We start from the raw sequence: 72,089 nt of genomic DNA, 5'->3' as shown, positions 1-72,089 counted from the left end.
GGATTACCAGGCCAGGACCCTTTTTTTGGGGGTGTGGCTTGGTTCGCTGGTTGGGAGCAAATCTAATCAAAGATTTTGTACTCTTTAATAAAGAAAAGGATGGAATCTGTTATGGACATGGGTGACTCAGTCTCAACAAAAACATGCGGTGGCCAGTGCATTTCTGCGTCCTTCCTAATTTAAACTGGAAAGCCAGGAGAGCGGTCCGGGGGAAGGGGTTGTCCTAAAACAAAAACCTAACCCTAATGTGGCAGAGAGACAGCCCTGGTAACTCACCGTCAGCGTCGACGCGCGCGTGCACACACACGCACACGCGCGTGCACACACACGCACACGCGCGCACGCGCACACACACACACACACACACACACACACACACACACACACACACACACACACACACACACACACACACACACACACACACACACACCACCCGCTCGCTGCCAGTGCAAGCACAAAAGTAGTCCCGGCCCGCGCGTGTAGCCTGTCAGATACACCGCAGCCAATCAAATTACGGCGTTTCTTGTACTGTCGTTGTTTTGGCCGTTGGAATCGATCCAAATAGCAGCGCAAAGATCCAAATAGCAGTTCAAAGGAGCTTGCTAAATATTGGTGGGGACAAATTTGTCATCTCAAAATGTTGATTGGGACTAGTACCTAGCGCCCCCCCCCCTAAACCTACGCCCATGGCTGTCAGAGACGTGGATCTCACACGCGCCTCACAAGCAGTGTTGGGAACGTTACTTTAAAAAAGTAATTAGTTATAGTTACTCACTACTTGTTCCAAAAAGTAACTGAGTTAGTAACTGAATTACTCTATAATAAAAGTAACTCGTTACCAGGGAAAGTAACTATTTGCGTTACTGTAAAAAAAAAAAAAAAAAGTTGCTATATGTCAAAGAATTTGGATTTTTTTGAGCAGTTTTTAAGTCAGTTGAAATGAGTAGAACAGACAGGTGTTTGTACATAACTTTCAATATTTATTGCACGTCGACAGACAGCAAGAGGTTTATCCTGCACTTCAAGCATTATCTTTGTAAGAAAAGTAAACAGTTACACCATATAAAGTGCATTTAACTCTGCAAATTAAATCAACCTCTCTCAACTTTTTATTAAAAGTTTTATTAATAAAGTAAAGGCATTGGACCAGTTTATTTGTAGTGCACTGACTGTGCACATTATATAAGATTAATATATTTGTTTTCCTTAAAATTTTAATTAGCAGTAACTTAAACACTTTTTGATGTTTGAACGCCTCACACACACACACAAATGTAAACACTTTGCGACTTTTCGATCGCGCCCGCGCCTCTCTCTCTCTCTCTCTCTCTCTCTCTCTCTCTCACACACACACAAATGTAAACACTTTGCAACTTTTCGATCGCGCCCGCGCCTCTCTCTCTCTCTCTCTCTCTCTCTCTCTCTCTCTCTCTCGGTTCAATACGAATACATGTACCGTTCCACCCCTAGTTCTTGCCTTTGACCTCAATTAATTTGAAGTAGTGCTTATATCTCCACCTTGAAAATGCCAACTTTTCATCGGATTGCTCCTGACTCGCCATCTCTGCTGCTTCATCGAATCTGTTTAGCTGGTGTGTGTGTGTGTGTGTGTGTGGCGCGTGTGCTGGCATGTGTGTAAAAACACTGGCTCTGATTGGCTACCATGAAACACATGACCCTGCCTTAGCCAATCATAATCGCTTACCTTGTTATTAACCCACTTCCTCAATCGCTGTGCGAGCCAGGGGTGGGTTCGGATTACACAGTTTATTCAATCAATGCATAGTAACGCACCGCATTTAACGTTCAGTAATGTTAACGGCGTTGTAACGACGGGAAAAGTAATTAGTTAGATTACCCCGTTACTGAAAAAATAACGTCGTTACCTAACGCCGTTCTTTTAAACGGCGTTATTCCAAACACTGCTCACAAGTCATCACAACTCTTCACGTTCATCATAAGACTACTCTTATGTTATTAAGATACTCGACAAAAAGACATTTTGGCACAATTTTGTGTGTTATTGTTCGTTCAAGCTCAAAAGAGAACTGTATTCTGGCATGCGGTTTTGTGCGCACGCACGATATTAGCGCGAGTCTTATTAGTGTGTGTCACAGTCAGACATTCACAGGCAGCGCGTTCATTTTGGCATACATGCGTGTTCGTTCTACCGCAAAAGAGAACTGGCGCGCGTCTATTTGTGGCTCGTGTGTGTGTGTGTGTGTGTGTGTGTGTCAGGAGGACATTGAGTTCTTTTTTGTCTTATCGCGCATGAATGGTTTAAAAGCATTTGCAAGAATAGCGGGATCATGTAACACTAGCCAAAGGATGCTGCGTTCCTGCAGGTTTCAGTTAGTCAAATTTAAGACATTTTTAAGACATTAAGACCATAAAGATTGAAATTTAAGACCTACACGACGCATTGCCAAAAAATATTCAAATCAAAGAATTCATTTTATTTCAATGAATTCAGTAATTGAAAAAGCATTAACTTAATTTACAGATAAAGCAATCACCTTCCAGGCCCAACAACGCGTGTCAGAGAAAATAACAGAATAAGATATAATTTTTTTATAGAAAATTGTACTTTTCATATTATAGGCCTACTGTAAAAAACACATAATTAGTTGATTTTAGTTGATCATAGTTGATGAAATGGCATGAACATTTCATTTAATTATTATAGTGCCAAAAATTATCACTGTTATCACAGAATCCTGTTCAAAAAGTACTAATACTACACAATGAAATCAATTCGCCAAGTTTTATGTCGAAAAACAGCAACAAATAAAATTAGCATCAATACGCACTAACATAAACATTAAAATAATACGATTAAAAATGATAGCCAGATTTTAAAAGTGTCTTGCAACGTTATATACTACATGTATATACTACATGTACAAGTTCAAATAAAGTTGACAAAAAAGGTTTTTATAAAAAGATAAACCTCACATATTTCAGACTTTTAGCCTACTCAGCCTATACTTTACTTTTTTTTTTTTTGACTAATTCTTTTTATATAAAATGATTTAGTGACATTTACAATACACTTTAGCTTATCTAGCTTAGCTTATCTTATTAATAGTAAAATTCGGTCCGATTTTCCCGTGGCGTCTGTCGTTGCTATGCAACTCCACAATGACAAAAAAGTTTTAGTGGCTAATGGATTTCCACCGCCGAAAAACGCTTGCTGTAGCTCTGTTACAAGATTTATTTACGGAGAAGAGAAAAACACCCGTAGTGTTTGGGTGCACCCGCATCCTTGTCTTTTTTTGCTGCGCCTGGAAAAAAACGAGCGCGTCGCTTCAATTATAAGCGCGCTTACCGCGAGCAGGCATTTGAATGAACTTGAGCGCGAAAAAGACGCGATATGTGAACTGCCTCTTGGCGAGCGACTTCGATACTTTTTTGCTACTTTGTAAATAACTTTATGCAGCCAGCATTTCTGGAAATGAAACGAAGGTAAAATCTTTTTTAAGACCTGACTAAATGAAATTTAAGACCGCGGATGAAAATCTGGCTGTTTTTAAGACGTTTTAAGGCCTTAAATAAGACTCCGCGAGAACCCTGGTTAATTGAGCTAATTTGTTTATTTAATATAAAATCGCAGCATTTTGCGTGATATAATCGCGTAGGTTTCAAATCGCGATTACAATACGATTAATCGTGCAGCAACTGATCTAAGGGTGTATTCACACCTGCCTCGTTTGGTTCGATTGAATCGAACTCTAGTTCGTTTCCCCCCTTGGTGTGGACCTTTTGGGCAGGTGTGAATACAACAATCGAACCGAGACCCAGCTAAAGACAGGGCCGCGGGAAGAGGTTTTAGGTTGGGGGTGCTGATTTTTTATTTTGTATTTTTTTTTTGAGGGGGGGGGGGGGGGGGGGGCGTCACCACTTTTGAATAAGAAACAATAGCCGCTTTCCGACCAAGTAGTTCTAGGAACTTAGTTCTAGGAACTGTCCACTTCTAAACAGTTCTAAGAACTACTTTCCCCCAAACTCGGTTTTGCTGTTTGCGTTCGCACTGGCCAAGTGGCCATTGGAACTGGTAGGAGGGGTAAGGGAGTGACGCAAGCACGCTGACTTTTATTTTGACGGCGCAACGGACCTTTATTTTGGCGGCGCTGAGAACGCCAGAGCAAACAATGCTCGCATTCTCTGTGTTTATTAGTTAGCGATCTGTCTAACAGTTCTGTTTAATATCATATTAGATAGAACTGTTATAGAAAGTAGACAATATATGAAAAAAGGTTATAGCCTATGCCGTGTGGTTGATGTCCAGTGTTGCTAGGTGAGCAGAAATACATAATCATGTTTGCCTTGGTCCCCTCAAAGTTGCGTTGGATTTTCTCTTCAGCATAAAGGTTTAGAGACCCATCCATCACTGTTTTCCATATTTGTAGTTAGTTTATGGAGTAAATATAGGCTATAATCTGTGTGTTTACATTCTAGCTGTTTTAAAAATGGCGGGTGCTGGTGTTCCGTGTGCGTTCGGTCAATCAGCGTACACTAACGTCACGGATAGTTCCTATAGTGCTGGTTTAGACCCTACTATGAAGTAGGACCTAAATTAGTTCCTCCAAATGGAGTTCCTAGAACTAAAATCGTTCCTAGTTCCTGCGGTGCGAACACGCCGACATCCGGGTACTTTAGCCAATAGTTCTAGGAACTGTGAAAAGGTTCCTCCGGTCGGAAAGCGGCTAATATCAAGACTATAAAACTCGTCCAAAAAAACGCACAAACACTCCAACCACCTGACTGCACATTACATTTTTTACTTCATTGATTCTGCTTTTATTTGTAATGCAATGGACCGGTCAATGGGACATAAATGAATCCTTAAAGGATGGCACTTTATGGGACATTTTCACAAAAAGAATAACTAACTTACCGTAGCCTATTTTATAAGTCGCTCCGGAGACGCATATCAGTCAAAAAATGCGCCACGAGGAAGAAAAAACATATATAGCCTAAGTCGCACTGGACTAAGTTGCATTTTTTTAGAAATGTATTTCACAAAAAAATAAAAAGTTACAGACAGTTCTCCGTTACGGACGTGAGCGCTCTAAAGCGGCACTAAAAGAATGTTTTAAAACTTTCACAGAGACCTCAAACTGAAAGAACAAAGTCTTTAAATTTAATTTCGTTTTGTATTAATTGTATCTTAATTTTAATCGATGTTTTATCAACAAATTGTCTTGATTTAATAAGAAGTAGGCTAAATATAGGCTATTAGAAAATAGATAATCAGGACACGGAGGCGCTGGCGAACCCGGAGCTCGTCTCATAAATGAACCGAAACTCAGCGTAGGCCTATAAGGGTTAGGGTCACAGACCTGAGACATATAGATAGCTTGAAATGTCTACTTTTAAGCAGAACAATTCAAAACGAAAGAAAGCAGACTGCGCAGCTTATGTAATTCGTATGAAATGTGCATTTCTCTCTGATGGCGCTGCGAAGATCGCATGTTTTCCTTGATTGGTTTTCCCTGAAGAGAATTACATTGTTGAAAACGAAAGTAGAGTGACGCACGTTCATTAGCGTGATGAGAGTTCTTTATTAAACTCCACACAAAATGATTTATCTGTCATCCACCCTCGATTAATTGGAATGGAATGTTTTTATTACTTGGCTGCTACAAGCTCTCCCAGTCTAGGGTTGGGATTATCCTAAATTAAGACTAAATTAAATCAAAACGTAAACATAAACGAAAACGTGGAGAGTTCCCTTCAGTCCTCTGCCCCAGAAATGTGAGCCAACACTTAAATGCAATAAATTAAATTAATTTATTTTGCTTAGACAAAGAAAAACGGAAGCATTCAATTTCAGGAGAAGGTTATACCAAAAAAAAAAAAAAACCTCTGGGAGTACAGAGAGATGCAGGGAGGTGTTGGAGTCAGTCACGGTGGGCTCTGAGGATAGAGTACTCTCAGGTGGAAAACGTCTTTCGTCAGCTGAATTCACGTAAGGCCACCGGCCCGGATAACATCAGTGCCTCTATCCTGAAAACTTACTGTAAGGAGCTAGCCCCAGTGTGGCAACACATCTTCCAACAGTACACATACTGTCCCCATGGCCTGGAAGACATCGCACATCATCCCTCTACCAAAGAAATCATGCCCCAAGGAGTGTAACGATTTCAGACCGGTAGCATTAACATCAGTATTAATGAAGTCATTGGAAAAAATCATATCCTCTGTACTCTCTCAGTCTGTACAGGACATACTGGATCCGTTCCAGTTTGCATATAGGCAACAGCGCAGCACGGAGGATGCTGTTGGCACGCTCATGCATTTGGTCTCAAAACACCTGGATGCTCCAAAAATAAAGCCATATGCCAGGGTGCTGTTCATCGACTTCTCCTCTGCATTTAATACAATAAAACCGGACATATTGTTATCTAAAATGGTTCAAATGGGTATAAAACCATATTTCGTTCACTGGTACTGTTCTTTCTTCACTAACAGGCAGCAGCTGGTCAGGGTCAATAACACCTATTCCCCCATGGTTACAACCAGCTGCGGTGCCCCACAAGGTTGTGTTAGCTCTCCTTTGCTCGTCACGCTTTATACCAACGATTGTGTTACCTCTGCATCTAACCATCATATCATCAAATTTTCCGATGATACTTGCACTTGTAGCTCTGATGAAGGAGGGAGAGGGGGCCGATCTCTATGTGGAAACGGTGAATAATTTGGTAAAGTGGTGTGATCTAAATGCCCTTAGGGTTAGGGTTAGGGTTACACTAACCCTAGTCCGAAAAACGGACGGGAAATTCTCTGCCAGATCCGACTTCTGTGTAGCACTAGGTTTATATGATACAACTGGTCTAGGAAAGACTGTGCCACCCGCAAGGTCATTTAACAGAATCAGATCAACGCCCTGTACAGGCAACTGTGGACGCACTGCTAACTTGACCACACCAGTCACAATATCAGATTCTAGATACGCAGTATGAAGTGGCACATTCACACAGTGCATTTCAATTCCACGAATCAGCACGTCATTACCCGTAAAAGAGTCATCAGAGAAAGGCAATATACTCCCAGATATAAAGGATTGTGCTGCACCCGTGTCACGTAAGATTGTTACAGTTTTAAAACCAGAATCAGGAGATAGGGAGACTGTGCCTTCAAATAAGAAAGGGTGATAACTCTCTCCACCAAGAGAGTTGCCATTACACACAGTGTGCTATGTTTTTGGGTTTGGAAACCGCGCTCTTCTGTTTCCAAGCCTTACAGTCCGCAATCAAATGGTTTGGATCAAGGCAGAAAAAACAAACTCGCCTATCACCATTGTTTGGAAGTTTACGTGCAAATTTAGATGCGGTTTCACTTTTAAATGAATGTACTGCACGTGGTGGCCCATCCGACCCGCGTATTATACACGCACTGTGCGCAGCACTATACGGTTTGAGAATGGACACAAGCGGTCCGAGTTTTGTCGAGAGCCGAAATTAGACGGAGGTGGCCGCCTCATAATTCTCTATGCAGGAAAAACCCGGCGTAATTAGAAAGATAAAAATCCTTAAATCGATTTTTGACGTTTGTGAATCGATTCAGAACTGTCCACGTCAGCATCGCAATACATCTAAGAATCGATTCCCCCCACCCCTAAATGCAGTAAAAACATATATTGCATATAGTTCATGAAAGCTAGCTAATTCATCCTTGTTAACAAACGGGACTTGCTAAAACTAACTTTAGCTGGGAAAAAACTTTATTAAAGAACCGCTATAAAGCCAAATCTCTTTGCCAAAACCCACATTGTTAAAAGTGCTATATAAATGAAGATGACTTGACTGACTTGCAAAGTGTTACCTATGAAATTTACATTTTTATAGCTAAAGAAACACACATTTGACCTGTAACATTTTAATGTTTAAATTGTTTTCTGTAGAATTTGTTCTGCAGAACTTAAATATCGGTTATCGGCATGTACGGTCAAACCTAAATATCGATATCGGTAAAATCCACTATCGATCGACCTCTAATAAAGACCATAACTGAATATTCAGCCAAATTATTAATCTGACTGCACTGACCCTATTGGATGAGAACTGGAGGATGACATCACTGTTCTCTGAAGAACTGCTTTATAGATGGACTTCACTAATTTAGTAATGGATGATGATTCCCAGCTCAAAGCCCCTGGCTGCTCAGTGTTTTACAAGGCTTTGTTTAGGCATGCGCCGATACCAATACCAGTACCGTTCACACATCGACTGACTCTCATCTCCACCTGAGCCCCTTTATCTCATTATGTTTCGTAACGATCACAGTTTGGAGATGAGAAGCACCACAGTCTCAGTTCTGTTTTCCAGCGATAGAAACCCGGTGCACAAAACTGGCTTTTCTGAAAGTCCCTCACACACACACACACACTGTCATTCCTTAACTTTGTGCTGCATATGAGGAAAACGCATCTAGAGCAACAACAGCGACTAAGTGAAGTTTTCATGGCTGAACTTACTCCACTGGTACTCCTGCAAACATCAGTATCCATTTACACTGATGATGTCCTTTTGATTTGGTCTGGTTCAGAGTCGGCATTGCACTATGGAAGGCATTTTCTGCCAAATTTAAATAAATAAATTAAATGATTAAAATGAAAATTAAAACCAGATTAACGATTTCATTACAGAAAACTGTACGCAAAATATGTGACAAAATTGAGAATGAAATTAAATGATTTCATTTTCACGGTGACAGTGCATCATCCCTGTCGAATTGAAAAATAAAATGCAATTGGTGATTTCACATTTCATTTTCACTGCAGTCTCGAGGCAAGACTGCCGATATTAAAATGAAAAGCAAAACGTGAAAAAGAAACTACAAATACAGTTTTTACAAAGCGCTTTATAGTGACACATTAAGCTCAACAGTGACACAATTCATATTCAAATGTAAATTTTAGTTTTCATTTTAATTCCTCTTTTATTTCACAGTTTTCATTTTCAAAGACAACCTGCATGCAAATTCTATGTTAATGAGTGGGTGTGGCTTATTCAAGTAACGGTGCTAGAGACACGCATTCTGTAAAGCGAAGTCATCGACGTCCCGTGTGCATGAGTTGAATGTGTCAGACGAAATTATTTAAATATGATTACATTGTAATCGAGACGACGAGATATGGCGAGATCTGTTGAGCTGTGAGCTTTTGCGGGAAGCTGCCGCAGCGTTAAGGTTAAGTCACGGCTGAAGGGCGTTGTTCCGACTCCGGCCGAGGAACGGCAGTGGGCCGAGGGTTTGACGCATGCTGGTCTGGCTGGTTGTTTCCACTAAAGGTGATGATACACAGGGCAACTTTTTGAGCAATGTTGCCGTCAACGGGCAACCAGATTAGACAAAGGGCCCACAACCGATCTAAATTATCCAGATAGAAATGTATTGCCCATTTTCAATGGAAAAGTGCCCAAGCAATAATCGCTCGGCAAGATTGCCCAGCAACATTGCTCAAAAAGTTGCCCTGTGTATCATCACCTTTAGTGGAAACAACCAGCCAGACCAGCATGCGTCAAACCCTCGGCCCACTGCCGTTCCTCGGCCGGAGTCGGAACAACGCCCTTCAGCCGTGACTTATTCAGAGACAGCACTAAAATAAAATAAAAGCAACCTCTGATTTCTATTGAATATGAAATAAACAATGGTGGACGGCAATTACTTTTGTCAGTTTCAACACAGTTAAAATACATGATATAGATAATCCTCTTATCTTAACATGTATTATAACTAACGCCAGCAGAGGGCGCCACTGGCCTGCTGATTATTACACTCTACAGCAGATCAAATCCTTAAAGGGTAACTAAACCCCTGGTCAGAGCCTGACTCCACCCACTGGCAATATTTGAAAAATGCTAGAAAAGTGGGCAGACCCCAGCGGAGATAGAGGGGAGGAACCGTGAGCGGAAGGGCGTGCACCTGAGAGTCCTGCTGTCAGACTGTCTAAAATGGAGAGTTTGCTCACAGGGTCGCAAGACGACGTAAATATGCATCTGATGAGTTTTACCGAGTTGATGTCAATAGCGCGCGCGCTCTATAGGCATATTCATATTTTGCCGCTATGTGAAAAAATCCAGCAAAATGCGCCGACGCGTTTGTCGACCCCAGAGGATTAACTTTAGCCTAACCATAAATTGTAATTAAAATATATCACTCACATCAAGACGCCGCTGCGGTGGTGGAGTCCATGCTGGAGGAGCAGCGTTTGGCACAGCGTCGCTTTTCAGCGCGAGCTGTGTGGAAAAGCCCATTTCCACCTCTCTTCCGCGTAAAATGCAGGTTTTACACTCACGGTCTTCCAGGCCAAGTGCATGCAAACACTGGCGCCTAATTTCCAAGTCTGCTGGAAAGCTATGCAGTCCAGCAGTGCTGTTGCATCCAGCAACACTACACCTACCACTGTACTAAATACAGATAAATCTACGCTAGATCATCCAAGGGCGTGGTGAGCTCGTACCAAGGGAGGGCGTGGTGAGCTGGAACCTGCTTACGTCACGCAGTACCGCAACATCCAATAGGAAAATTCAACTGCAGTAGCCACCGTTCAACCTGAAGAGGGCAGCACTCAGACGTTTTTACACCATATATTGTAGAATTAAAACACTTTATACCCAAATGTCAAAAAAGTTACTCGAATCAATGAACAGCACTAATAAAGCCCCATTCTTACAGATCATTAACTAAAAAAAGTTGGTTTAGGGTTTAGTTACCCTTTAAATACCGGACAAACATTTCATTTACACGTTCAGGTAATCTGTAATATTTGCCCACTTCTATACGATAGAAATGCTACAGGGACTGTAATTTCTTCAAGAACATGTGGACTTCAAAACATGCAAACTCAGAGCGAGGGTTTAAACTTTTATTCTGAAATCGCGAGGAACAGTTCGCATATATTTAGAACATATTGATGTATTCTCCGGTGTTGGCTTAGTTTTACTAATGATTTACCTTACACATCTGATGAAATGGCTCACATTCGTCTCTGAAAGACCACCATCTCTTTCATATTAAAACATTCATTATATTGAGCCAAGATTCAGATATGAGTTTCTCCTGACAGCAAATGTGAACTTCGCAGACGGCATAACGTTTGCATTTTATCGATTCCAATAAGGTCAAATAAATAAATAAATAAATAAAAGTGGATTTCATTCATTTGCAAAACATGTAATTGTAGCTGAATATCATAAACAAATATCAACAAGTTAAAGAACGCTTACAGAACGTTTGACTGGTTTAAAAATACCATAGAAAAACAACTAGCCTAATATTCATTTCAAGCATTATTAAAGACAAGTAAACAGTCAGTAATAAAAGAACAAATAAACTAATGAGCAATCGCAACAGATACAATTGAACAAAGATGCGATTGAAATAAGATTTTCAGTATTCAGGTTCAGAAACTGGAATCAAACACTGCCCTTTATCAATAAAATATACATTACTTGTTATTGTTATTCGAGCATTAATAAAAAATGTAAAAAAAAATAAACCCCAGAACAGTAGGTGGCGCTATGAACCTATAACCTTTGTTTGTTTGCTACTAGGCGCCAGTTAATGCATAAAAGAAGAAGAAACGCGGACGAACATCAAAATTCAATGAACAAAAAAAACATGCCGCATCCCGTTTCAAACCTGTTCACTTACGGCCAGAGGACTGGACAGAGGGTGGCCTTCATTAATGAAGGCCAAACTGGACCCCCGAATGGCCCAAGGTAACACATCTAGTGAACTCTCTCAGCCGCTGCTGTTTCTGTGAGTTTACTCCTGTAACCTGTTGATCATCAGTGCTGGGAATCTTGAACCGGTAACACTAGTGTTGAGGCTCTCGACTGCATTGACTCGGGTTTGCTTGTGTTGGCATAATATATGTTTAGCCACATTGTGAACCTTGTGTATATTTTAAATGTAGAAGACACGAAATGTAAATATATGAAATGTAGAGCAGTATTTCTCAAATGGTGGGTCGTGGAGTGTGCAGTCAGTAAAAGCGTTTAAGTGGATTTACAATCTGCAAGAACCACAAAACTGAATTTTCAGTTTGAATAAGTTGGCCATCACAGTAAACATAAGAGACAAAACATATCAGTTCATAAATCTTTAAGATGTCAGTCAGCGCCTCTGATATCTTTCCGGTTCGTGCCGCCTATACAAGGCCACCAGTGCAGGTGTATGTTGGTCAAGCACAGCGTAGAACTGGTTCCGTATGTTGACGTTTGTGATGCGTTGGAACTGAGCACAAAGCTACAAAAACAAACAAAAATAATTATATAAAAAGACTAATACTCGATTTGCAACAGAAAACACATTTGTGATGCAACATGTTCAGTTAAAATACATTGTTGAGCAACATGGTCACATGCAAAGTGATAGTTCTTACACACAGTGAATAGTGGCATTTGCTGTTCCACTTGAATGTGATACATATAAAAAATTTGGCATAGAAATATGTGTGAAGAGTGGCAGAAAAGAGAAGTGAGTCTGTTTTACCTGTGATTCAATCCGAAGAGCCGGCCATTTCCCCAAGAAGTCCTTCACCTGCTCAGATAAAACAATCAATATGAAACCAGTCAAATTATGCAATCAACCTCTTTACAAATTAATGATACAAAATTTCGAGTGAATGTAACTTACCGATAAAGTTGCTCTCTGGTGACAATGTAGGTCTGCACATGCACACAAAAACAGACAGCAAGATATTTAATTTTTAAGAGACTTTTGATTGATGCTAATGAATTAGGCTCCAAATAAAAGAAATGGTGAAAAATAGTTACAGCCTAAATTAACATTTGAGTCACCTTGATTCCCTTTCAAGGGAACTCGCGTTGCGTCGAGATTGACGCTATGGGAACGCATTGCGTGATTGCATCATGAAGCACTTGTAAAATCAGTCCAATGGCGTATAGGCGGGTGACGTCATGGCAGGAAGCTATAAAGCGCACCCAGACCAAACATTGTCAGCTTCTGTGTCTTCAGCAAGCGCTCTCTGTGAAATCTGTCTCTGTCTATTTATTGTTGTTTGTCCTATCAAGCATATTATATATCTAGACAGAAATATAATGGCGAGCAAACAGCATTTTGGATCGTGTGTTTCTCCCCGCTCTCGCTTCATTACCAGTGGGGATACACGCGATTTATGTGTTGTTTGTTTGGGAGTAGAGCATGCACGGTCAGCTCTAGTAAAAGGTGGCTGACAGTGTTCATTCATAATTCCTGACGTGTAACATATGCACTTCGAGAGTTTTAGCTCTGCTCCTGTTGGCTTTCTTCTCGAGGGAAGAAAGTCGAGAAAGATTCTTTGGCTTGGATCTCGCGTTTGCCGAGGCAGCGCGTAGATTAGGCTACGGGTCTGCAATAAAGATTCTGTGACTCGATCTCGGATCTCGCGTGTGCTGAGGCAGCGTGTAGATTATGAGTCTGCATCTCTGCAATAAGAACCTAGTGGCTCAGATCGCGCGTTTGCCGAGGCAGCGTGTAGATTATGAGTCTGCATCTCTGCAATAAGAACCTAGTGGCTCAGATCGCGCGTTTGCTGAGGCAGCGTGTAGATTATGAGTCTGCATCTCTGCAATAAGAACCTAGTGGCTCAGATCGCGCGTTTGCCGAGGCAGCGTGTAGATTATGAGTCTGCATCTCTGCAATAAGAACCTAGTGGCTCAGATCGCGCGTTTGCCGAGGCAGCGTGTAGATTATGAGTCTGCATCTCTGCAATAAGAACCTAGTGGCTCAGATCGCGCGTTTGCTGAGGCAGCGTGTAGATTATGAGTCTGCATCTCTGCAATAAGAACCTAGTGGCTCAGATCGCGCGTTTGCCGAGGCAGCGTGTAGATAAGGTCCGATATATTTATATACACACAGGGAACTGAGCAGACGGGAATGTCCTTTTCTCTCTTTCTCTTATGATTGTTTGCAAACTAATTATGTGTTTGTAGACTATTATTGTGGTTCTTTTTGTTTGAGAATATAATATGAATTTAATTTGGAGAAATTAAATATTTGTCTGGCTTTGAAAGAAGATGTATGAAATTAATATATTCTATTTTTCATCCAGACCAAGTTCTGTATTAATACACTAAATTCAGCCTTTCACCTAGACCGTTTCTACTTGTCTGGTTGACATTTGGCTGCATTTAATTTGAGAAAATTAAGAAAGAAATTGATAACGTTTGCTAAGTACAAACGATTTATTTCAGTAGTGTGTGTAGTTTCAAAAAATTGCGCGAACGTTATCACAGTTCGTGTGTCTGTGTGTTGCATATCCATAATGGCAAAGGGGACGCGATTAAAACTTTGTAAGTACATAAATGTATCAAATAACCATTCCGAGACGTTTAGTCCATTCTCATTCGTGTTTATTCTGTGCCGCAGTCTAGTGCTGCACGATTAATCGTATCGCAATCGCGATGTCAAGCCTACGCGATTATATGACGCAAAATGTTGCGATTTTATATTAAATAAACAAATTAGCGCTGTTAACGCACTTATTAATGCAAATGCTTTTAAACCGTTCATGCGCGATAAGACATAAAAGAACGAGCTGCCTGTGAATGTCCTCCACACACACACACACACACACACACAGATAGACGTGCCAGTATCAAGTTCTCTTTCGCGGTAGAACGAACAACACACATGTATGCCAAAATGAACGCGCTGCCTGTGAATGTCTGACTGTGACACACAGAAAGGCTCGCGCTAATATCGTGCGTGCGCACAAAAGAGCATGACAGAATACAGTTCTCTTTCGAGCTTGAACGAACAATAACACACACAATTATGCCAAAATGTCTTTTTGTCGAGTGTCTTCATAACATAAGAGTAGTCTTATGATGAACATGAAGAGTTGTGATGACTCGTGAAAGAATGAGGCGCGTGTGAGATCCGCGTCTCTGACAGCGGCTGGTCTTAAAGGGACAGTACAGTAGCCACTAATTACATCTGTCGCTAAAATTATTCTAATTTTTTTTATTTATTTTTTTATTTTTTTACCCCTGACATGTATGGTTTTATGTACTATTGTATGTAAATTATGTTTTGTTCTTGTTAAAATGCAATAAAAAAAATAATCTGTCGCTAAAGTTAATCAAAGAACAAAGGGAACAGAGAAAAACACTCACTGCTCTTGATTAAAGAACTTTTTTCTTTAGGCTGATTATCACTAATCTGTGTGTGCATTTATTTTCCTTGAGAACCAAGCAAGTTGACTCATGAAACCATGTGTTTATTATATCGCATATCGCAATAGTAATCGCAATATTGACCTCAATTATCGCAATATGACATTTTCCCCAAATCGTGCAGCCCTACCGCAGTCTCTTCGTCATCTGGGTCCAGCAGCAGGGCGGGGATATGCAGCTCATTTACATTTAAAGTGGTACACACAAAACAGCTCTTTTTAAAACAGGCCCCAAAAATGAAATTTTCAAATGGTTATAATAAATTAACTGTGGGGTTTTTTGTGCTGAAACTTCACAAATGCATTCTGGGGACACCCAAGACCAATATTACATCTTCTAAAAAGGGGCATAATAGGTGCCCTTTAAGTACTATTTCATCTTGCTTCTATGTCACTTAAGACTGAACCTTGAGTAATCAAAGACACTGCTACAAAAGTCTGAACTGAACTGTTTGATTTTTCCCATGCAACTGTGCAACTATATGTACATTGTAAGTTACTGACTGTATGTTGATTTGTGGTGTAATACACGTGGCTCATTGAAATGAGAAAGTCTCTGGACCCTTAATTATGTAGCATCAAAAACATTATTTTAAAATCAGGTGTTACAACTTAGCAGAACGCAACCAGGCTTTAAGAGGGAAGAAGTGAGTTGTATGACCCACACAATGGGAATTTTCATGCACAAGTTGAACTGATGGCACAGTTCGATTCAGTTATGACTGAACACATAAGAAGGATAGAAAACCAAGAGACAAGAGTGCATTACTTGAGTGGAACTATTCAAAATGAAATAATTGCACTAATTGGAAACAAGTTACTGGAAGAGATTGTGAGAAGAGTACACAGAGCAAAGTATTACTCCGTTATTATGGATTGCATTCCTGATGTCAGTCATAAGGAACAGCTTTCCATTGTTCGGAGAATTGTCAATTGCGAACCATCTGTGTCCATTGCAGAACATTTCTTTGGATTTTTAGATGTTGAAGACACAACTGGTAAGGGCCTGACTGAAGTCCTGCTTGACCACCTGCAGAAACACAGCCTGAGGCTTTCTGACTGCCGTGGTCAGTCTTATGACAATGACAGCAATATGATGGGCCATAAACAGGGTGTTCAGGCAAGAATTTTGCAATTGAACAGCAAAGCATTTTACATTCCATGCAGCAGTCATACACTTAACCTGGTTGTGGCAGATGCTGCCAAGTCCTCAGTGCTGTCCATCTCCTTCTTTGGTGTGTTGCAAAGACTCTATAACTTATTCAGTTCCTCTGTGCAACGCTGGGCAGGTCTAAAGGAACAGGTAAAGCAGCTCACTTTAAAACCTTTGTCAACAACAAGATGGGAAGCTCGGATTGACAGCATGAAGGTGGTGCGATACCAGTTTCCAGAGATCCTGGATGCATTGTCTGCACTCCAGATGTTGCTATAGAGAAGGGGGACTCAGAGACCATGCCCACTGCTAAAAGCTTACATGGTGAGTTGAAGACCAGGGGCCTCATGTATCAATCTTGCGTACGTACAAAAACATTGCGTACGCCAGCTTTCACGGTCGGATGTACTAGCAGTGAAATTAACGCGAGAATGTGCATTCCTCCACGCCAATTTCATGTCTGGCGTACGTACATTTCTCATTGTTTTTGTCCATTGGCGACTCTTACAGGAAGTGAAGTGAAGTTGCAAACATTACAACGGATTGTTCTACAAGTCTATCGCACCACCAACCGTGGGAAGCATTGCTATTAATGTGCAATTCATAAAATAATTGACATATATTGTCACACGAGCCTTATGGGAATATTCTATAAATTATGCAATTAAGTAAGAACATATAAAAGCATTTGCAAATTGATACAACCCTTAGTCTATAAATAAAATAAAATATAAAATCTAATATCATCTAATCTAATATTAAAGTGTAATATATTTAATATATAATAGTAGTAGTACTTATAGGGCACCTTGTGTCAAAATTATTAATGACTTTGACCTTTGACAGGTTGAACTTCCGGTGACCTTATGATTGATGGGTTGAACTTCCGGAATGAGGTCATGGGATTAACCTATTGACCCTTCCTCCCTATCGATCATGGGTTTTGACAGTTAGTTTTTGCCCTATGACCTAGCTAGTACTAAATCATAGTTTTGACGGTTAGTTTTTTGACCTTATTACCGTGTGTGGTTATATGGCTTGTGCCTGCGCCCCCCTCCCATTACATTCCTGAGCAGTATATAAATGGGGTCAGTGTGTTCTACATGCACCACCAGAAAGGGAAACATGAGCTACATGAGCATGGATGCTTTATCCTCCCCTCAATCCCCAGATGCGGGGTTGAGCAACAGGATGATGGAAAGTCTGACTATGGCGCCGAGAAAACCTTTAGGACACATCCGTTTGACCAGTTTTCTCCATGAAATTTCGGAATGGACTAAAGCTGAATTTCTGATGTGTAGCAGCCGTGTATTCGGCTACAAATTTCACAAACCAACTTGAGTTGTTATGCTCTACACCACTGATGGCGTCGACGAGTTTCAGCCGGGGCAAGACGCGTGCGTGGTATTTCCTGAAAAAGACTGGACTCTATTTTACAAACGTGTCTGGAAGGATCTGAATGACGGCGGTGAGGAGCCTTTGTACGTGGGGGAGTGGGACGGGGTGACCCCGAATGTCCGGTACCGTGTGGTAGGTGACCATACTCAAAAGAAGCCGAATGATTCTGTTTACATATTCTGCTGTAAAGACGAGACAAAGCTCGAAAAGGAACCTGGACCCATCGCCACACCGAACCTTCCATGGGACGGAGGACTCAGTCCGCAGGGAGTTTCCCACACGGTTTCGCCAACCGTCCCAAACGTCGCCCACCGAAACCTACCATGGAATACAGTAGTGAGTCCACAGGGAACCATGGCGTCCGGGAACATCACGACACCGTCCCAACCGTCGGCCCGAGGACTCAGTCTGCAGGAAGTCGTGGCACCGTCCCCAAGGGGTGGAGGAAGTTCTGAAATAGATCAAGAAAAGACAAAGTCAGTATGCTCAGCATTCTCAATTCAACGCTAACCGAACCACCTGCTTTGCACTGTTGTTTTGAAAATCGAGAAAAAGCACAGGGTGCACTTTCTGCCATCTCCATGTTTTTTAGGACCTTAGAGACATGAAAACCCTTTTTCAATAAAAATAATTCATATAAAAGTAGACATTTTTTTTTAGTTTCTCTCGCACACAATAAAAACAAAATGTTGTGCCTTTGTACAATTAAAGAATATTCAATTTATTTTATTTTTCATGTTTGCATTTATGAGGAAAAAACATTGTTATGGACGTGACAGTTCTTCATAACTATGTTGCTCCTTTGGAGCCATTTAAAAATCCAATGAAAAAATACTGCTCCTTTCATTTTAGCCAAATCTGTAAAACCTTTTTTCTCTCATAACTTAAACTATGTTAATAAAACTAACTAAACTAATACAAATTATTTGGCGTAATATGTAGTTTCGACACCAGGAAACTGGAGTTATGTTATTGTTTTATTACAGTATGAATAAAAAATATTATATATTATCTTTTCAAATTAATGTTACACTCCTACAGCCAAAGTTCTTTATAAAAAAATGCAAACACATTAAAACTGAGATTTGTGTATTATTCTATTCTGTGGATCATTGGTAAACTTCAGGTTTATGGATCAAACGCATGCAGGTCTAGCAGACGGAGCACAGCCAAGAAACTTACAGCAGCAACTCAGCAACACTAAATGCTTGTTTTGCTCAAATATTAGTAAGTGGGAAACACAAGTAATGTCATACAACTATTGATATTTAATGCTAATGATATTTATGAGTGCAGTGAAATGTTCCTCACGTTATTCCAGTGCAAATGAAGCAGCTTCAGTGCATCCAGTGCATGTGTTCTATGTGTGATCCAAGTCTCTGTTACAGTAAAGCCCTTCTGAACCATTCATCCTCACAATCACCGTTCCTGTGTGGAGAAAAAGCAATGTCAAGTTTAAAAGATAGGGTGAATGCAGGTAAAGTGGGGGACACTTGCTGTTAAACATGTAACTTAATACCTAAATGCTTTTTCTTTCATTTTTATTTTCTTTAATGCTTTTGTTAACTTTAAAATCAACATGACCACCTGTAGTTGGAAATCTACCCACTTTCAGATAAAAGTTGATGTATTTCACATATTTACCATATTCGAAGGGACTTGTTTAAATATTGCTGTTAAGTGTAAGCTTATTTTTACGTTGTTCGTAAGTGTTTGTATCCCTCAGGACACATTGCCAGTTTGGGGGAATACATCCACTGAAATAAGAATGCTTGTTTGGCAGTGCGTTTTACAACATTTTAGCCAAATTCTTTAAACAATTTATTCCCTCATAACTTAAACTAAACATTCTTTGTTAAATTTTCTTGGGTTTACTTTTTCTGTTAAATATAAAAATCTTTGACATTTACGTTAACATGAAAAATAAATGTAATGACAACAGGCTTTCGTGGAAGATTTGTTTTACCAATAAAATACATATTTTTAAATGTTTTAATTTCTAACATTAAAAAATAATATATGATTAATCAAGTAAACAAGTTGCTCAGTGCAGAAAATGTCTTACATTTACTTTATAAAACTCATAATCAAGCGAAAATTACATTTGATAAAAGTATGAATCAGAAGGCATGAAGTACAAAAAATATTTAGAAAGTATAGGCCCTATACAGTAGGCTAGTGCCCTCACTTTTGTGAGGTTTAACCCTGCAGTTTACCCCACTTGAAAGGGTGTGCTTGCCTCTGAAGGTTTGGACTGGATTTTACTCAATGACCAGAAATCAATTCTTTCTTTTCTTTCTTTTATTTGAAAGTTGTCGTGGTCAAAAGCAGGTAAAAAACCTTAAACACAAACACAAGTGGGTCAAGAAAAATACAATAAGTCCAAGTAACCATAATAAAGCATCATAACACAGGATCAAATACTTAACTTTAAACACTAAAAATTAGTCTTGACAATAAGTAAAAAGGAAACCCCATATCTTAAGCATCCAAATAAATTAAAGACACATTGAAGACAATTTGAAGCACTACTCAAATGATTTTAACCTTAAACTCTATCAGCTTTAACCTCCTATAAATACACAATCCCACACTTTCAACTTTTCCCCTTTTAAAATCTTTACAATACATTACTTTTAACTATACTTTTAAACACTTCATGATGTTAAATGTATAACATTTTAGCTTACAATTCAAGCACATGATTTTCCTTCTTTTTTAAATACACACATTTTTCCCCAAGTATAACTATATGATTCACTTAAATGTTAAAATCCACCACACTGCACACGAATGCTCACCGACTCCTTCCTTGTTCAAACAAGCTTTAGTCCTGCAGTATCATTTCCAGGCCCAGTTTCTCCACACATCTTCCCAGTCTGCTTACCATGCTGTGAGTGAATTCCCCTAATCACCAGATTCTTCCCACCTGGTGGCTAACTAGCTGTCTGCAGCTGGGAGCCACACCCAGTACCAAAGCACCTAGGCTGAAGGGGTGTGGTCTGCAGCTCAGCTCAACACCTCCCACTCGATCTTCCCACGGAAACCGCTGGAAAGATCGCACACAGTGACCCAGTAGTCAGAGATTCCCTCCTGTGCTCCCTGCCTGCTCCTCCACTGGCAGTAGGACCACCAACCGCCGGACGTCCCGGTGAAGAATTGCGGACTGAAGGTCCCTCCGAATGCTGGAGACGCGATGCTTGGATGCAGGATACTTGGATGCTGATGTTGCAGGCCTCACCTCCGGAATACAGGAGCTTGCCACAACTCTAATTTTCACATCCCGTACAATGTTTCTGGAGTCAGGGTTGACACTGATGACTCTTCCAAGCTTAAAGTGGCCCCTCAATGCATTCTGATCGCAGAGCCAAACAATATCTCCAATTGCGACATTCCTCTGTACAGTGTGCCACTTACTTCTCACAAAAAGATTAGGACCAGCAAGTTGGCTCCAGGACCTCCAGAATTTGTTGACCTGGTGCTGCATTTCCTGGAGTCTTTTATAGGGATAGCTTGTGAAATCAAATGTTTTCCAGTCACCACTTGATGATGCTCGTCCAAGCAGGAGTGTATTGGGCGTGATGTACTGCACTGTATCTTCAAGGCTCTGCACCCTGGCATCAATGGGCCGCTCATTTGCCAGATTAGCGGCGAGCTGAAGCGTCGTCTGAAGCTCGCTGAAACGGAGCCCTGACTCTCTTCCCAGACTCTGGAACGCCTTCTTCACAATCCGAACAGCTGCTTCAGCAGAGCCATTCCGATGAGGTGAATCAGCTGGCATAATTTCCCAGTGCCAGTCAGTTCCATTTTGAGCTGAAGTATCCTCCACAGCAGACCTATCCAGGCTGTCCAGGAACTGATACAACTCCTTCAGAACAGACTTGGCACCAACAAAATTTGTCCCTGGATCAGACCATATCTTCTTAGGGTGGCCTCTAATTGCTGTGAACCTCTGATAAGCCATCAGGAAGCTTTCAGTTGACATTGTGTTGGCGAGCTCCGTGTGGATTGCTCTGCTGACCATGCAGCAAAATACGACTCCCCAGACTTTCATTGTGACTCTTTTCCTGACATCATCTTTGACCTGATAGGGTCCAAACAGGTCAACTGCTGTGAACTCAAATGGAGATGCTGGCCTGGTTCTCTCTTGAGGCAGATCACCCATCACTTGCTGACATCTTCTCACTCTGGCTTTCTTGCAGACCACACAATTTTCAATGACTTTTCGAGCAATTATTCGCCCCTTGATGACCCATGCTCTCTTTCTCACCTTCAATAGAGTCGCAGCCACACCCTCGTGACCCTTGCTGTGAGCTTCCTGAACCAGCAATGTTGAGACCCAGGCACTGCAAGGTAAGAGGGGTACACCAACTCTGTCTTCATTAAAGGCTTGGACTCGCCCACCACAAACCAGTAACCCAGTTTCTTCTTCTTTGAAGACTACCAGCCGGTCTATTGTGGTTGCTGGAAAGGTCACCCCCTCTTGTGTGGCAAGAAAAAGATCTCTTAAAGCATCTTGGTGCTCTGTCGTGGTGATGACCCCAGTTGACGAAACCGCCTCCCACTTTGGAGCTCCCAGGATCTTACTTTTAGCTGCAAAGCATTTTGCTGCCCTCCAGACCCAGGCGATCATCTTGATCAGGTGAGTGAGGTTGCTGAACCGTCTTTCATCCACCAGGTTTCGGACAGCAGCACCAGCAGGTGGCCTTCGATTCTCCAGGTCTGGTGGCTCCTTCTTCACCTGAGCTCTTGTGAGCGCCGCAGCAAATGATTTCTTCTGCATCCTTCCAACACTCTCTCTGGCAGTTGCTGATACATCCTTTGCAGACTTAATCGGCCACTTCTCAGCTGGTAGACTCAGGAATTTTGGTCCTTGCTGCCATGGTGAATTTTCAGCCAACTCCTTTGGGCCAGCCCCACGAGTAATGATGTCAGCGATGTTCAGAGGTCCAGGAATCCACCACCAATCCTGAAGTTGTGTGCTGCTTTGGATTTCTCCAATCCTGTTGGCAAAAAAGGTCTGGAAGCCATAGCTCTCACGTTGAATTGAACAAAGTACTGTTTGGCTATCAACAAAGTGGTACCACTGCTTGACTGGAATTCGCCCATGTTGTTCAAAGTACCTCTTTAACCGGGCGGCGAATACTGCTCCACATAGCTCTGCCTTGACCGCTTCCCCCTTATGGTCTAGGGGAGCCAGCTTAGCTTTGGACTCCACCAGCCTCACCGTCGGACCTTGGTCACAGTCCCACCGCAAATACAGGACGGCACCATAAGCATGCTCGCTGCCATCAGAAAAGGTAATTGCATCAGGCTCAGCTGGCACGCTCACTGGTGTCAGGGCTCTAGGGAACTTGACTTTGCTCAGCTCAGCATATTCTTCAAAAAGCCTGATGGCATCTTCTCTAAGCTTTTCTGATAGTGCAAGGTCCCAAGTGTCTCTGACGGTGCTACATTTGGGTTTGGCCTCTTGAAATGCTCTCCGAACCAAAATGGCTCCTTTCTGCTTTACAGGTGTCGTCAGACCAACTGGGTCATACAGCCCAGAAACTTGACTAAGCAACTCTCGTCGTGTTAGTGGGTCTGGCGTTTGAGCTCTCACCTCTTCCAGTTGAAGGACTTGGCCAAGTCTCATTTTCCTCTTCCTCTTTGAGAAGTTTATCCCGACCATAACATGAAGCTTGTCATCCTCCAGGGTGTAGCCGAGGCCAAGAGCTTTGTTGTCCTCCTCCTTGAGCTGATTTGGCAGGATTACAGTCTTTGGAGTAGCCTCCTGCTCCTGTTTTCCAACAAACTCCCTCCTACTTTCACCAGAAAAGACCCATGGCTTCAACTTGAACCCTCCTGCTCCCAGGATCTGCTCCACATTTTCTGTAATGACTTTGAGCTTGTCCAAGTCGTTATGAGAGGTCAAGATATCGTCGACATAGCTGTCCTCCTCTAGCACTCGACGCTCTTCCTCAAGATGGCTAAACTGGGGGAGATTCGCTGTCTCCCTCATGGCGAGTTGAGCGATACAGCCTGCTGGCTTGTCGCCAATGTTAACTCTTGTGACTGCATATTCGCCCAGTTCCTCCTCTTCAGAATCACGCCACAGAAACCTATGCAAATGCACCTCCCGATCTTCAAGCCACACTGAATTGTACATCTTCCTTATATCTCCCAAAGCCGCAAAACCTCCCCTCCGGAACCTGAGAAGCACAGCACGAATAGAATTGAGGACGTCAGGGCCCTTTAACAGGAGGTCATTCAGACTCACCCCTCTGCACTTCTGACTACTGTTCCAGACCAGTCTCACTGGAGTTGTGACGGAGTGTGGGTTGGGTGCGATGAGGTGGCTAATGTACCACACTGGGCCAGTCCATGTCTGAAGGATGTCTTTAGACAACTTCATTGCGGCCCGGCGCTCGACCATCTCGTGAACTTGAGCAGCATAGGCAGCCTTCCACTCTGGCTCCCTGGTCAGCTGCCTCTCAGTCCTGAAGAATGTTGCCTCAACTGCACTCCTGTTGCTTGGTAATGTGGCTGGATCTTCTACCCAGGGGTACTTGGCATGCCAGTGAGGCCTCTCACTGTGCTCATCAGCAGCTACATATGTGAGCCCATTCTTTACCACCTCCAGCTCCCTTTCTTCAGCGAGGGTCATTTCCTTGCCGCCTGGCTGGCAGTTTCCACAGCGACAACCCCCACATTTCGGGATGCAGCCAGCACCGATACTATCCCATTTCCACCACTCGAGGAAGCTGGATGTAGTAGTTACACAACTGAATCCCTGAGGTTGCTGGCTTTGTTGACGATGAATGGGGACCACACAGGTGTGTTCTTCATACTTTACAGCAGCAGTTCTCATAGACCTTGCAAAATGCGTTCTCGATGTGTGGGCTGATACAGTTACCGCCTCAAACAACTCAGGATGGGTGCCAGCAACTGTCTTTCCCATTGGTCCGTCCCACAGCACAAGGTCCCCCACTGTGCGGATTTTCTGTGGAGCCAGCTGGCCTTCCTTGTGACTTACAAGGAGGTGGATCTCCCTTGGCCTTGCCAGGTCGCTGCGTGGAATATCTGGGAAGAACTCTTGCAGTTTTTTAGCTGACACATGTCTTTGAATGTCTGCAATGCGGTCTAAGCCATAGCAAACCAGCTGGTGGGATCTGAGAGTGCCTCTTAAGGTGTTGACCCGAATTTTCAGGAGGTACCGCTTTGTCTTAACGAAGACTTTCATGCCTCCTACACCATGGACTACAAGCGTGATGTCTTCACTTCTAAGATTGAGCCGACCTGCTGCCTCATGGGTGATATAATTAGTATCGGAAGCTAGGTCGATAAGAGTCCCAATTTTCTGCCCAGCATTGGCTGTTACCTCCAACAACATCATGATGACAGGCCACTCCGCCAGGCCACTCTCTACCAGAAGACTTGAATGACTCTTTGCAATATGGGAGGTGCTCGCTGCTGTGTTGCAGAATGCGTCCCGGCATTGTTGGGCTAATTCAGGTGAGAGTTTTCTGACGAATTCCTCCTGGGCCTCGGTGTAATTCCTCCAGCTCTCACCTCCCACTGTGCTGTTTTTTCTCCTCCTCTGAGCCGTACTGTCTCTGGATGCCTCAGCTCTGGGACACAACAAGTAGTGATGGTCTGTGGCTCTCTGCTCTCTACAATCGGGATTTCTGCACAGAAACAAAGTTTTGCAGTGATTACCCTCGTCATGGACCTCCAGACATTTCCAGCAGGCTCCCAGCTTCCGCACTGCGTCCTTTTTCTCTGTGAGCTTGAGCACACGGAACCTTTTGCAGAAGTACAGCTTCTTTTTATGCTTGATGTCCCCACAGATGACACATCCTGAGAGATTGCTACTTGACTGATTTGAGGCTCTGGTTCTAGCTTGCCTTTGCTCAGGTCGGTTTTCTTTCCTCAGCGGCTCTTCATCCCTCAATTGATCCAGCTGTTCGTAGATGCTCTCTTGACTCTTGAGAAAGGCCAAAAGATAGTCGAAGCGCTTCTCTGGGTCAGTACTGCTTCTCTCAGCTGCATAGAGAAGCCACTCTTTCTTCAGTGCATCCGGAAGCTTACCTTCAATTGACTTTGTCACCAGAGGGTTCTTTAAAGCGCCAGTGTCACCGAGGTCACTCAGGTCTTCAAGGGCCTTCTCCACAGCTTGGATGAGCTCAACAATTTTCTTGGGCTGGTGACCTTTGGCAGCTGGAAGTCTCTGGAGCTCCTCTACTATTTCAATAGCGATCGCTGTTTGGCTTCCAAACCGGTTCTCTAGGACACGAAAAATGTCGTCCGCTGTGTTGTAAGTCATCAATCGAAGATCTCTCATTACTTTCTCATCCAAGCTGTCAAGAAGCTGGAACTTTTTGACTTCTTTTGAACCAGTGGGTTCCCCTTGTCTCTGGAGGGCCTCCCAGTCCCTTTTCCAGCGATGAAAGTCTCGCCTGATGCCAGTAAACTTGGGTAGGGAAGTAGGCTTCAGTCTAATGGCTGCTGTTGGATAGCTGATAGAAGCTGCACTCACGACTCTTTCGGCGTCTTCTTCAGCTTTTGCTTGAATGAACTCTGCTTTTCTTGACATTAACTTGGGGATGATCTGCTCAAGATCTCTGACCCGCAGCTGGAAATCTTTCTGTTCAGCAGGAGGAGCCCAACACTTCCACTGTGTGTGCAGTTCTTTTGCCCTCTTAACCAGTTTTTCCATGTAATCAAACATAAAGTCAAAAGCCTCTTTATTCCCACCAGGTCCAAAGGACGTCACACTCTCTACTTTATCCTCCGCAGCCTTTACTGCCATCGTCAGTTCCTCTTCTCCAAAGTTGGCCCAGAGTGTCTTTTGGATAAGCTCCTTGAGCTCGTTCAGTCTCATCTCACACTCACTTGCAGTTTTCCCAATATCGGCTTTTTGCTGCTCATTCAACATGGGAACTTCTTCGGAATCCGTATCCAGCTCTGCCTCTACAAGGTACTGGGCCTCTACGTCATCGTTGGCTTCCATAACCTTGTTGGCCTCAATTATGAGCTTTTTGAAACTGTCCCTGAGCTCCTCTTCAGGTGTGATGGCATGCATCCGGACTACGTTGTTAGCCAGCCGTGAGAATTGCCGCTTTGCGGATGTCCTATTGACTTTAAGCTGCTCCAGTGTCTTTGAGTCAGCCATCTTCTTTTCAGCAGGATTGGGTGAGATGATTTCCCGTTTTATCAGGCCTGGCTGGTTGCTGTTCAGGATTCTCTGTTCCAGTCTTCACAGCGGTTTTTTACTGTCAAGTGCCCTCACTTTTGTGAGGTTTAACCCTGCAGTTTACCCCACTTGAAAGGGTGTGCTTGCCTCTGAAGGTTTGGACTGGATTTTACTCAATGACCAGAAATCAATTCTTTCTTTTCTTTCTTTTATTTGAAAGTTGTCGTGGTCAAAAGCAGGTAAAAAACCTTAAACACAAACACAAGTGGGTCAAGAAAAATACAATAAGTCCAAGTAACCATAATAAAGCATCATAACACAGGATCAAATACTTAACTTTAAACACTAAAAATTAGTCTTGACAATAAGTAAAAAGGAAACCCCATATCTTAAGCATCCAAATAAATTAAAGACACATTGAAGACAATTTGAAGCACTACTCAAATGATTTTAACCTTAAACTCTATCAGCTTTAACCTCCTATAAATACACAATCCCACACTTTCAACTTTTCCCCTTTTAAAATCTTTACAATACATTACTTTTAACTATACTTTTAAACACTTCATGATGTTAAATGTATAACATTTTAGCTTACAATTCAAGCACATGATTTTCCTTCTTTTTTAAATACACACATTTTTCCCCAAGTATAACTATATGATTCACTTAAATGTTAAAATCCACCACACTGCACACGAATGCTCACCGACTCCTTCCTTGTTCAAACAAGCTTTAGTCCTGCAGTATCATTTCCAGGCCCAGTTTCTCCACACATCTTCCCAGTCTGCTTACCATGCTGTGAGTGAATTCCCCTAATCACCAGATTCTTCCCACCTGGTGGCTAACTAGCTGTCTGCAGCTGGGAGCCACACCCAGTACCAAAGCACCTAGGCTGAAGGGGTGTGGTCTGCAGCTCAGCTCAACAATATTCATAAATAATGGTCAATAATTATACCTAATTGTCAACAGAATTTTACAAATAATGTTTAGTTTAATTTATGAGAGAATAAAGGTTTTAAAGATTTGGCTAAAATGAAACAAGCATTTTTTTTTTCAGTGGATGTATACCCCCAAAGGAGCAACATATCCCAGGAATACAAACATTAAAATAAAATAAAATTCATGTTTTAAAATAAAATCATGGAAATATAGATATTATGTCCTAATTAAATGGAAAATAGCAAACGTGGTCTGTGTGTCTGCCATAATATGGATAAATAATAAAAGCTATACATAGTTGAGGGATATTGTATAAATAGTTGTGGGATATTCAAGCTCAAATTACAGTACAATTGATAAGATTTCACAAGTTAGAATTGGGATAGCCTCTAACATCAACGTGCAGTTTTACCAATATTGTTTAAAAAATATATAAGAACTGCCAACGAAGTCTGAATGAAACAACGTATTGTATTAAACTAGTCAGAATAAAATAAAGGATTTGCAGCTGGCAATATATACTGACTAACTCGTGATATGTATCAAACTAAGATAGAACATTCAAAAATAACAAACCAAGTAAAAAATACACAAAAGTAGGGCAAATAACTTACCAAACCAATGAAGAAGTGGATAATCACAGCAGATGTTCACAGACGCAGAACTTTCAACTGACTAAACAGAACAAGCGTATCTCGCTGGTTTTTATGTTACCAGCTCACGCCGGATAGACATGGACTAAACCATCGATAATCAGCGAACAGCCAGAGATTAAACTCATGAAATGGCCGGACCTCAAGCTTTAAGCTTTCATAAGCTTTCTGTTCATTCTGTTCTCTAAGCTTTCTTGCTGCCCTAACCAAAACAATATTATTTAAAATCCACTAATTTCATCATTGTTCTTAGCACTTAAAAAAAAAAAAAACAACAACCCCAAACAATCACTTGGTTTCTTCCACCTCCCATGATGCACCGCAGCACAGGTAGCCTATAAAAGATCTTTCTAGCAGCTAATTCGGTTTGCGTCTGAATCTCTCCAGATTAAGCAGGTAATGTTGCCAAAAGATTGAATGTGTTGCTTTTGGTTCAGTTGTTCTCACACACACACGCGACCGTGTTTCATTAAAAGGTGTCGGAATGCAAACGCACTAATTTACAAAGCATTAATTATACAAAGGCAAAAATAATTATTTGAAGTTTTTACAAAAATGAGTTTATTAAGCTCTCGTCTAGCGAGCCCAATACTCCAAATAACAGGTCTAAACATCTAAAGATCTCTTTATTTGCGTGTTTTCTGAGAGGAACCTTTCCTTTGGCCAAGAAATGCCGTGTTCCTCTGCTCCTCCTCGCCGGCTCTTACTCTCCGCACACAGGCAGGCTCGTACGGCGCTCGTTTCGTGTCATTCGGCGACGAGACTGACAAGCACGACAATCTTAACCTCAGTCCCCGTGTCCACATACGTGGACACCACATTTTTGGCTGTGTGCAGCTTAATACTTAATTCTGTGTAACTGGAACTGGTTTTTCCCAAACATGGACACTTATACTGCCATCTGGTGGTGTCAGGAGAAAAAAAAATGTAACATAAATAATTTCAAGATGGCGGAGAACAGAGGCGAAATGTCACGCAGCCACATCAGACCAAAACGCCCACAAGGTAAAAAATGTAATAACATTTCATCGTTGATTCTTGTTAAGTTATGCATAATAGTGTTGTATGATTAAAATGGCATGCACATTTGACAAACTTTTGTAACAGGAAAGATTTACTAGGCTGCTAAACTTGATGTCCACATATGTGGACATAGGGACTTAACTTCGATGAAACTGTATAAGAATTTTAGCAAAAAAAAAGACAATTTGTAGTTGCACAACTTGCGAGCTTCGTGGCGCGCGTGCACACACACACACACACACACACACACACACACACACACACACACACACACACACTCTCTCTTGATCACTCGCGATCGCACACACAGACACTCTCTCTTGCCCATTCACGATCGCGTGCGCGAACATACACACACTCTCTTGATCACTCGCGATCGCACACACAAACACTCTCTCTTGCCCATTCACGATCGCGTGCGCGCGCACACACACACACACACACACACACTCTCTTGATCACTCGCGATCGCACACACAGACACTCTCTCTTGCCCATTCACGGTCGCGTGCGCGCACACACAAACACAAACACACACACACACACACACACACACACTCTCTTGATCACTCGCGATCGCACACACAGACACTCTCTCTTGCCCATTCACGATCGCGTGCGCGCACACACACACACACACACACACACACACACACACACACATTCTTGCTCACTGCGATCGAGCGTGCACACACACACAAATAAAAATAACATTCCTAGTTTGGAGAAGTTGAAGTTTTGGAGTGTTACAAAAAAGAAAGCAAATTTTCAATTTTTTTTTTTTTTTGGATATGTTTTTTATTTGGATATAAATTTTGTTTTTCCATATCAATGTTCAGAAGTGGTGATCAGTTGACAGCTCCGCCCCTCTCTTCACCGAGTGTCCAAGATATACAGCCAGAGGCCAGATGAAACGTCCACAAAGTCACAAAGTCGATCATCGACCTCCGGCCTAGGGTGTCCTGGTGCCACGTGCACTGATGGACACCCTTATGCTTGAACATGGTGTTCCTTATGGACAAACTGTGACTAGCCCGCTCGGGTTCAGATCAGGGGGGCCATTCCTCCCAATCACGCCCCTCCAGGTGTCACTGTCGCTGCCCACGTGGGCGTTGAAGTCCCCAAGTAGAACGATGGAGTCCCCAGTCAGAGCGCTATCCAGCACCCCTCCAGGGTCCAGGGATCAGGTCGTCGAAGCCCCCGCCTTCGACTGCCGCCCGATCCTCTAAGCACCGGCCCCTCACAGTCCCACCTACGGGTGGTGAGCCCACGGGAGGGCAGCCCCACGTCGCTTCTTCGGGCTGAGCCCGGCCGGACACCATGGGGGAGGCCTGGCCACCAGGCGCTCTCATACGAGCCCCACCCCGGGCCTGGCTCCAGGGTGGGGCCCCGGATAAATTTTCCAACTCACCTGGGCTGAACTGTGGGTCATGACCGAAAAGACAAGATCCCGGATACAAGTGGCCGAAATTAGCTTTCTCTGCAGGGTGGCTGGGCGATCCCATAGAGATAGGGTGAGAAGCTCGGTCACTCCGGAGGAGCTCAGAGTAGAGCCGCTGCTCCTCCACATCGAGAGGGGCCAGCTGAGGTGGCTCGGGCATCTGTTCCGGATGCCTCCTGGACGCCTTCCTGGGGAGGTGTTCCGGGCACGTCCCACCGGGAGGAGACCCCGGGGAAGACCTAGGACACGCTGGAGAGACTATGTCTCCCGGCTGGCCTGGGAACGCCTCGGTGTCCCCCTGGAAGAGCCGGACGAAGTGTCTAGAGAGAGGGAAGTCTGGGCATCTCTGCTTAGACTGCTGCCCCCGCGACCCGGCCCCAGATAAGCGGAAGATGTATGTATGTATGTATGTTCAGAAGTTATACAAGAGTAACAACGAAAAATGTTCAGGCACAGGCTGTAAATAAAAGAGATTTGCACTTTGTTACACAATGGTGTATTGATTTTTTTCTGTGAATTCAGACCCAGTGTCCACATATGTGGACATCATTTTTTTCAAAAAGTGCTTCATGTTCAAAGATAAATTCTGCTTATTATATATATTGGTCCCCTCCTAACCCCAAAAAGCTAGAAGAAATCTAAAATGCACGCCAAACCAAAGCTCGGGTCTGAGGAGGTTAACCCATTTAATCCCGAATTTTTCCCAGACACAAAAATATCCAAATCATGTGTCATTAGTATCCCTTTGAAACAATCAAGCATAATTTTTAGAAGTTTTCATGGAAAAGTGTGTTTTATGATCGGTCACAATTGTATAAACCATTGGATAGACAAAATATAAGTCTATTTGACCTGTGCAGTGTGTGTGTGTTGTATCAACCATTGGACAGACAAAATATAAGTCTATTTGACCTGTGCAGTGTGTGTGTGTGTGTTTCTGTGTGTGTTGTATCCATAGGCGTAATTCTATGGGGGGACAGGGGGACACGTCCCCCCCAATATTCAAAGAAGGACAATTTGTCCCCCCCAATATTTGATCATACTGTATGATTATGCGGGCGATATCCTTAATAGCCTCTGTTTAGGCTATTAAGGAAATATAATTTTGGCAAAAGAAGAACTTTTATTTTAAATAAATGTTCATTTTAAATCAGCCTATGTCAGTGTGATATGTTACCATATCTAAGAATTTGAATAATTGTAATTTGATGATCAGATGCAGATATCTAAATCAGAGAATATCATAGGTTCGGGCGGTTTGCGGGTGGATTATTTATTTTTAACAGTGGATTCGGGTGACTCAAAGTGCACCAGATTAATGAATTTACCTTTAAAATGTACAAAATTTTCTTCCGGGGGAGCATGCCCCCGGACCCCCCTAGAAATACCAAGTACACTTAACAGCATGACTGTTGTATGCTGGAAAGTGTTCGGACTCTGACTTTTATTTTATTTTTATTAAAAAAAAATGTGTGCATGCGCCAACACAAAAAGTCCCACAGCTGTCCCCCCCAATGTGTGATTGACAATTTCGCCCTTGGTTGTATCAACCATTGGACAGACTGAATATAGGTCTATTTGACCTGTGCTGTGTGTGTGTGTGTTGTATCAACCATTGGACAGACTGAATATAGGTCTATTTGACCTGTGTGTGTGTGTGTGTGTGTGTGTGTGTGTGTGTGTGTGTGTGTGTGTGTGTGTGTGTGTGTGTGTTGTATCAACCATTGGACAGACTGAATATAGGTCTATTTTAGGGCTGCACGATTTGGGGAAAATGTCATATTGCGATAAATGAGGTCAATATTGCGATTACGATTGCGATATGCGATATAATAAACAAATGGTTTCATGAGTCAACTTGCTTGGTTCTCAAGGAAAATAAATGCACACACAGATTAGTGATAATCAGCCTAAAGAAAAAAGTTCTTTAGTCAAGAGCAGTGAGTGTTTTTCTCTGTTCCCTTTGTTCTTTGATTAACTTTAGCAACAATTTTTTATTTTTTTTTATTTTAACAAGAACAAAACATAATTTACATACAAGAGTACATATAACCATACATGTCAGGTTAAAGAAAAAAAAAATAATAAAAAAGAAATTGAAAAAAAAAAGAAAAAAATAATAACTTTAGCGACAGATGTAAGTGGCTACTGTACTGTCCCTTTAAGACCAGCCGCTGTCAGAGACGCGGATCTCACAAGCGCCTCATTCTTTCACGAGTTATCACAACTCTTCGTGTTCATCATAAGACTACTCTTGTTATGAAGACACTCGACAAAAAGACATTTTTGCATAATTGTGTGTGTTATTGTTCGTTCAAGCTCGAAAGAGAACTGTATTCTGTCATGCTCTTTTGTGCGCACGCACGATATTAGCGCGAGTCTTTCTGTCTGTCACAGTCAGGACATTCACAGGCAGCGCGTTCATTTTGGCATACATGTGTGTTGTTCGTTCTACCACGAAAGAGAACTTGATACTGGCGCGCGTGTGTGTGTGTGTGTGTGTGTGTGTACATGTGTGTGTGTGTCAGGAGGACATTCACAGGCGGCTCGTTCTTTTATGTCTTATCGCGCATGAATGGTTTAAAAGCATTTGCATTAATAAGTGCGTTAACAGCGCTAATTTGTTTGTTTAATATAAAATCGCAGCATTTTGCGTCATATAATCGCGTAGGCTTGACATCGCGATTGCGATACGATTAATCGTGCAGCACTAGTCTATTTGACCTGTGCAGTGTGTGTGTGTGTGTGTGTGTGTGTTGTATCAACCATTGGACAGACTGAATATAGGTCGTAAATATGGTAAATATGTGAAATACATCAACTTTTATCTGAAAGTGGGTAGATTTCCAACTACAGGTGGTCATGTTGATTTTAAAGTTAACAAAAGCATTAAAGAAAATAAAAATGAAAGAAAAAGCATTTAGGTATTAAGTTACATGTTTAACAGAAAGTGTCCCCCACTTTACCTGCATTCACCCTATCTTTTAAACTTGACATTGCTTTTTCTCCACACAGGAACGGTGATTGTGAGGATGAATGGTTCAGAAGGGCTTTACTGTAACAGAGACTTGGATCACACATAGAACACATGCACTGGATGCACTGAAGCTGCTTCATTTGCACTGGAATAATGTGAGGAACATTTCACTGCACTCATAAATATCATTAGCATTAATATCAATAGTTGTATGACATTACTTGTGTTTCCCACTTACTAATATTTAGACAAAATGTGTGTTTCTGTGTGTGTGTGTGTGTGTGTGTGTTTCTGTATGTGTTTGTGTGTGTGTTTGTGTGTGTGTGTGTTTGTGTGTGTGTTTGTGTGTGTGTTGTATCAACCATTGGACAGACTGAATATACGTCTATTTGACCTGTGTGTGTTTACATTTACATTTAGTCATTTAGCAGCTTTTATCCAAAGCGACTTACAAATTAGGACTAAATTAAGCAAGTCATCATGAATAGGCAAAAACAACAACAACGCAAGAAGTGCTCAGAATACAAAGTTCAGGCATTATTCAGAGTAGCATAAGCCTGATAAGTGATGTTTCGAAGTTTTTTTTTATTTTTTATTTTTTTATAAGGTTAAGTGCTCACGGAAGAAATGGGTTTTCAGCTGTTTTTTGAATGTTGCCAGTGATTCTGCATTCCGGATGAGGCCGGGGAGAGCGTTCCACCAGCATGGAGCTGTGAATGAGAATGTTCTGGAAAGTGATTTTGTGGCTCTCTGTGATGGAACCACGAGGCGTCGCTCGTTGATCGATCGTAGGCGTCTGGTAGGGATGTAGACTCGTAGGAGTGAGTGAAAGTAGGAGGGAGCTGAGCCTGTGATAGATCTGTAAGCAAGCGTCAATGCCTTGAATTTGATTCGAGCAGCGAGAGGTAGCCAGTGCAGAGAGATGAACAGAGGAGTGACGTGGGCCCTCTTGGGCTCGTTGAAGACAAGACGAGCTGCAGCATTTTGGATCATCTGTAGAGGTTTTGTTGCACATGCTGGAAGTCCGGCCAGAAGAGCATTGCAGTAGTCAAGCCTAGAGATGACCAGGGCCTGGACGAGAAGTTGTGTTGCATGCTCAGTTAGGAAAGGCCTGATCTTCCTGATGTTGTGCAGTGCAAACCTGCATGATCGAGCTGTCTTTGAAATGTGATCTGTGAAGGACAGCTGGTCATCAAGCGTTACTCCGAGATTTCTGACCGACCTTGATGGGGTGATTGATGATGACTCTAGCTGGATGGTGAAGTCGTGTTGTATAGACGGATTGGCAGGGAGGACGAGAAGCTCAGTCTTTGCCAGGTTGAGCTGCAGGTGATGTTCCTTCATCCATGTGGAGATGTCCGCCAGACAGCTTGAGACCCGTGCAGCTACTGTGGGATCATCTGGTTGAAACGAGAGGAAGAGCTGTGTGTCATCAGCATAGCAGTGGTAGGAGAAGCCGTGTGCCTGTATGATGTGTCCCAGTGATGTAGTGTAGATGGAGAAGAGGAGGGGACCAAGAACTGAACCCTGGGGAACCCCTGTGGTCAGTTGATGTGCTCTGGATACCTCACCTCTCCATGCGACCTTGAAGGACCTACCTGTGAGATAGGACTCAAACCAGTGGAGTGAAGTTCCTGTGATGCCCAGTGATGAGAGGCTGGACATAAGGATCTGATGATTCACAGTGTCGAAGGCAGCAGACAGATCCAGGAGAATGAGGACTGAGGATTTGGAAGCAGCTTTTGCGATCCGCAGGGCTTCTGTGACTGACAGTAATGCAGTTTCTGTTGAATGCCCTTTCTTGAAGCCAGATTGGTTGACATCCAGCTGGTTGTTTAGAGACAAAAAGGATGTTATTTGGTTGAAAACAGCTCTTTCAAGTGTCTTCGCAATGAATGGTAGGAGAGAGATAGGTCTGTAATTCTCTACAGATGATGTGTTTAGTGTTGGTTTTTTAAGCAGTGGAGTGACCCGAGCCTGCTTGAATGCTGTAGGGAAGGTGCCAGTATGGAGGGATGAGTTGATTATGTGTGTGAGTGATGGTAGAAGTGTGGGAGAGATGGCTTGTAGAAGGTGTGAGGGGATGGGGTCTAGAGGGCAGGTGGTAGGATGACTGGAGAGAAGTGTAGATACTTCTTCCTCGGTTAGCGAGGAGAAGGAGAACAGTGGGATATTGGCTGTGGAAGCGGTCAGTCTGGGTTCCTGTGTGTGTGGAGCTGAGAACTGACTGCTGATAGATGTTGTTTTGCTGGTGAAGAAGTTCGCAAAATCGTCAGCAGTTAAGGAGGAGGCGGGTGGTGGTGGAGGTGGGCAGAGGAGAGAGTTGAATGTCTTGAAAAGTGAACGTGTGTTGGAGGAGCTGTTGATCTTGTTGTGGAAGTATGAAGATTTTGCAGCATGAACATCCACAGAAAAGGAAGAGAGGAGAGATTGATACCTACTCAGGTCAGATGCGTCTTTTGATTTGTGCCATTTCCTCTCTGCTGCCCTTAGTTCAGTCCGGTGTTCCCGAAGAACCTCAGATAACCAGGGGTTAGAAGGAGTAGCGCGTGCTGGCCTGGAGGAGAGAGGGCAGATAATGTCTAGAGAAGAGGTTAGAGTGGAGCATAAGGTGTCCGTTGCTGTGTTCACATCCAGAGATGAGAATTGTGAGGGTGGGGGAAGAGAAGATGACACGGCAGAGGAAAGATGGGAGGGAGAAAGTGAGCGCAGGTTTCGCCTGAAAGTGACTGGTGGGGGTGTTGGTAGTGAAGGGGTAGAGAGATGTAGACTGAAAGTAATGAGGAAATGATCTGAAACATGGAGAGGTCTCACCAGGATGTTGTCTGTGATGCAATTGCGTGTGTAAACCAGGTCCAGTTGGTTGCCTGATTTGTGAGTACCTGTGGTGATGAGTCGTTTGAGATCGAAAGAGGCTAGGAGAGAGGTGAAGTCTGTTGCATGCGGCTTTTCGAGATGGATGTTGAAGTCACCAAAGACTAGAAGTGGGGTGCCGTCCTCAGGGAAAGTGGACAGCAGCACATCCAGCTCATCTACAAAGTTTCCCAGCTGACCAGGGGGACGATAAATGACTACAATATGGATCTTAATGGGAGTTGTAAGTGTAATAGCATGATATTCAAATGAGTTGTTGTTGCATAGAGAAGAGAGCGCGGAGTATTTGTAATTGTTAGAAACGAGAAGCCCTGAACACCCCACCTCTCCCAGACTGGCGAGGGGAGTGAGAGAAGGAGAAGTTGCTAGAGAGAGCAGCAGGGGTTGCTGAGTCTTCTGGACGAATCCAGGTCTCAGTCAAGCCCAAGATACTAAGAGTAGAATGAGATGCAAAGGCTGGAATGAAGTCAGCTTTATTGACTGCTGACTGACAATTCCATAGACCCACGGAAAGAGAGAGTGGAGTGTGTGAGGATGAGAGAATTGGACGCAGATTGGCAGTATTGCGTTGTCTTTTGCGCGCGATGAAGGGGCGTTGCCGAGAGATAACAGTAATGTGTTGAAAGCACATGTTGATTAATGTAAAGAAGAAAAAAAAAAAAAAAAAAAAAAAAGATAAAAGAGGGAAGGAGAGGGGAAAAGGAGATACTTAAGTGCCTTTCTGGTGTCCTTGCTCGGTGGAGTCACGCAGGTAGAGTCGCTGGTCTTTACCCGAGTCGGTCTTCACACGAGGAGGCTGAACACGAGAGCTGAACGCTTCCGCTGACGCTTCCGCGACAGCGCGCAAATTACATAGTTATAGAGATAATGCTTCACCGCTTGAGTGAGTACAGCTGTTTCGCTCGGGCAATTAAGTAAAATAACGTGACAATGTGCCGAATCGAAACTGGTGAGAGCAAATAAGGCTTAAGTGCAAATTAGACTGCAATATTAATTTTCACTCGCGGCTTTTGTTTTAATGTAGTCAGCGCGTCTACTCAAATACAGAATTATGTGAAGTTTAAAAATTGAAAATGAGCAGAGAATCGAAAATGGCCTTACCTTGACTAACACACAACACTGAAATAACTGGAAATCTGAGTAGTCTAGAAAAACACTTGCATGCGCGTTCTTTGCCGTGCCTCTTATGCTGAACGCTGGTCCTGACGAATGATCTTAAGTTCCCCTATTTATAACTGTTCCTACAGATGCTGTTTCGCTCGGGCAATTAAGTAAAATAACGTGACAATGTGCCGAATCGAAACTGGTGAGAGCAAATAAGGCTTAAGTGCAAATTAGACTGCAATATTAATTACAAACAAAGTTTGTGTGTGCTTTTTTGTGTGTGTGTTTGTGTGTGCTTTTTTGTGTGTGTTTCTGTGTGTGTGTGCTCTTTTGTGTGTGTTGTATCAACCATTGGACAGACTGAATATAGGTCTATTTGACCTGTGCTGTGTGTGTGCTTTTTGTGTGTGTTTTCTGTGTGTGTTTCTGTGTGTGTGTGTGTGTGTGTGTGTGTGTGTGCTTTTTTGTGTGCTTTTTTGTGTTTTCTGTGTTTGTGTGTGCTTTTTTGTGTGTTTGTGTGTGCTTTTTTGTGTGTGTTTCTGTGTGTGTTTCTGTGTGTGTGTGCTTTTTTGTGTGTGTTTCTGTGTGTGTGTGTGTGTTGTATCAACCATTGGACAGACTGAATATAGGTCTATTTGACCTGTGCTGTGTGTTTGTGTGCTTTTTTGTGTGTGTGTGTGCTTATTTGTGTGTTTCTGTGTGTGTGTTTCTGTCTGTGTGTTTCTGTGTGTTTCTGTGTGTGTTTCTGTGTGTGTGTGTGTGTGTGTGTGTGTGTGTTGTATCAACCATTGGACAGACTGAATATAGGTCTATTTGACCTGTGCAGTGTGTGTGCTTTTTTGTGTGTGTTTCTGTGTGTGTGTTTCTGTGTGTGTGTTTCTGTGTGTTTCTGTGTGTTTCTGTGTGTGTGTTTCTGTGTGTGTGTGTTGTATCAACCATTGGACAGACTGAATATAGGTCTATTTGACCTGTGCTGTGTGTGTGTGCTTTTTTGTGTGTGTTTTCTGTGTTTCTGTGTGTGTGTGTGTGTGTGCTTTTTTTGTGTGTGTGTTTGTGTGTGCTTTTTTGTGTGTTTCTGTGTGTTTCTGTGTGTGTGTGCGCTTTTTTGTGTGTGTTTCTGTGTGTGTGCGCTTTTTTGTGTTTCTGTGTGTGTGTGTGCTTTTTTGTGTTTTCTGTGTTTCTGTGTGTGTGTGTGTGTGTGTGTTTGTGTGTGTTTGTGTGTGCTTTTTTGTGTGTGTGTTTCTGTGTGTTTCTGTGTGTGTGTGCTTTTTTGTGTGTGTGTTTCTGTGTGTTTCTGTGTGTGTGTGTGTGTGTGTGTGTGTGTGTGTGTGTGTTGTATCAACCATTGGACAGACTGAATATAGGTCTATTTGACCTGTGCAGTGTGTGTGTGCTTTTTTGTATGTGTGTTTGTGTGTGTGTGTGCGTGTGTGCTTTTTTGTGTGTTTCTGTGTGTGTGTTTGTGTGTGTGTGTTGTATCAACCATTGGACAGACTGAATATAGGTCTATTTGACCTGTGCAGTGTGTGTGCTTTTTTGTGCTTTTTTGTGTGTGTGTTTCTGTGTGTGTGTTTTTTTGTGTGTGTGTGTGTGTGTTTCTGTGTGTGTGTGTTTCTGTGTGTGTGTTTCTGTGTGTGTGTTTCTGTGTGTGTGTTTCTGTGTGTGTTTCTGTGTGTGTTTCTGTGTGTGTGTTTCTGTGTGTGTGTTTCTGTGTGTGTGCTTCTGTGTGTGTGCTTCTGTGTGTGTGCTTTTTTGTGTGTGTTTGTGTGTGCTTTTTTGTGTGTTTCTGTGTGTTTCTGTGTGTGTGCTTTTTTGTGTGTGTTTGTGTGTGCTTTTTTGTGTGTTTTCTGTGTGTTTCTGTGTGTGTGCTTTTTTGTGTGTGTGCTTTTTTGTGTTTTCTGTGTGTGTGCTTTTTTGTGTGTGTGCTTTTTTGTGTTTTCTGTGTGTTTCTGTGTGTGTGCTTTTTTGTGTGTGTGCTTTTTTGTGTTTTCTGTGTGTGTGTGCTTTTTTGTGTGTGTGTTTCTGTGTGTGTTTCTGTGTGTGTTTCTGTGTGTGTTTCTGTGTGTGTTTCTGTGTGTGTGTTGTATCAACCATTGGACAGACTGAATTTAGGTCTATTTGACCTGTGCAGTGTAGGGCTGTACCAGAATATTCGAGTATTCGAATATTCGTTCGGTGGGTTGGTATTCGATTTTCAAATTTGACATTCGAATATTCGTTTTAAATTTTTTTTTCTTTTTTTCACACCTGGCATCCCCCTAGAAACTGTTCCCATTCGCGCTTGAATGGGGCTGTCATGCATTTTCTCAGATCGGATAGTTCTCTCTGATTTATCAATATGAACAATGAACACATAAATGTGTTTTTGCAAAACGGATATGAATCCGAACTTCAAATCCCGCGCTATAGGCAGATGTGATGGAGTGCACGTCACTAGCAACAGATAAGCTGCATTTTACTGATCGTCAGCTAAAATTTCTAAATCAAAGACCGCAATATGAGAGCGGCAACAGCCCTGGTAAGATCATTTCGATTCTTTACTTTTAATGAAGTTGATTGTGTGTTAAAGCATCTGCGACCCACTTTCACTTTGATTTGCGATAGTTTGCACGTTGGCTTTATGAATAGATGCTGATCTGCGGTGACGCGTGCTGTAGGCTAAGTAAGCGTCGTCATATCTGGCTATAACATGATATAGCCTAAAACACCCTCTCACACGGTTATTGTTTTAGTATTTTTGGGCGAAATAAAATACTCTTATTTTAGAGCGCAGAACAGCGGAGTTTGTATGGGCAAAGGTGCATGCCTGAGCTTGTAACGTTAGTCTATAAGCTGCGTTGCTTTGACATTGTGGAAATAGAATAGAAAAAATATATTAGCCTACCCTTTACTGTGTCAGTAATTACTGTGCTGCTGATTTCTGATTTGAGAGTTATTTGTTACTCAGAAAAATATTAGGCTGTGTTTTGTATCAAGTGCAGTGTTGCGCTTCCCGCTCGCGCTGTTCTGTATTAAAAGTTTATTAATTCTGAACGTGTCATGTCTCGCCTGTCTATATTGCACCAGATGTGACACTGCACTCGTTAAGTCGATTGGATGAACGGTTCTAAATGCAAGATAAATTATCTAAATGCAAACAGACAGACGCATAGAGATTCCTGCCTTTATTAGAGAGAAGAATATGTTCAGCCCCCTCCCTCCGAAGCTTCGAATATTCGATGTTAATTCCTGTCGAAGCTTCGAAGCTCAAAAAATGGTATTCGGACCAGCCCTAGTGCAGTGTGTGTGTGTGCTTTTTTTGTGTGTGTTTCTGTGTGTGTTTCTGTGTGTGTTTCTGTGTGTGTGTTGTATCAACCATTGGAAAGACTGAATATAGGTCTATTTGACCTTTGTGTGTGTGTGTGCTTTTCTGTGTGTTTCTGTGTGTGTGTGCTTTTTTTGTGTGTATGTTTGTGTGTGCTTTTTTGTGTGTGTGTTTGTGTGTGCTTTTTTGTGTGTTTCTGTGTGTGTGTGCGCTTTTTTGTGTGTTTCTCTGTGTGTGTGTGTGCTTTTTTGTGTGTGTGTGCTTTTTTGTGTGTGTTTGTGTGTGCTTTTTTGTGTGTTTGTGTGTGTTTCTGTGTGTGTTTCTGTGTGTTTCTGTGTGTTTCTGTGTGTGTGTGCTTTTGTGTGTGTGTGCTTTTGTGTGTGTGTGCTTTTGTGTGTGTGTGCTTTTGTGTGTGTGTGTGTGTGTGTGTTTCTGTGTGTGTGTTTCTGTGTGTGTGTTTCTGTGTGTGTGTTTCTGTGTGTGTGTTTCTGTGTGTGTGTTTCTGTGTGTGTGTTTCTGTGTGTGTGCTTCTGTGTGTGTGCTTTTTTGTGTGTGTTTGTGTGCTTTTTTGTGTGTTTCTGTGTGTTTCTGTGTGTGTTGTATCAACCATTGGACAGACTGAATATAGGTCTATTTGACCTGTGTGTGTTTGTGTGTGTGTGTGTGTGTGTGTGCTTTTTTGTGTGTTTTCTGTGTGTTTCTGTGTGTGTGTGTGTGTGTGTGTGTGTGCTTTTTTTGTGTGTATGTTTGTGTGTGCTTTTTTGTGTGTGTGTTTGTGTGTGCTTTTTTGTGTGTTTCTGTTTCTGTGTGCGCTTTTTTGTGTTTCTGTGTGTGTGTGCTTTTTTGTGTTTTCTGTGTGTTTCTGTGTGTGTGTGCTTGTTTGTGTGTGCTTTTTTGTGTGTTTCTGTGTGTTTGTGTGTGTTTGTGTGTGTTTGTGTGTGTTTCTGTGTGTTTCTGTGTGTTTCTGTGTGTTTCTGTGTGTGCTTTTGTGTGTGTGTGCTTTTGTGTGTGTGTGTTTCTGTGTGTGTTTCTGTGTGTGTGTTTCTGTGTGTGTGCTTCTGTGTGTGTGCTTCTGTGTGTGTGCTTCTGTGTAATGGACGCAGGGTCTGAATGGGATAGAGAATTTATTTAACACAGAACTGTAGAAGCAGAAAAGAAATATAAGAAATATAAAAATAAGTTAATTAAGATTATGAGAACTTGTAAAAGAGAATACTATAGTAAATTATTAGAGAATAATAAAAATAATATGAAGGGTATATGGAATATACTAAATAGTATTATGAGAAGGGGCTCGATACAGTCTATATATCCCCAGTATTTCATTGATAATGATATGAACATTTATAACTGGGAGGATGTGGTCAATAACTTTAATAAATATTTTGTAAATGTTGGATCAGATTTAGCTGGAAAAATTCCTATTCCACAGAACATCAATAACAGAAATAATGACATTATTGAAAGAAATCAGTGTTCAATCAGATTATACATATACATCTGATTGTTTGAATATTGAGTGTGGTGTCCCCCAGGGGTCAGTATTGGGACCAAAATTATTTATTCTCTAAATAAATGATACGGTATATGTATACGAACATCACTGAAATTTGTGTTATTTGCTGACGACACAAATATATTTGGTTCTGGTCAGAATTTAGAGCAACTCTTGGACCTAATCACTTTAGAATTAAGAAAAATAAAACAGTGGTTTGGCATAAATAAGCTATCATTAAATTTGAGTAAAACTAAATTTATGATATTTGGCAATAGTAAGTTAAACAAGTCAATTCAGTTAAAGATCGAAAATGTTAATATAGAAAGAGTATACGAAATGAAATTCCTTGGAGTGATTATAGATGACAAGATTTGCTGGAAATCTCATATAAAATATATCCAAACTAAACTGTCTAGAAGTATTTAAATTCTGGCTAAAGCTAAGCACATTCTGGATTACAGATCACATTACATTTTGTATTAGCAAACCCTAACCCTAACCCTAACCCTAACACATATCAAAATTCATATCAATCATTATTTATACTTCAAAAAAGAGCAATAAGAATAATTCATAATACAGGATATTTGGAACATACCAATTCATTATTTCTACAGTCTAAAATATTAAAACTAATTGATCTGGTTGAATTTCAAACAGCTGTGTTTATGTTCAAGGCTAGAAATAATTTATTGCCTGGCATTATCCAAAAAAATGTTTTTTGAAAGAGAGGGGGGTTACAATTTAAGGGGAATGTCTAATTTTAAGACTCCAAGTTTTCGAACTACCAGGAAAAGTTTCTGTTTGTCTGTTAGTGGTGTCAAATTGTGGAATAAATTAAATTATGAGTTAAAGCAATGTGCTAACATATCGCAATTTAAAAGGATGTGTAAAGAAATTATATTACAGAGGTATAAAAAAAACAGTGTTAATAATAACTTGAGCTAATTTGGAATAACTTATGTTATTATAACATATAACATATATTATACACAGCAATTATGTGTAATATATGTATGCGAATAGATTTTTTTTTAATACATATTTTCATAGATTATAGATTTAAATATAGACTAGAGTAGGGGTGTATAGGGTAGGAGTACATAAGTTTTACTTCTTCCTACTCCCTTTTGTACATGTAAATCAAGTTTTGTTTTGTACTGGAAAAGAAGGAAGTTTTATTTTATTTTATTTTTTTACTATTATAAATATATATTTTTTTCATTATTATTTTTTTATTGTATTTACATGTTCAAAATAAAGATATCAAATCAAAAAAATAAAATAAAAAATAAAAATCAAGATCTACTTCAAGATTACAATCCAAACTATGGATTTACTGCCTGGACTGAACAGTTCATTAAAACTGATTCGTGAACCGATTAAGACAGATCTACCAACTTGTTTGATGAAGACTTTGAACAGAATCGACTCAAAAGAGTGATTCATTTGTGAATTGAGCAATGCTCAAGCCCAGAAAAAAAGATACAGCACGCTTGGAATAAACTACGCATTTAACAACACATATTGCATTAAAATAAAGTAACGAGAGGAACGTCGCCCAATGTGACGAAGTAAAAGTACATTTTTTTCATTAGAAATGTACTCGAGTTAAAGTAAAAGTACCCACATTCAAATCTACTCTTAAAAGTACAATTTTTCCAAAAAAATATACTCAAGTAAATGTAACGAAGTAAATGTACAGTCTGTCTATTTCTTTTTTAATTTACAACTACCGAAGGGCATGACACTGGAAACCTGCTCAAGGGGTTCACACTATTTTTGAATCTGAATAGAAGCAGTCACGTGACTGTGTGTGGAAACGAAACTTCGGACGTCACAGATATCACGTGGTTATGGCAAAACGAATCAAGCTCCGATACACTGCTTCAATGTGAGATGTTTTTTTTTTTTTTTTGATACAAGCTTCGAAGCCTCGGTGCCGAACGTCACATCACTACCAAACACGCAAAATATTTACTCTGTTTAATTGATGTAAGTGTGAACTCGTGAAATCTGTAGTTTATTTCCTAATGAGAAATGTCACAACAGACAACTGTATCCATTTCCTAAACACTTAACACTATGGTTTGCAAAAAGACCCCCTCCTTTACAAACAGTAAAGTCTTTGTTACAAATAGAATTGCCCTGATCAAATAATGCTGCATTATTATGACTGCCGCTAGCATAGGGTCATATAGGGATTGTCAAAGGTATTTTTTTTTTTCCGTCATCTACTGAATTTTTCGTCAACGATACCAGGGACACCGAAACACCGGGGAACATGAAATTTGGTGGGCATGTAGCCCCACTAGACTTTTATGGAAAAATTTCGTTTGTTCCCCGGGGGCCACTCATCCCCCCCCCCCCCCCCCCCCCCCACGCTGGGCCCCCCCAAACCCAAAAAATGCAGTTTTTCCTAAATAACTACCTGAACCGTGGCACCGAGGATGAAGACATTTTTATGGTATGTTGGTCTTAAGGGCCCACATCAACCTAGCCCATAATTACTCATTTGTGATTTGCGCCCCTCCCATAAAAAATGAAAATGCAATATTATTCTGCTTTAATCGCCCCTATCTTCAGTGGAGATGTTCAGAACTGCACCATATTTCATGTGTATGATTAACTTGACATCCTCTGGGGGTATCCTCTGCTAAGTTTCGTAGAATTTCATCCATGGGGGGGTATAAAATAAATTCATTTATGTGCACATTTAGTGACTCATCGGCCTGTAGATGGTGGTGTTGAGCGAAGGGTTGCTGGTTTAGGATCATTGTCATTGTTTGATTTGTTTGATTTGCGAACATCCTCTGCCGTCTGGTCGCTTCCGCTTCAAGCCGGACTCGTCTCACGCTAACGGTAATTTCCTTTCACTGTCCACGTTTTGATTTCGGCTAATCAATTTTGGCGAATGCAAACAGCGTGTTTATTGTTCATGAGTCTAACCTAACCCTAACCCTAACCCTAACCCTAACCCCATCCAGCCACGCAAGAAAACATGTAATCTACCTGAGGGAATAATATGCTCAAAAAACATTTCTGATTATTATTAATGTTTTAAAGCTTTTAGAAAGTACATAGAAAGCTTTTGTTACATTATCTTAACTGTCATTTTTGATTAATGTAATGCATCCTTGCTGAATAAAAGTAGGCAATTACTTTATTTTTTCCCCAAAAAAATAATCTTACTAACCCCAAACCTTTGAACTGTAAGCCTAGTGTATAATGTTAAAAAAGCTTTCTATTTTAGATAAATGCTGTTATTTTGAACTATGTTTGTAATGTGACTTTTTTCATGTATGACATGAAAATTATTTTTAGAATTAAATATATAAATATTTATATAGCAAGCAATACAAATGGGTTTATGTCTGATAACCTTTTAAACACAAACTTAACTGCAGACACTGAAATGTGTAACGGTGGCACGCCCTTGCAAAAGGATTTTTTAATTAATTCGGGCGCCAGGTAGAATTAAGGTCTACCACACATAATAATTTATACCAAGATAGCTCATAAGCCACCAGTTACACCAAAACAAATTGTATAAGCATTAACCTTCTTCACAAAACATCCCACAAGAAAGATTGTGTAAATATTTTATTCTTTTACAAAACCAAAAACAAAACAAAAAAACATTTCTCACAAAAGAGGTTACAATAACGAATCACAATGTCTTTGATGTAGATCGAGTGTTGTAGGCTCGCAGCAGTAATCAATAGTCCATGATTTGCAAAATATAACTCAAGATGTCACATTTACACCCATATGCAAAATCGTCACGCTCAAAAAAAATAATCATACAAAACAGGAACAAAAGAAAAGCGCTCGCTCTGAGCGTATCTTGAAAGAGTTAGAATGAGTAATTGTGAATGTTCGTTTGTGTGTGTGTGTGTGTGTGTAACGTTATGTGCGTTTATCACTGACGTGAATGCACAACGCCACAGAGGAAACTTTCGTTGATCAGCATACAATTCGACAAGCATTAAAAACATTGTTGCATTTTCCCCTTACCAGCACATGTGAAAACAAAACTGAGTTTTACCAAAGAGATTTTGCGTTGGCTAATGCAGTTTCACCATTTTTCATTTTGTCTTACTACATATATTTACGAGGGACACTTAGCTTTTTTTTCAGTACAGAAAAACAAAATATAAGCATTACACACATGGATTTATTTAAATAATGCTTTCAATGAGTTAAGGGCAACTTTATCCTTACTGGATACAAATCTGAATGTATTTTGCAGAAAACATAAATTAGGCCCTAGACAACCATGCCTGGCTGTTGCTTAGAATGTAAAATGTAGCATAACAAGCTTGATAATTTGAGTAACAATTTAATTTATTCCATGATCCATGGCTTTGTGTCAGGTGGTTCTTTGACTATGCCATGCACGGAAATAGTTAAACACACACCAATCCATTTTCATATTTTCAATGAGCAAGGCAAAGCTGGCAATGGTAAAGAAAACCCTTGTAGATATATGAGGAAGAAGCCTTAGGAGTAAACAATATGCACATGTTAATTTGATTCATGTTACCTCACATATTTAATGACATTTACTTTCCAGAGAATTGATTAAAATTTAAATATATTTAAAAAAAATAAGGACACATGTTGAGAACTGCTGAGAACATAAAGGTATAGTCACAAAGTCTGGCTTCTGCTGATGAGCTGGTGCTGATTGGAGGACCTTGGATCGCTGTTGTATGACCCACAACTTACTCCTGCAGGACGAGTTCTGCCAGAACACCTACACGAAAGATCCCTTCCCTAGGAAGTGTTGCAGCTACCATAATACCGTTCTCAAAGATTATAATGAGCTTTAATATAGAACAATCTAAAACATTTGCAATGAACAAGGAACAGATTGTGCATGGCAGACACTGGCTATGGACTGCATATTTATTACTTTATTATTTAATGAAACATTACTGGCCAGGTGGGTGTGGGAATGAAGGTGGACTAGAGGTCGATCTGTGCATCTGACGATCAACTATCTCTTGAGCTGTTTTGTAGAGAAAAGAAAATGAAAAATGTTAGAGCATCCTATAAGGAAAGTTACTGTGGGTTAAAATACTTATTTCTCACAAACAACATTGGTAGAAACATGAACACAATACTGTCAACAACCTTCTTAATATATAACCTTCTTAACAAAATATGTCTCAATCGATATTTTCAAAGTTTTGTTGGTAATAATTAGATATTTTACTGATTGTGTTTTTGTGCTTGGTGCTATGGCTGGTTTAGGCCTGTTGTTGACAGCTGACAGACGAAGATATTCATATTTTTCATACTCTATGCAGAAAGTCACTGCCATCTTAAATTGATTTCCAGGGGCATTTTCACCTATTTATTGACATTTGTAGATGTATGCATCACCTTTGTCGATGTATGCATCACCTTTGTCAAATTCTAACATTCAAATTAAATTCTATTAGAACCCTAACCCTAACCCTAACACAATACCAGTGTTACCAGTCAAATTAAATCATTAAATCAAAATCCATCTTTCCAGTGCAGAGGTGACACAGAAGTGGCATCAGATCTGGCATTAATATATTTACACTGTATTTACAATTGCATAAATAAAGCTATGAGATTGTTAAATATGAAATGATTTCTAATTTTAACATTCTACTTAAAAAAGTACTCTAAATATTAAACTAAAGCTGCCAGTAGGTGGCGGCAAGTCACTGTTTTAATCATAGATAATATCATATAATAAAGGCCTTTATTATATGATATCTATGGTTTTAATAAATGAGTTGAGGGAGTCATTCATTCAACCGATTCGTTCAAACGGCTGATTCATTCGGGAAGCAAGTGATTGTTCATTGAATCATTAAATTGATTCGTTCAAAACGCGGATTCCAGTCATAAGCTCATCGCTGTCAGTGGCACACAAACTCTGCTATGGCTCCATTTTGAAATTTTCGTCAGCGAAATAAAGGGAAAACAAACAATAACAATATTGTTTATAAAATGTAACTCACAATGGTAATTTATTGTTAATTTAACTGTTATATAAATATATAATCACATTTGCAATTGTGCACGGGAAAACGGAAGTCTTGCTGATGTGATATTGTAGGTCTATGAATATTATAACAACATATGATATAAATATGAGACAAACTCATTTGGGAACAGCCTACCTATAACTGCACACATCACGCAGTGAAAGCACGAGAGACAAAAGTGATGTCAGCTCACAGTGCAGCGTTAAAACAACGATTACAATATCATAATAGACAAACCACTACACACAAGACTGAACTTAGAACTGAACTGACATTTACCAACTCGCTTCTTCTCTCCTCCTGTTTTGCGCGTGTAGGAGACGGACGTAATGCCGCCAAATGCGCGAATGACGCGAAATGTCACGTGAACAAGCAAATCCGCAAAGAAAGAATAAAAAAAGTACGCTAATTAGATGGTTCTAATTTAGAAAACATTAAGATATGTTTAAGTCAAATTGCCATCGAAAATTTAAGACCTTTTATAAGTAAAAATAAGACTTTAAGACTTTTAAAGGCCTTAAATTTTAAAAATCTAATTTAAGACTTTTTAAGGATCCGCGGACACCCTGGGGGTTAGTGTGCGGATGAGGAGGAGGGAGGGTCGAGCTAGCCTCCGTTTTGTTTGACAAAACATTCAGCGTCAACAAGTAGTGACGTCACCCAACATCACTTTGAGCACCTTTAAAAAAAACACTTTGTTTTGCTCATTTACCAGTATTGCTGAGATCAAATGTTAACTGGTAGGAGCAGCACCGTGTCCTAACCTGTCACAGTGGTAAAAATCACAGCTAATCAGAAGAGCGCGCACTCAGCAAGCTCCAAGCACTCTCAACAAAATGGATAATTACACAAATCCATGAATATTACACCTTTTTTTAACATTACATTCAGAGTTACTGAAACAATTGTCTGTTAACAAACAGTTTGAACGTTCTTGTTCACTTTTTTTTGTTCACAGGTGAGTTGCTTTCAGTACGGCTATAAAAGACAAACAAAATGATTTTCAAACTTGCATACTCTTTTAAGTAAGGGATAATGTATAGAGATGCGGTCGTTATAGCGAATAACAAGCCCGACAGGCTGAACGAGAGCCCGACGCGAAGCGGAGTCATCTCTATACATCATCCCGCTTATTACATGGCTACCTACAAAATAAATAATTTGACACAAATTATTGATTTAAAAAGGAGTTTATTGTTTTAAAAACGATTGTATTGCTTCCGCCAAAGAAAATAGTCCGTTCCACGTCCATAGCAACGCGCTGTTTTGCATGGCAACGGTCTGTTATAGTTCGCAGCGGTCTGTTATCAAGAAATAACAAGAAATATCAAGAAATAACAGACCGCATCCTACATTGGAATTCAGCCAAGCCATGTAATAACATTAAATAATGCACATATACACAGTACTTTACCTGAAATCATCATACTTTGTTCCAGCGGTGACGTGGCAGAAATAGTCTGGTTAGGACACGGTGTTGCACATGTCTGAAAGAAGTAAATGACCATAGCCATTGTATTACATGTAACAATTGTGGTAATTACATGTATACCGTTAACAGTTACGGCTCATAAATACATGTAGAATATCAAACCTACATTTCATATAAATATTTTAGCAAAACTTTTTTTGCTCTCCCATCAACACACAACCATCAAATGCAAGTTATACACTGGAGAAACGCGTCTCAAGTCCACACGTATCTGTCAAAGTATCTGACGGCTAACCACGATAAACTACATGCTTGGGTATTAGAAGCTCTTTCTCTGCTACTGTCAGTTTTGTGATCTATGCCTGACTCAAATAATCCTAGCTTCTCCAGTCATAAAAGCTACTGCTAGTTCAAATTTGACAGATGAAGTCACACTTTGATTGGACTTGTCGCGTCAATTGTGATACATTTTTTTAGTTGTATGGATGTCGCCATCTTTGACACCTTATTCACCGTCGCTATAATTATAGGTGATGGTCACAAATAGATTACATGCTTGACTTTGCTTACTTGTTCATCCAGACAGCACTCAAAACGCTATTATAAAACAGAGCCTACCTATGAGTCATACCAGTTTTTTCTTACTTTTGTTAATATTATTGGGTTAAACTGGCTTCTGCTTTACAACTTGTTATACATGTTGAAAGTGTAGGAAGGTCCTCACCCAAGGTTTGGCCTGCAATTCATAAAAGTTAGTTCCAATCCTTAATTCTTCTGATTAGTCAATAGCTGTGTGTTATTCACAATAAAACACAGCCATGACCGCTTCACCCAACGGTTCTATGTATCACTAGTACACAACACCCCTAGCAACCACTCTTAGCAACTTAAACATGTTTGATCTCATTGATATTGTTCATTGATATTGAAGCTAGAGTCAATTATTTTGAGGGATTGAGAAAGTGAGTGAGAATCCATTTGAATGTCCGCTGTGATATCTTGTAATTTTAACAGTAAAGGGGTTTTCCCATGCCCTAGTCTTTACCGACTGACTCACTCATAAAAGATAGATTTTTGCTGAAATAATGTATGTAACTTCTGTTGCTGTTTGTGGTCAGGGACTACTTTTTCCAGCAGAAGGAAGGCTTTTAGTGATTTCATGAAAGTTGCATAGATACATATTTTTCAGCTTTAATATTTGTATTGTGTGGTGACTGTTTTATAAAAACAGTAAGGTACTCAAGGCTAGTGATGTATCATAACTCTGCTTCACGTTAGCTGTGTCCCAATGTGAAGGCTGAATTCTTGGAGGTTGCATTTGAAGGCCGATTGCGTCACGATGAAGGCTGTCCCAACTCAATTCTGCATCCTTCGAAGGCCGGTCGTCATCGCAATGTTATTCAAAAGCGACGCCAAATGCACCCTTCGTTTCCCCGTGAAAGGAAGGATACATAAAATGATCCTAAGCGGCCTATCCCACCCCATAAGTCATTGCGCGCCGGTGACGACTGCATTTATTTATTTATTTTTTAAAGGCGGCCAAGACTAGATTTCAGTGGTGGACAGCAAATTCACATTTAAATGTATTATGTTTTCATTTACTCAAATCGCTAGTGAAACCAGAGTTAAAGTTTCTTAAAAGCTTCATCTTAACTCCATCATTGCGTGGCTTCATTTGTCAGGTAGTTTGAGGCAAAACCTGTGCTAATATTAGTTTGATGACCTATCTGTAATTTTGCACTAGTCTATCTCACTTGTGTATTATAAGAAATATCACTCACCCTATAAAGCCCACAACAATAAGAAAAGCAGTAGATAAGGCAATGGGGTTTCACTTTTATGTGTTTTTGTAGTGCCATCATGAAAGCCATGTCTACAAAGGTTTTAACTAAATTTGAGTATCCAGAAATATGATTTCTGAAGTATTTTGTATGCATGTCCTGAGACCCGAGAGTTTGCCTGGTGTGCATTTTATAATTGTTCTTGCTATTTGGGATAAGTAGGACCTAATAAAGGTATAATAACTAAAATTTGTTTTTGTACAGGAAGTAGTTTTTGCAGAAAATTATGTCCTCATGCATCATTGCACACGCCAGATGGAGTATCCTGAATAAAAAAACAGCAAAAACAAAAGCAAAAACATGCAAAAACAGCATACACTCGATTTCCTCCATTGTCCTGTGTGTGTGGGTAGCGGGAGTGTCTCGCGTAAAAGATTAAGTCATGGCAGTTTCCTGCCGCGTCGCTATGACGACCAGGTACTATTGTGGAGGTACTATCTGCAATGGAAAGCGGAGCGAAAAGCGGGCCGAGCCGAGCTGAGGCGAGGCGAGAAGAGGCGAGTCGAGCCGGTACTGGTAATGGAAAAGCGCCATTAGTTCCTCATGATCGTTGTTTTGTTTCAGTGCCTCTTTTACACACACAATAATTTTTTTTACATTTTTTTTGACACATTTGTTTTATCACAAATATTTTGTAAATTTGAATCATGAAAAATTTTAATAGAAAATGTTCATGCATATGAACAAGAAGTGTCTGTGGGAGAAGGGACAACTGGAACTATAGCAAAGTCCTGGTACTCAGATGGCCACTCCTGGTGGCCTCCATTCAGAGGCTTGGACCGGTTGCTGAAGAGTGTCAGGATGGAGGCACCACAGCCAGACACAGGGTGGACCACACATCAGGTCAGAATTCTGCACGAATCAGGTAAGCAGGTTAATTTAACTACAGTGTAAATGAACATTATCAAAAAAGATGGTAAATCACATGACATCCCATGGCTTAATGCTTGCATGAATTAAATTCACGAACTTCGTTTCTTTCAGCATCTTTTGACAACATTGCAAAAAAATGGAAAAAGGCATGCTACACTTCTGACATCTCAGAAACGGAGATGCCTGGAAAAAGAATTCACAAGTAAGTTGTCAAAGCATATTTTACTTTTCAAAATAGATACACTTAAATGTAATGTAATGGCTTGGAGCAACGTTTGGGGAAGGAAATTACATTTCCTTATTTATTTATTTTTTTTTTGGGGGGGGGGGGGGGGGGGGTTCTTTTAGTTGACAAACAGGGCAGTGTTATTACTTAGAGGTTACTTCTAATCCTGCTTTGTAAAATAATCAAATACCATGATTTTGCTCATAGAAAGAAAATATACACATCAGATGATGAGCCTCATGCTACCCCCCAGAGAAAAAGTTCTGCCTGCAAAGCCCCGCTTGTAAACATCAAGACAAAAGGTAAAAATACAATGAAACCAGTTAAAGGAGAACTTGGTAACTTTTTTAACTTAATAAAACTGTCTAGAAATCATTTGGATGGTTAAACAACCTGTTCTGGTGATACTGGTGACTTTCCCCGCTCCCCCCAGCGTTCCCAGGCGGAAAGCCAACCTTGCAACTTGGGCACTACCGTCCCGGCAAGATAGAAATTGGAAGTCTCGTGAGAAGCGAGAACGAGAACGAGAACGAGCGCGAAACACAATTTGCTTTACGGCAATTCGACATAAACAAACATGCATGTATGATGTATTACCAGATTACCCACCTCGGTAGACCTAGCTCCACACGATACAGTTGGCTTGCTCCGATCAAAACACACGTACATGAGCAGCGGTAGAGAGGGGGAGGAGGCCGCCGCAAGTGAGTTTTTTACGACCGTGTTGTGAAATATACGCCCTCCCACAGCTGTAGGGGGAGCTCGTGGGGAAAACATGCGACAACAAAAGGGAAAATCAGCGAAGAAGTGACTAGAGTTCACTAGAGTTGCCGAGTTCTCCTTTAAATGGTTGCTAGACGTAGGTGTATGTAACTGCTGAGTGCTATTTTTTTTTCCAGGTCCTGTTATAAGACCCCTGCTCACACAAAGTAGAGCAGGAAAATCATTCAGCAATTGTGAGTTTACATTTTTAAAACTGATATTTTTGTCATGTAATATTTTAATAACATAAAAAATTTACCAACCTCACCTTTCTCAGCTCCAGATGTACCAGTGAGCTTCTCCCAGGGCCCAGGCAGACGAGCCTTGGCATGAACACCCACCTGCCATTCAAGGTAAAAGAGCATTAATTGGTATATGGAGGAAATCAAAAACACATTCATTGCAAACGAGTCACAGCCTAACACAAAGAAATACAACATTTTTGTTTTCTGTATAATTAATTAACATCCAAGACCATCTACACATCAGGGAAGAATGCAGAGTAAATATTTTTTTAAAGCCAATTTCAGTCATTATTGAGGTATTACTTAAGGTGTACCAGTTTCATGCACTGTCATGTTAACAAATGCGCAACTTACCAACATCACCTTTCTTAGCTCCAGTGAGCTTGTCCTAGCCCCAAGATGCTTGGAGTGATCACTCACCTAACATACAAGGTAAAAAAGCATTAATAAAACAAATAATATTGTTTACAATTGACTCTTCTGACTCGATTGACAGGCGATCTGACTGCATTACACATTGTATTAAAGGGAATATTTTCGAAAAAGCATAATGGGGCACTTTATAGGGGAAATGCTCATTTTCACTCAATCTCCTGTTAATCTTGAGTACCTATGGAGTAGTATTGCATCCTTCATATCTCCAAAAAGTCTTTAGTTTTATTATATTTATAAAAGACAGATAGGCTGTACTGAGTCTTTCCGGAAAACACAGAGCGACTGGAGGCGTGCCGTGCGGGCGGTGTGCTAAAGCTGTGTGCTAACCGAGCTAACAACACAGAGATATTTGAAGCAGTTTTACTCACCGCCTGCGACCGCGAACCTTTATCGTTGTGACTGCTCGATCCTTAAAGGATTTCGGCCGATCGTGGATCTAATGACGTAGACCAGAGTGGAACTCCTTATATGAGCATTTCTCCCGGAAAAGCTCGCCCGTGCACAACCAGACCAGAGGAGGGCGAGACCGCGCACATCAACAGGAACTCAACGGCAGCGCTGCATAGTGTCTCCAAAGTGTGTTTTTTGGATGTGAGGGAAAACTTACCATCATGTTCAGCTTCCCAAAGAACCCAGCGTTAGGAACAGTGAATGCTTAAGGATCGAGCAGTCACAATGATAAAGGTTTGCGGTCACAGTCGGTGAGTAAGAAACTGCTTCAAATGTCTCTCTGTGTTGTTGTTAGCTATCAGCGCTATCAGCTATTAGCTTCGCCCACACGGCCCGCCTCCAGACGCTCGTTTTTTTAGGTACAGCCTATCTGTCTTTTATAAATATAATAAAACTAAAGACTTTTTGGAGATATGAAGGATGCAATACTACTCTATAGGTACTCAAGATTAACAGGAGATTGAGTGAAAATGAGCACACAGAGCCATACTCGAAAAAAACTTTCCGAAACTTGTGACAAACTGGAAGGACAATTTTTGGCACAGAAATACTCCTTCAAACGTACAATTTAATTTTTGAAACTTTGTCCATGTTTAGCATGGGAATCCAACTCTTTAACAGTGTAAAAAACTCAGTATGCATGAAACAGCTTTTCACCCCCCCTTTAAATATGATCTGAAAATCTACAGAGGTTTGGAAATTTGAGTCTGGAAAAGTATGGAATATGTTTAGAGATTTGTGTGCTTGCAGGTGCTTCTGGTGTGAGGCGATGGAGTTCCATCTCTGATCAATGTACACGTACGTTAAATTGAAGTTCTAAATTTGTAAAATTATACATTTTTAAGTTTAATAAAGATACTCTCCCAGATAAACCTACTGTATTGCAGCTGTTGAGAGGATGATAGTTCATTACATGAACTAGACATGAATCACCTGACTTCAGTGGTCCAGTCCCTTGCAGGCCAATGTTCCAATGCTAGTGGTGGACAGTGAGGATGATGTCTTTCCTCTCACATCCATGGAAGATCTAGACAATCTGGAAAGACAATTATAAAACATGTAAACATCTCTTAGCTCTCTGACAACTGTATTATTTGCTGAAATATGATTTTCTCGGTTGACGTTATTGTTTAATAACGAAGAAAAAGCGTAACTTTTGAAAGGTCACATGTCCTTCAGAAATTATTCTATGCTCATTTGCTGGTTATTGTCAGTTGAAAACAGTTATGTAAAAAATGTTCGGATTGTTTGATGAATAGAAAGTTTGAAATAGGGCGTCACCACTTTTGATCAAGCCTATAAAACTCGTCAAATCTCCGCGAATCACAACAAGCGTATCAGTGAGAACACTTGTTCAAATAGTGCACACACTCAAACCTGACTGCACATCACATTTTTGACTATTGATTCTGCTTATATTCGTAATGCAATGGACCAGTCAACAGGACATAAATTAATTCTTAAAGGGTAACTAAACCCCTGGTCTGAGCCTGACTCCACCCACTGGAAATATTTGAAAAATGCTGGAAAAGTGGGCAGAGCCCAGTGGAGAGGGGGCGTCTGAGACGCATCTCTCTGCAGGCAAGGGCGTGGTTAGCTGGTACCCTCTGACATCAGAGTGTACCACAACGTCCAATAGGAAAATTCAACTGCAGTAGCCACCGTTCAACCTGAAGAGGGCAGCACTCAGACGTTTTTACACCATATTTAGTAAAATTAAAATACTTTAAACACAAATGTCAAAAAAATTACTTGAATCAATGAACAGCACTAACAAAGCCCCATTCTTACAGATCATTAACTAAAAAAAGTTGGTTTAGGGTTTAGTTACCCTTTAAAGGGTGGGACTTTATGGGACATTTGCACAAAAAGAATAAATAACTTACCGTAGCCTATTTTATAAGTCGTTCCGGAGTTGCATAGTCAAAAAATGGGCGAGGAAGAAAAAAAATTATATATATATATATATATATATATATATATATATATATATATATATATATATATATATATATATATAAATTTATTTCACAAAAATATATATATATAATATATATAGAAAATTATTTCACAAAAATATATATATATAATATATATAGAAATTTATTTCACAAAAATATATATATATATAGAAAATTATTTCACAAAAATATATATATATAATATATATATATAGAAATTTATTTCACAAAAAAAAAAAATTGTTACAGACAGTTCTCCGTTACGGACGTGCAGCGCTAAGCGCCACTAAACGAATGTTTTAAAACTTTCACAGAGACCTCAAACTGAAAGCACAAAGCCTGTCTTTAAATTTAATTTCGTTTTGTATTTAATTGTATCTTAATTTTAATCGATGTTTCATCAACAAATTGTCTGGGTTTAAATAAGAAATATAGGCTATTCGAAAATAGATAATCAGGACACGGAGGCGCTGGCGAACCTGGAGCTCGTCTCATAATGAACCGAAACTCAGCGTAGGCCTATAAGCCTCACAGACCTGAGACATATAAATAGCTTGAAATGTCTTCTTTTAAGCAGAACAATTCAAAACGAAAGAAAACAGACTGCGCTGCTTATTTAATTCGTATGAAATGTGCATTTCTCTCTGATGGCGCAGCGAGTCGAGTCAGTCATCAACTTCATCTGTCTAGCCGACACTGACATAAAAATAACTGTTTTATTAGTAAACAATTAAAATGTCTCCTGCTATATTGAACATATTTGCCTGTTCCTTACAAAACACTAACAGTGGGGTTTTTGACTCTTTTTTTTTGAGCAGCTACGGACAAATTCTTTCGTCACACACACGTAACACTCTGCGCTTATGTTTTAAAAACATAATTTAAAATAAATAACAATTTTTAAATGGCCCACTTAAAGTGTTTTTTTACAAATAAATGACTAAATGCTAAAAATGAATACATTTTAATGAACAAACACAGCACCCCCACTTTCCGCGTCCCAGGCACTGAAGAGTAAATTATGCTGAAAATTCAACTTTGTCATCACAGGAATAAATTTACATTTTAAATATAGCCTATTCAAACAGAAAACAGTTATTTTATATTGTCATAATATTTCACAATATTACTAGGTTATTTTATTTTTTATTTTTAACCAAATAAATGGAGCCTTGGTGAGCAGAAGAGACTTATTTTAAAAACATAAAAAATCTTTTTTTATGTTTGTGTGTTGCAAACATATTTTATGCATTGCTTTTTATATATAGCCTATCCTTGCCCAAACTCATAGAAACCAGTGAAATAAAATCTATTTTGCGGATTAAATAAACTGTAAGGTTTAAAAAAATAAGTTTTATTTGTTAAATTGATTTTGTTTTACCTTTTTAACACACAGGAGCAGCGATGAAGAATCCTGTCCTTCCGTCGCCGACAGAAGCAGAGGCTGAAAAGCACGTTAAAGATTATCTTCGATTGGCTCCAGGGAGAATGCCCTCTTAAAGCCATTGTGTTCTTATTCTATCCATGATTGTTTGTTCGAGAATTTTAAAGCACCTTAAGAAATTAAAGGTTGTTTTCATACACTAATAAAAACATTTAAATCATAGATAACTGTTGTGTGCTTTCGTTCTGAGTGTAAAATACTTGGGTTTAGTTATATCATGTATCTACATAATTCGTGTAGCTGTAGTTTTTATCAATAAATGCTAGGGAACGTCAAAAATGTCTAATTAAAAACGACATCTATGCTACATAAATCAGATGTCTAACAGACATAATATTCTAATAATAAACGTCTCTGATATGTCCAATGGATGTCATTTGAACATCTGACAAGGACGTCTATGCAACGTTTTCCAGATGAGCAAACGCCCTTAGAATTACGTCTTCCAGATGATAATGACGACGTCACACGCCTGCGCGATGTGCGTGTGCTATGAGATTAACTTCGTTCAACTATTACCTGTTTGAAATAAATAATCCATACAACAAAACGAGCAGGTGCTGGTCGCCCCGCCCACGCTATGGTATCGTACAGTAAATATTCATGGTAGCTCCACCCATTGGAACCAAATATTTCAGGAACCGAATATATTGTAACACCGGCCACGGACACACACACCGAGAAGGAGCAGTACGGCCATAGATATACCAATCAACGCGCCCCTCATTTGCATTATTAAAATGACCGTCCACGACAGCCAAAATATCGCATAAGATCTCGCGAGACAATAATGCCTTCAGAAATAAGGGTCTGAGGAGCTCTGTGTTTATTTTTTTTCCACTTTTCTTTTTTAGAAGGGCCTGAAAGACAGCAGTAGGTATCCAAGGTAATACTAGGTTATGACTCCTTTAATAACTTTTCTGGGCCAGCAAGTCTTAGAAGCCTATGGAGGAGTGATCAGCTCTCAGATTTAATCAAAAATATCTTAAACTGTGTTCTGAAGATGAACGAAGGTCTTACAGGGTTGGAACAACATGAGGGTGAGTAATTACTGACAGAATTTTCATTTTTGGGTGAACTAACCCTTTAAGCTGTACCTTATAGTTAATACGTGTTTCCCGAAATGTTCTTAGTTAAGTATACCTTCTGTAAGTCATACCCTAACCCTTTCGTAAGGTTGGTCTGGACCACTCTTAGCTTTACCTTGTCACTGTTGCAGGTCTATACGAATATAATTCTGAAGTTTTAATACACCCAGACAGTGTTCAGTTAGGCTAATTCAAGTGTTTTCATGCAAAGAATAAAATTGTCATTACACTGATTGTTGTTAGATTTTTAATTATATTATACAATATTATTAATTTAATTAAAAAGCGCTTTTAAAGGAACACTTCGACTTTTTGGGACTTTAGCTTATTCACCGTATCCCCCAGAGTTAGATAAGTCCATACATACCTTTTTCATCTCTGTGCGTGCTTTAAGTCTGTTTGACGCACCCACCGATAGCCTAGCTTAGCACAAAGACTGGCTGTAAATGGCTACAGCTAGCATACTAATCCCAATAAGTGACAAAATAACGCCAACATTTTCCTATTTACATGTTGTGATTTGTATAGTCACAGTGTGTACAAATAACAAGGTCACATGAGACACAGACATTTTTTAAACGTTTAAATACTGGGAACACTGGGAATACTAGACAACGTTATCAGGAAAACTCAGCCTCTTTGTGAAGTTTTCAGATGTCATCACAGATGTCATTTACATTATTGTTTGTAAATAATTTCGTATAAATGTTGTTGTTTTTTTATTCTGCCCTTGTCTGGAGCTTTTCAATTGGAACTCAACATTTTAATGAAGTTTATTGTGTGTCTTTGTCTTCAGAGTTTAATGGAGCTGATGGAGATGGAGAGGAAAGCATGCTAGACCAGCCGTCCAAGATTAAACCACACATAAAGAAACCCATGAACAGAGGCACTGATGGTAAGATCTTGAAACTAGGGCTGCTGTTGTCTATTTTCTTCTTTACCTCTTAACTTCTTAACCCCCACCTGAACAGAGCACAATTTCACCAGTTTGGCTTTACCCAAGTCTAAAAGCAACAAAAAAGAGGATGAAAACACACAAAAACAGTGGCAATGTAGCGTTAAAAATAGGGATGTCCCGATCAGGTTTTTTTGCCCTCGAGTCCGAGTCATTTGATTTTGAGTATCTGCCGATACCGAGTCCCGATCCGATACTTAATACATAAAAAAAGAATAAAGAAGAGCGAAAAAACAGATCCAGGATGTTCCTTATTTTTTATTATATTCACCTTATTTTAACATTCAACAACTCTGTTAACAAACAGAGCACTTCTGTGAGGTAGCTAATCAAGTACATAAATTCTTCACTTTTGGACTTTAGTGTAAATATAAAAAAAGTCTAATATAACAAATAGCACCTCAACTTAAAATACCCAGCAGGCATGTAAACAAATAAAAAATAAAAGTGCTACAGTGTTTGCAAAGCTAGTAATGTGCTTTTAGGAACTGCACTCCTAACTCTTACGCCGGGTTCACACTGCACTGTTAGCAGAGCGTGCAGCGCGTATTTTTTTCCGCCGCCCATGTTAACAGATTAAACCAGCCTTTAGAGCATTCACACCGCACGCAGAGGCGGCGCGGCAGTGCGTATAGCAGAGCAGAGCAGGAGTGCCGCGATCGTTTCGGCGCCGAGTCTATTTTTGCTGCGCCGCTTTTGCTGAATTACAGTGACAATACATTGATCATGGCCAAAATACACCGCAGTTTTATCTAAAAAGTGCATTGAGCATACTATTGTGTTTTAAACAGTCTTGACCAACAATGAAACGGTTATTGACTATAGACATAGCTTCATAAAAGAACGTACGTAAAGAAGCATCATTAAGTCTTCCAGTATTTTGTGCCAAAACTGAACTCATTACGCCCTTTATAGTTCGGATCTGCCGTTCCCAAACACCTCCAGCGTGACTCGAACTGGGTGCATTCAGACAGAAATCGCACTGCTTCGCTGCCAGATATGCTGCCAGTCTCTCTTTACTCACTTCCTTTAAAGCATTCTTCAACTCATTCCTTGCCCCCATGAAGTTGGTTCCTTGGTCTGATCTAATATGTCTGACAGCTCCCCGGATGGCTATGAAACACCGTAAAGCGTTGATGAATGCATCAGTCGTCATGTCCTCCAACATCTCTACGTGGACAGCTCTGGAACAAAGACAAGTAAAAAGGAGGCCATATCGTTTATATGTCTTGCGACCTTGATTGGTGTAAAAGGGACCAAAACAGTCCATGCCACAATAAGTAAATGGTGGAGAAGGATCAGTGCGGTCACGGGGCAAGTCCGCCATCCGTTGTTGTTCTGGCGGCCTACGAGCTCTCCTACAAGGAACACACTGGCGTATATAGTGTGCTACCACCTTACTGCCACCCATAATCCAAAAGCCATTGGCTCGCAATTCATTCAGAGTCTGTCTCCTGCCTTGATGTTGAATTTTTTGATGATGGTGCGCTAAAATAAGATGTGTGACAACACCATCCCTTGGAAGGATTGCTGGGTACCTGAATTCAAAAGGTGCGCATGCTCTCCTCAAACGTCCTCCCACCCTCATTATTCCATCCTGCATGAATGGATCAAGTTGATGCAGAGGATGGTTAGAAGGCAGCGTACCAGAATCTTGCCTGAGTACATTCAACTCTTCTTTGAAGGCATCCTGTTGTGCAAGCTGAATGAGAGTGAATGAGGCCCTCCTCCTTTCCTCCACACTTAAAGATTCTGATGTCTTCAACTCTCGCTTTACCCATAACCAAGGCACAATGTATCTTACTTTCACTCATCAATCTGATATAGGAGCACTGTCCATAACCTTGACTACTAGCATCAGAAAAGTGATGTAATTCAGTTCTCAGAATCGGTCCGAAATTTGGAGGGGTGAAGCATCTTGAAATTTGTACCTTTTGTAGGTTGGGCAGATCATTCAGCCAGCTCTCCCACCTTGGTCTCAGCTCAGAGGGTAATGGTTCATCCCAACCGATGCCCTTATGGCACATCTCCTGTAGAACCTTCTTACCAGATATAATGAATGGGGCCAAGAACCCCAATGGGTCGTAGACTGAAGCCACCATGGAGAGAATTCCACGTCGTGTGGCAGGTTTCTCATCAAGAACAACATTAAAGGTGAGTACATCATTCTCTACATCCCACCTTACGCCCAAGACATTTTGTACTGGAAGAAAGTCATGATGGAAATCAACGTTCTTTACTTCAGCAGCATGATCACAGGGACTAATGGACTCCAACACTTCTCGGTTGTTGGAAATAAATTTGTGAAGATGCAGCTTCCCTTTAGCACACACAGCTTGAGCTTCCTTCACTAGCTTGATTGCTACCTCAACAGATTCCAGGCTTACGAGGCCGTCGTCTACATAGAAATGGTTCCTGATAAACCCCGCAGCCAAGGGATACTCACTCTCATTCATACTGGCAAGATACTTAAGGCCATAATTGGCGCATCCTGGAGAAGATGATGCTCCAAAAAGATGTACTTTCATACGATATTCTCGGGGTTCGGTGTCTGTATCTCCATTTGCCCACCACAGAAAACGCAGGAAGTCCCGATCTTCCCTAATAACATGAAATCTATGAAACATTTTCTCAATGTCGCACATGACAGCGATAGGGTGTTTACGGAAACGGCAAAGCACTCCAGTCAATCCATTGGTAAGGTCAGGCCCAGTCAATAGATGGTCATTTAAGGCGGTACCTTCATACTTAGCTGCACAGTCAAAGACTACCCTGATCTTATTTGGTTTCCTATGGTGATAGACGCCTTGGTGTGGAATATACCACACTTTTCCCGTGTCTGGTTGCTCATTTGCCATTTCCGCATCTCCATCTCTAAAGACACCTTCCATGAACGTCATATAATCATGTCTGAATTTAGGATTCTTGTCCAATTTCCTCTTAAGGTGCTTCAGCCGTCCTAATGCGAGCCTCCTATTATTTGGAAGATGGGGCCGTATTTTGAAAGGAAGGGGCATCTCAAGATGGCCATATTCATTCTGATAGACACCCTCTTTTACCACCTGCAGGAACCGAACGTCATCTTGTGATTTACTCTTTTCACCTGATGGAGTATCTACAAAATCCAGCTCAAGTGCTCTAATAACAGCGGCGGGTGTCACGGAGGGGAGCTCTCTGACTGATATGCGGTGACATAAACCAGTCACATCCTTGGAATTTACACATCGTGGAATTCCTCCTATGATGCTCCAGCCAAGGTCCGTCTTGATGGCATAAGGTTCTTCATCACCGCCAACGATGACCTGTCGAGGCGCCAGAGCTCTGGAGCAATCATAGCCAATCAAAAGACCTACTCCACAATCCATCCGTGCGGGCATTTCATTTGCAATCACTTCTAGATGTCTCCACCGTTTAGCTGTATCACAGGTGGGAATGTGTGTGCGCACAAAGGGAATGAAGTCCCTCGTATAAACAGGAGGCAGGCAGATAGGGCTGTCCGAAGAAAATCCTCTAACCCGAAGTCCACTAACTCTGTGACTCAACACAACAGAATCTTTTCCCATCATGGTGGAAAGCTTTAGTTTTACCGGTTCCATTGATGCCTGCAAGCTTTCACACACTTCTTGGTCAACAAATGTGTGACTACTCTGGGTGTCTAATAAAGCATATACGCAGACTTCAGACTCTGAGTTAGATAAAGACAACCATACTGGGACAATCATAGATGTTATATCACCTTCTCCTCCATTCGTACAGCATGTTAGAGTGAATGCATTATCTTCAGTCTGCAAAGCTGTCCATGGAGGCGACATCTCTCCTGGCTGACGATCTTCATGTAACGAAGTTGGGTGGCGCTTCTTGCATACCACACACACAGCTCTATTTCTGCAGTCTTTGGAGCCATGTCCTTTTCTCAAACATGCAAAGCACAACTTATTCTCCATGACAAACTTTCTCTTTTCTTCTGCTACTTTTTCCATTAGTTTTTGACATTCCTGAATAGAATGACATTCATCACAGAACATACATTTAACTGAATTTGTGCTGCGCACGAATGCAGTTTTCTTTCTACAAGACTCTTCAGTCTCACGGTCGATAATGTTACTGAATTCGGCCGTAGCGCATGCTGCATCTAAAGTCTTCGTAGTGGTTGCAAACGTGTTTACTCTTGAACGCTTTATTTCCTTAGATGGCTTCTCTTCAACGATCTTTAGTGCATACAATGACGACACAGGATTACATGCTATACGTGCTTCTTTTGATACGAATGAGGCAAACTGGTTAAAGCTTGGATAATCTTTGTCTTTGTCCAGCTGTTCTGTGACATAACGGTTCCACCTGCTCGTCACCCAGAAAGGAAGCTTGGCCAGTATCCTCTGATTCTCCTCGCAGTCATTCAGCACCTGAAGACCCTTAACGTGCGGCAAAGCATCACTACATGATTGTAGGAAGTCACTGAACTCTCTTAACTTGACGTACTCGGCTGCACCAATCTTAGGCCACCTATTAAGTTTCTCTCTGAAGGCACGTTGCACCACAAAGGAGTGACCATATCTGGCATTCAGCTTCTCCCACGCTTGCTGATAGGCCTGTTCATCTTTCCTGTAGAAGCTGCCTTCCAGAGCCGATCTTGCCTCACCATCAACATACTTCTGTAAGTAGAAGAGCTTATCTGCAGGATTTGAGCACCGTCCCTCTATAAGAGCTTTAAAGGTGGTGCTCCATTCTATAAACTTCAGTGGGTCGCCAGAAAATACAAGGGGTTCTGGAGCAGGAAGTCGAGACAGGGCAATGGACCCTTGTAACGCCTGCACTAAGGATACTTCACTTTGTGTAACTTGCTGATTCAAACATGATGTGTTGGAAACAAGAGGACCGTGGTTGCTCCTGTCACCGCTTGCTGAACCACACTGCTGACTTTTTACCCTGGACTCCTCCTCAGTATACACTCTGAGCCTTGCTTCCATAACCTCAATGTCTCTACGATCTTCAAGCTTCTTCAGTTGCTGCCTTTGTGCCTCAATGTCAGCCTCCCTTTCCACTTCAGCTTTTTTTGCAGCTAACAGCGCAGCAGTCTCTGCTCTCTTAGTTGAAATGCTTGCAGACTCCGATGCAGGTTTAGAATGGTTGCTAACGACCGTGGCTCTAGAAACTGAGGATCCATATATGGACTTAGCGTACTCACAGTCCAGCAGCATACGTAACCTTGCCCTTTCTGCCTCAGGATCAAATTCCATACCATCTTCCACCATGCGTACCCTCATTAATTTCAACAAGTCTGCCGTTACAGCTGAACATGCGTCAATTTTCCTCCTAGTTTCTTGGCTTGGTGGTGCTTGGAATCGTATGTTATCATATAGCCCTTTCAATTCAAACTCTTGCCTCTCAACCTCATCCATCATGTCACACAAGTCACTTTCAGAGCACTCATGTTTTAACTTTAAACGAACATCTCTAACTTGAAACTTCCATTTCTCATATGCAGATTTAAACTTCTTCTCTTTTTGAGTCAGTTCTTGCTCTTTTAACTCTTGCATCTTTGGTGTTAAACGTTTATCACGGGAAGATTTTCTGATTTCATTTGTCTCTAATAAAACAGAATTAAGCTCTTTAAGTCTTGCCTCAGATTTCTCTGTGCATGATGCACATGATACATGTCGATCCCTAACAACACCATCCATATTCTCATTCTCTGCAAATAGGACTTTCTCATGTGATGGAGAATCATTTTGCTCAGCTAGATCGCCCTGGACTGACATTTTTTATCTAAAGGGTATGCACTTTAACAAATAGTACAAAATGTGTAATGTAATCGCAATAGATAGCAGTGAAACAATCTTAGACTGAATAACCACACTTAACTTATCAATGCCCTTAACACTTGAATATTTAGCTACTTAAAACCTTAAACACATTATAATCACAGAAGTTAAAAACCAGTTACCTCCAGGACATTTTTCTTCTCTCTGGTCCTGGGCATCTTTATCTTATAACAAGTGTACATTAACTTGTAAAACCATCCATCATTTACAAAAACATATTTCATATTGTACCTCTAACCTGCTGATGCACAGCTGACACAATTTGTGTGAGAAGATCCTCCATTGACGATGTAGCAGATTTGCCCACTAAAGCTCGCAACAGTCCATCACAGAAAGTAACACTGGACGCCAAAACTTTTTAGTTCACCACAGGACACAGTCAAACGGCACGCGAAGTCCAAGGAAAGGCGCAACAGAGCCGCGCGCTGAATACAGCAGCATTAATCACCACGGGAAACAGTCAACCTGCGCGCAGAGACCCAGAAGTGGCAGGCTGCACGCTGAAGCTGGAGGATCACCGCAAAAGCACATCTCGTAGCCGATAGGATGGAATTAGGCTACGTTTTCACTGTAACTACTCGCTGGTTATTAAACAGTCCACGCTTCCGAAGTACAGATGTCCAATTTTTGTTTATTGAAGAGACACCGTGAAAACTAGACAAAAAGAAAACAAACCATAATTTTACACACAACACCACTACGGACACAAACCAAACATAATATACAAAACATTAAAACTTTTACCGTATTCGCCTGGTAACCAGCAGTAGATTAAGTCAGGAGCACTAACGTGTATCAGAATTCACATCTCATCGTTCAGTTGACGCTAACACGTCCAGGTGGAATAAATCAGCACGGGTCACATGACACAACTTAAATAAGCTAAATAATAATAATAATAATAATAAAGTAGGAATGGCAAACCAAATTATGAAATTATCACAATACACAGAGATACACATTTAAACTATAAAGTCAAAAAACAATAAAATAAATAAACATTAACCACCAAAATCACCAAGATGTCATAACCCACAGCTGACCTTCCAGCGTCAGCTACAATGACCAACAGCAATTTAAAAAGAAAACAAATGTCCAAAAACAAACTTGTTGCCATAACAATAAAATCAAAGATGAAACAAAAGTTATATAAATGAAATTATTAATAAAATAAGCTTCTTGACAAGTCTTTTCTCTTAAATGTATTTGAAAACGAAAAAAAGCAATGCCAACTATGCATTATGCATTATCCATTATGGAGTTAATCATAATGGATTAACTTATCCATTATTGCTTATCCATTATTATCTTATCCATCATGATAAGCAATGCCAACTTATCCATTATTATCATGTGATCGGATCGGGACATCCCTAGTTAAAAACACGCCGTAAAAGCAACAATAACACTATAAAAAAGCAACAAAAATCACAACTAAAGAGTGATGAAAAAGCCACAAAAGAGCGACAAAAAGGTGACAAAGATATGACTCACAAACTACGAAACACACGACATAAAAGCTTCAAAAATGTGACAAACGTGGCAACAAAAATGTTGCGGCTAGTTTTGTAGGCCTTAGCTTTCAAATGAGGCCATTTTTGGACCATTTTTCCTGCCGACCAAAATTTCGTTATTTTAAATTTAGGCGGGTCATTGTCAACATTGTCCGACATCAAATGGCAAACGTAATGTAAGCGCAACGAAACTGAGCTACTCGTTATTGTGTGGTTGACGGACCGTTGTTTATCAGTTTGGACCAAAGCAGCGTGAGCCGATCTTGATCAAGAGATCCAGTAAATAAAGCATTTGAATTCGCTACTTAAGTAATAACATTGCTGCGAGATCTAGTGAGAAACATTCACATTTCTCCGTTATTAACGGATCAAACATTCAGGAAGAAACATTGTGCCATGAATGCCCAGTGTCCACAGATCAGCAACATTCACCATGGATTTACTGTAGTAACACTAACTGCAACCATGGAAGTTTGGCAGGAATAGTAGGCTATAATGCTTTCAAGTAACATTACGTTGGTTTTCTTTTGACATTATGAATACAATTGCTGCCCTCAAATGTTAATCTGAACTAAAAATAGACCTTTGTTTATAACTACTACAATATTAGGCTACATTTAATTTTTTCCAAGGAGCTGTTTTGTTTTATATGCTCATAAGAAGAGTCTATTATAGGCTTCATTATAGCATCATTATGTTAGTTTTAATAAAATAAAATAAAATCTCTGGCATTTCTTCACAAGTTCTTTTAAATGTCACTTTGTATTTAAGAAACACGTGCCCTTTAGTCATTATTTGGGTAGCACACATATTCTGAATGCCTTCGGCAGAATTCAAATGAGCCATTTAAATCTAGATTAATCTAGATTAATTCCAGGATTACAGCGAGATTAATCTAGATTAAAAAAATGAATCTATGCCCACCACTACTAAAAATACCTATTCATATTAGCCTTAGTATTTTATATATGGAACATGTTCACTGAAAGAATACCTCATGACAGATTTCTTTGATACTGTTATCAAAGTTAGCCTGATTTCAGTTACAAATAATTTAGACCCTGGACATCATAATGTTTCTACAGGGGTGTATACAAATAGGTTTAGTACAATATTTGACATTGAGAGACTTAAATGTAAGAAATTTGTGCAAATATGACGTTTAATTAAACACTCCTTTTTCAGATGCTCAAAAAAAGACCAAGAGACCGTGGAGTGAGGAGGAAAAGAGTGCAGTGGAGAGAAGGATGGGCAAATTCATAGCTGTGAGACGAGTGCCTGGGAAAGAAGCCTGCATGTTGCATCACACATGAGTCCCCAGCACTGAAGAACCGCACCTGGAAGGATGTCAAGTATTATGTTTACAATGAGATAATTAAAGTCAAGAGAAGGCTGTTTCAAAATGAGTAATATTATGTTTACAATGAGATAATTAATTAAAGTCAAGAGAAGGCTGTTTCAAAATGAGTAAGGATGCTGCTAAAGTTTGATTTTCTGCTGTTGTTCCGGCAATGTTCAGCACCAGTTAGTTGTAACATTTAAAGGGATAGTTCACCCAAAAATGAAAATTCTGTCACCCTCAAGTTGTTTCAAACCTGTCTTTCTTTCTTCTTCTGAACACAAAAGAAGATATTTTGAAAAATGTCTGTAACCAACAGTTGATGGACCCCATTGACTGATATAGTATTTTTTTTTTCCTACTATGGAAGGCAATGGGGTCCATCAACTGTTTGGTTACAGACATTTTTCAAAATATCTTCTTTTGTGTTCAGAAGAAGAAAGAAATTCTTACAGGTTTGAAACAACTTGAGGGATATGATGACAGAATTTTCATTTTTGGGTGAACTATCCCTCTTTCTTTCTACCTACACCATGCTCATTGTGCACTTTTCAGTTGTGGATAGAATAGATGAATAGATTTACATCTATCTGGATCTGTGAGCCAAACAGTACATTGTTTTTATTTTTATTTTATTGATGATCAAAGCTGCTATAACTGTCTTATTCTAAGCCCTCAAATAATTTCGGTTTGTTCTACAAACAATATAACAATATATTGGGGCGGCAGTGGTTCATGTGGGTTGTCTACAAACCGAAAGGTTGGTGGTTCAATCCTCGGTTCCACCTGACCAAGTGTCGAGGTGTCCATGAGCAAGACACCTAACCCCAGCTGCTCCCGACGAGCTGGATGGCGCCTTGCATGGCTGACACCACCGTCGGTGTATGAATGAGTGAGTGAATGGGTGAATGTGAGGCGTATGTAAAGCGCTTTGGTGGCCATAGGTCTGTTGAAAGCGCTATATAAATGCAGTCCATTTACCCATTTACCATATAAAGGCAAATATGCTTAAAACATTTTGGTCTAGTTTGTGGTGTTTAATTCACCTAATTCCACCGCAGACCTCCCAAAAAATGCAAATGAACAGTATTGATAAGAATGAACTTTTTCATAAATTTACATTAAAATCATGAAACAATTATTTTAAGATAAATACTCATTCAAACAAAGATTTGTAACTCACTTATACTCAAATCCATATATTTCTATGTACTTGTCATGTAGGCAATCTTTGGGGGACCCCTGCAGTGCCTCTGAGGCCCCCCAGAAGGCCCTGGACTGCTCTTCATGAACAATTATAATAATAATTATAATAATGAAAATACTCACAATATTATAACCTTGTATAAACCTTGTATAAATGTATAATAATAAATGAATACATAATTAATCGGGATGAGTGTGTCAGATTTGTAATAGAGGAGCAATCGAGAGGTCTTCTTTCCATTTGATTGTTGGTAAAGTTTCTGGTTTTATTTGAATTATTTTGTATATTTTGGAAAGTACTTTTTTCAGGGAGGATATGTTAATTAAATCTGCTAATGCGGTAGGAAGGTGAGTGTTGTTGATTTTGGATAATACAGATAATACAGCTGATTTGAGTTGCAAATAATTCAAGAATTGATTGCTCCCGATACCGTACTCTAAGAAAATGTAAATGACTAAGTAAGAAAATGAAACAAAGTTGTTAGGCTGAAAAATGTGCTTTAAATGTGAGATGCCCTTTTATGGAAATTGAGTGTTTTTTTGTTGCTTGTGAAATCAGGGTTATTCCAGAGTGAGTCCACCAGGCTGTCAGAGTTAGGGTTAGGTAACCCTAACCCTATTGTATATGCTTTGAAACATGGGTGGTGTTTAATGGACTGTTTAATGGAAAAGGGATGTCTGAAATGTGCAATTTTTCGCAGAGTGATTGTTCTGTTCTACACTCTCTCTCTCACTCTCTCACTCACACACACACACACACACACACACACTCACTCTCTCACTCACACACACAACCCTTTGACTGTCAGTAGCTTTTCACACTGAAGCTTGTGAAAATAAACCCGTCCTTTCCCCATTATGATCTGTGATGTCCACAGCCGACAGCTCCCAGACCCCAGCTCCCGCAGCCGGCAGTCCCAGCAGCCGGCAGCTCCCGCACCCGGACCCGGACCCGGAACCGGAACCGGAACCCAAGCTTCTGGACCTGCCAAAGAGGCCTCTGGGCCCGGACCCGGACCCTGGGCACGACGTTAAGGTTATTATTATCATTAAGAATATTAATTTCATCAAGCTTTTCTATGAGCTCTTTCATTCAGCATTCTTGTATGCTCAGAAACAGTGTGTGTTTCAGTTCATCCTGTGATATGATTCAAATTATCACTTCTGCTGTGCAAATTATTCACTTGTGTTTGTTTCAATTTAATTTTCAGATGGAGGAGCAGGACTAACAAAAAATAAAAATAAAATTTTACACACACAAGCTACATTTGTTTCTTTTTTTAATTTATTTCTTTTTTATAATTTGTGCTTTGAAGCACCAAATGATGGTCATAGAAAAAAAATATAATGGTTCCTTCAGCAAAGGCCAATCCACATGGCCCAATCCACACGGCCCAGACAGAGGCCCACAAATGCCCACATTTGATGAGTTCATGAGTTCATACTTACAAATAATTAGAGTCAAAGACTAGAGTTAATTAAAAAGACTCTAGTTAGTCAGAGTAAAAAAGACTAGAGTTAGTCAGAGTAAAAGAGTATTTGGCCCGAACTCCCCGTATCTGGCTGGGTTAGGGTTAGGAGCTGGCTGAGAGGCGAAGGGTTACACAGAAAACACTTTCGAGGAATATGTCGGCTCATTCTGCGCTGGTCCTGGGCCTCCAGACGACTTTGAGCGTCTGCCTGGTTCCTCCGAGCCTCTTCAGTCTGGAGCTTTAGCGCTTAGCCGAGCCTG

At 40.6% G+C, this 72,089-nt stretch overlaps 1 protein-coding gene across 1 annotated transcript; it reads right to left on the bottom strand.

Moving 5' to 3' along the window:
• Positions 1 to 34,245: 34,245 nt before the first annotated feature.
• LOC311294799 (uncharacterized protein) lies at positions 34,246 to 55,191 on the bottom strand (the record flags this gene model as incomplete). Its single annotated transcript, XM_084415827.1, has 6 exons — positions 34,246 to 35,352; positions 35,551 to 36,042; positions 36,835 to 37,023; positions 37,544 to 37,654; positions 54,167 to 54,239; positions 55,186 to 55,191. The coding sequence occupies 6 exons, from the start codon at positions 55,189 to 55,191 to the stop codon at positions 34,553 to 34,555; spliced, it is 1,671 nt and encodes a 556-aa protein (XP_084271953.1). The 3' UTR covers positions 34,246 to 34,552.
• Between the last annotated feature and the right edge of the window lie 16,898 nt (positions 55,192 to 72,089).

The sequence above is a fragment of the Rutilus rutilus genome (genome assembly GCF_951802725.1).
Source record: "Rutilus rutilus genome assembly, chromosome: 8".
In the NCBI taxonomy this organism is placed as follows: Eukaryota; Metazoa; Chordata; class Actinopteri; order Cypriniformes; family Leuciscidae; genus Rutilus; species Rutilus rutilus.
Note: the sequence above shows the minus strand (reverse complement) of the source record. Positions and strands in the feature narration are given on the sequence as shown.